Source organism: Homo sapiens, chromosome 6 (assembly GCF_000001405.40).
Source record: "Homo sapiens chromosome 6, GRCh38.p14 Primary Assembly".
Lineage (NCBI taxonomy): Eukaryota > Metazoa > Chordata > Mammalia > Primates > Hominidae > Homo > Homo sapiens.
The window spans coordinates 170,004,533-170,075,141 of NC_000006.12; the positions used below are offsets into that span (position 1 = coordinate 170,004,533).

At 51.0% G+C, this 70,609-nt stretch overlaps 1 long non-coding RNA gene across 1 annotated transcript, besides 5 other annotated features; it reads left to right on the forward strand.

Moving 5' to 3' along the window:
• Positions 1-19,234: 19,234 nt before the first annotated feature.
• On the forward strand, positions 19,235-30,864 carry LOC105378150 (uncharacterized). Its single transcript, XR_943318.4, has 3 exons — positions 19,235-21,160; positions 23,045-23,116; positions 24,203-30,864. It is a non-coding gene; the product is annotated as an uncharacterized LOC105378150 (long non-coding RNA).
• Positions 24,780-25,285: an enhancer, noted in NCBI's record as "H3K27ac-H3K4me1 hESC enhancer chr6:170344536-170345041 (GRCh37/hg19 assembly coordinates)". NCBI's record gives its function as "activates a minimal SCP1, AML or CMV promoter by ChIP-STARR-seq in naive H9 embryonic stem cells {active_cell/tissue: H9 hESC(naive)}" and the evidence as "EXISTENCE:reporter gene assay evidence [ECO:0000049][PMID:30033119]".
• Positions 32,686-33,419: an enhancer, noted in NCBI's record as "H3K27ac-H3K4me1 hESC enhancer chr6:170352442-170353175 (GRCh37/hg19 assembly coordinates)". NCBI's record gives its function as "activates a minimal SCP1, AML or CMV promoter by ChIP-STARR-seq in primed H9 embryonic stem cells {active_cell/tissue: H9 hESC(primed)}" and the evidence as "EXISTENCE:reporter gene assay evidence [ECO:0000049][PMID:30033119]".
• Positions 48,626-49,126: an enhancer, noted in NCBI's record as "H3K4me1 hESC enhancer chr6:170368382-170368882 (GRCh37/hg19 assembly coordinates)". NCBI's record gives its function as "activates a minimal SCP1, AML or CMV promoter by ChIP-STARR-seq in naive H9 embryonic stem cells {active_cell/tissue: H9 hESC(naive)}" and the evidence as "EXISTENCE:reporter gene assay evidence [ECO:0000049][PMID:30033119]".
• Positions 68,951-69,502: an enhancer, noted in NCBI's record as "H3K4me1 hESC enhancer chr6:170388707-170389258 (GRCh37/hg19 assembly coordinates)". NCBI's record gives its function as "activates a minimal SCP1, AML or CMV promoter by ChIP-STARR-seq in naive H9 embryonic stem cells {active_cell/tissue: H9 hESC(naive)}" and the evidence as "EXISTENCE:reporter gene assay evidence [ECO:0000049][PMID:30033119]".
• Positions 69,503-70,054: an enhancer, noted in NCBI's record as "H3K4me1 hESC enhancer chr6:170389259-170389810 (GRCh37/hg19 assembly coordinates)". NCBI's record gives its function as "activates a minimal SCP1, AML or CMV promoter by ChIP-STARR-seq in naive H9 embryonic stem cells {active_cell/tissue: H9 hESC(naive)}" and the evidence as "EXISTENCE:reporter gene assay evidence [ECO:0000049][PMID:30033119]".

Sequence of the window (70,609 nt, forward strand, 5' to 3'; positions counted from 1 at the left end):
GGCTTTTCAGGGTACAGCCCCCAACCCCAGCTTCTTTCATGGCTGGCATTGAGTGTCTGTAGGTTTTCCAGGCACACGGTGCAAGCTGGCAGTGGATCTATCATTCTGGGGTCTGAAGGAGGGTGGCCCTCTTCTCAGAGCTCCACCAGGCAGTGCCCCGGTGGAGACTCTGTGTGGGGCCTCCGACCCTACATTTCCCTTTCACACTGCCATAGCAGAGGTTCTCCAAGAGGGCTCCACCTCTGCAGCAAACTTCTGCCCGAACATCCAGGCATTTCCACACATCACCTGAAATCTAACAGGAGGTTCTCAAACCTCAATTCTTGACTTCTGTGTATGCACAGGACCAACACCATGTGTAAGCCACTAAGGCTTGGGGCTTATACCCTCTGAAGCAATGGCCTAAGCTGTACATTGGTCTCTTTTAGCGACAGCTGGAGCTGAAGCAGCTGAAAAGCAGAGCACCATGTCCTGAGGCAGCACAGAGCAGGAGGGCCCTGGGCCTAGCCCAGGAAACCATTTTTCCCTCCTAGGCCTACAGGTCTGTGATGGGAGAGGCTGCCATGAAGGTCTCTGACATGCCCTGGAGACATTTTTCCCATTTTCTTGGTGATAAACATTTGGCTCCTCATTATTTATGCAAATTTCTACAGCAGGCTTCAATTTCTCCCTAGAAAATCTGGTTTCCTTTTCTATCACATCACCAGGCTGCAAAATTTCCAAACTTTTATGCTCTGCTTCCTCTTGAATGCTTTACCACTTAGAAATTTCTTCTGTCAGATACCCTAAATCATCTCTTTCAAGTTCAAATTGTCACAGATCTCTAGGGCAGGGGAAAAATGCTGCCAGTCTCCTTGCATAGCAAGAGTGACCTTTACTCCCATTCCCAACAAGTTCCTTATCTCCACCTGAGATCACCTCAGCCTGGACTCCATTGTCCATATCACTATCAGCATTTTGGGCAAAGCTATTCAAGAAGTCTCTAGAAGTTCCAAACTTTCCCACATTTTCCTATCTTCTTTTGAGCTCTCCAAACTGTTCCAACCACTGCCTGTTACACAATTCCAAAGTCACTTCCACATTTTTGTGTATCCTTATAGCAGCACCCCACTCTCTGCAGTACAAGTTTACTATATTAGTCTGTTTTCATGCTCCTAATAAAGACATACTTGAGACTGGGTAATTTATAAATGAAAGAGGTTTAATTGACTCACAGTTTTGCATTGCTATGGAAGCCTTAGGAAACTTACAATCATGGCAGAAGGGGAAACAAACACATCCTTTTTCACATGATGGCAGGAAGAGGAAGTGCTGAGCAAAAGGGGGAAAGCCCCTCATAAAACCATCAGATCTTATGAGAACTCACTTCACAAAAACAGCAGCATGGGGGTAACCACCCCCATGATTAAGTTACCTCCCATTGGGTCCTTCCCAGAACACCATAGGGATGATGGGAACTACAATTCAAGATGAGATTTGGGTGGAGACACAGCTATACCATATCACTGGGGTCAAAGCTTCATAGACTGCTAACGCTTTGCTAGGCTGAGACCTACAGAGGCCAGGACCCACCCTGTGGGTCTGTGGGAGAGAACTCAGGGCTCTTCCTTGGTGACAAAACCATACAGCACAAAACCAGGGTCAGAGGTAAGAGGGGACCCATGACCCCCTGGCCTGGGTGTCTCAACCTGAAGATCAGGTCTTGCTTAGATGATCGCTACAGGGACAGTGCTGTACTGAGGCAGAAGGTACATTGTGGCTTCAGGGCTGACCCCGCCGCTGCACCAGCACACAGAGCCCTGCCTGGGTCTCTGCCTTCACCATCCTGAAAGTCTTAATGACCTCGGAACAAGGGGTCCTGCATTTTCATTTTGCACCAGGCTCTGAGAATTATGTAGCTGGTCCTGATCAGATTTCCTCTGTGCTGACAGAAAGCCCCAGTGGTGCAAAACTTAATTGAAAGAACAGACTAGACCAGCAGCTCTCAAGGGTGGAATTGTGCTCTGGGGGCACATTTGCCAATGTCTGGAGACATTTTTGGCTCTCTGTGCTGGTGCTGAGTAGGATGCAGCCAGGGATGCTGTGAAACTATCTACAAGGCACAGCAGTCTCCAGCAACAGAGTCATCCCGCTCCAAGTGTCAATACTGCTGAGGCTGAGGAACCCTGGGCTAGAGCAATGTATGCAGCCCAGGCAGCTGCAGGAACTGCTTATGAGTCCAATCAAAGGAGCCAGCGCTGTCCAGAGGAGGCTTCCCAGCACCAGGAGGGGCTGGAATTTAACCATAGTCTGGCAAAAAGAAGTCTTCCCAAGACACCAAACCCCGTACCCCTTTAGCCCTTCCTCCTGAGAGTACAGGCCATACATCAGACAAAACCTGCATTCTGCAGAAGGAACACCCTCTGTGACCGGGTGGGTTGCAGCATGGCTGAAACATGCATGCATTTGAAGAAGCGGCTGCCCACAGAGGTCATTCTGGAATCATACTGCAGACAGAGGCCGCGAGGCAGGGCCGTGAGGGCAGGGGAGGAAAACTCACCAAGTCTGGTGTCCTCTGCCATGATGTTAGAAATCAAACTTTTATGAGTGTGACAGGCAGATGGTCAAAACCACGCCGATGTGCCAGGTGTTTTAATGAGCCCGGTCTCCAAGTCAGCACGGCACCCCGGAGCGCAGCATTCCTGGAGTTACCTAGGTTACTCCACCGAGGCAGCCCTGGGCAGCGAGGCCTCAGGTGAAAACCTTGAAAAGCGGCTCAGGCATTAGCATGACAAAGAGCCGCCACCTGGGGCGGCTCTGGGCCCGGCCTCCTGGCTGCCAGGACAGACGCTGTTGTTGTTTGTCTTTTTGTTTTGTTCGTCTTAAAGAACATCCTGAAGATGTTTGCTGGGGCTGGTAACCAAGCAGCAAGAGTTTATGCTCAAAATAGACATTGTTTGTAATTTTTCACCCCAGTTACCCTAGAAATTTCTCAAATGATTTCTTTATAGCAGCAGACGCAGGACTCCATCCCACCCCCCACTGGCCCTGCTCCTTAGAGGGATAATGAGCTGGGCCCCCTCAGCCTCCTTCCCACTGATTACTGTTTATTAAGCGTCCGCGAGAAGCGGGGCCTGTTTTCCCTCAGCCTTTTTTATCTCCTAATGTGTGTGTGTGCCATGCAGATTAGGATAGGAAAATGCTAATTTACACTGCACAGCGAGCTGCTCAGAAAGCCAGATCTGCACAGACCCGTGAGCCCGGGGGCGGCGCAGGGGCGCCAGGAGACGCAGACTGGTGCCCCAGGCTCCAAGGCAGCAGACCTGGGGTAGTTGGTGTAGATGTGTTCAACCGCATTCAAGTGGTGCATTACTAGAAATGGGGCTGGTGTGGAAGAAGCTCCACGCACATCCTGTATTGGCACCGCTCAGCCAGCTGGGCTTCTCTGGTCACCATGGACACTCCAGGCTGGACAGGGTGCCTCTTAGGAACCTGTCTCCACTGCTCTGTCCCCCAGGCCTGCTAACTTGGTTGCTGGAGGGTCAGGGCTGCAGAGAGACCAGGGGTTCACTCAGGTTCTCAAGGTCACCTTCCTGGAACCCTTGAAGGAAGGGCAGCAGCTCCGGAGATGCTGGGACCCTGCATGTGATCTCCAGGGTAACTCCTTAACTGAAACCACTGAATGCTGCCTTCACACAGCGGAACTGAGTTTATGAGGCTTTCCATTTCAAGGAGGATGCAGCCATTGACCTTGTTAACTCACTGGAAGGTGGAGAGTCTCTGTTAGCTGAATCAAGGTTGAAAGAGAACAGCCACAGCTGGTGGAGGTAGAGGAGGACGAGACTGAGCTTAGGGTGTGTTACGAAACTGGCGTTTCTGGACACAAGCAGCCTCTGAGAGGCAATGGGGAATCAGAGCTGGGCAGCAAAGCGCAGCTCGCGCCTGCAGCACGAAATTTCCAGTGAAATGAAGACTCAGAGTCAGAACAGGCCGTGGAGACCATGTGGCCATGCTGTCTCGTCAGCGTACCTGAAGAAGATGAGCTACACCATGGCACTCAGAAGCCCTCCTCAGCTCCCAGGACTCTCCTGCGTGGGGACAGAGTGTCACTACTCCCGCCCACTCCCCAGGGGACATGTCTCGGGTCTCATTTCCGTTAAACTCACCTCCACCTAACTCCACCCCCGGCTCTGGGCTATTGCTTTGAGCTGTCAATTTTGTATTAGATATATAAGTAAGGTTTTGTCAACGAAACAAGTCAAACTCTGTAAAATATTTGAAGAGATTTATTCTGAGCCAAATGTGATTGCCCATGGCCCGTGACACAGCCCTCAGGAGGTCCTGAGAACACGTGCCCAAGGTGGTCGGGGCGCAGCTTAGTTTTGTAGATTTTAGAGAGACATGAGACTTCAATCAAATATATTTAAGACATACATTGGTTCAAGAAAGGCAGGACAATAAATTGATACAAATTGATTCTCATTTTGAATCCATATGTATACACTGCCTTTGTATTAAGAAGCTAATTGGTATATTGAAGGGAGGTTTCCAGGTTATAGGTAAATTAAAAATTTTTCTGGTTGACAATTGGTTGAGTTTATCTAAAGACCTGGGTTCAATAGGAAGGAACGTCTGGGTTAAGAAAAGTTCTTGTGGAAACCAAAGTTCTGATTGTGCAGAGGAAGCCTTCAGGTAACAGGCTTCAGAAAGAATAGATTGTAAATGTCTCTTATCAGACTTAAGGTCTGTTTGATGTTAATGCCAGAGAGGTATCATGAGTCCTGTCTGGCCCCCACTTCCCATCATGGCCTGAACCAGTCTTTCAGGTTAAATTTTAAGAGCACCCTGGCGGAGGAGGAAGTCCATTCAGATGATTGCATGGTGTGGTGCGGTGGGGCGGGGCTTGGAATTTTATTTTTGGTTTACAGTTTATTAAATCTGTGTTAATGCATTGAATTCAGGCCATAAAAATTTCTTTAAGACCGGGCACGGTGGCTCACGCCTGTAATCCCAGCACTTTGGGAGGCCAGCGTGGACAGATCACGAGGTCAGGAGATCAAGACCATCCTGGCTAACACGATGAAACCCCATCTCTACTAAAAATACAAAAAATTAGCCGGGTGTGGTAGTGGGCGCCTGTAGTTCCAGCTACTTGGGAGGCTGAGGCAGGAGAATGGCGTGAACCTGGGAGGCGGAGCTTGCAGTAAACCGAGATCTCGCCACTGCACTCCAGCCTGGGCGACAGAGTGACACTCCGTCTCAAGAAAAAAAAGAAGAAAAAAATTTCTTTAAAATTGGGGTTAATGTGCCACTTTCTCTTAGGTAAAGATGTAGCTATTTTGGAGAAATTTGAATGAATGCTCAGAACAGGTGAATCAGAGTGCAGCATCTTAAGGCTTACCTTCAGTTGCAATACAAGGCACCGACTTTTAAAATTTTTGATAGTTTAAAAGTTATCTGTAATCAAAAATATTTTGGCACCAAGCATGTTCCTTTCTTGTAACCTGTATTCTATGTTCAAAAAATCGTTGAATTCACATCCCCCAGAATAGAAACTCCATGAGAAGAACATTGCGGTTCTTATTGAGAGATGTCTTCTAGGCTCCTAAAATAGTGTCTGATACATAAACATCACTCGAGGAATATTGTTGGATGCATAAACATACCGGGCCCATGGCACATGCATGCACACCACACACAATGTGTTGTCTGCTCCATTAATACTTCCATTACTGGTATGCTGGGATGGTGTAAAGAGTGAACACAACCTGCCCAACACACTTTGTATAGATTTTTCTGGAATATAAGTGGCTCTTTGACTAATTCTAAAGTTTATTCTAAAAGAAATGTAGCTATAAAGTTGCTTCTCATATATAATCAAGTGAAAAGACTAGAACACACAGTAGGATCTAAGGTATGGTCGTAAATTGCTTTAAAAACATATCGACACACACTCCTAGAAGAACGTTGGAAGAATATGCACCCAAGTGTTGGCAGTCAAGATTTTCCCCTCATTCTGTATTTTTGTATTTATATTTTCTCATTTTGAATCAATACGATGCACTGCCTTTGTATTAAGAAGCTAATGGGTACTTTTTTCCTGGGGAGTGTGTTTGGTTTTAGAGCAGGAGTCATCATCTGCCAGGCGTCCGACTCCCCTGCGCTGCCTGCTGATGCTTCCCATCACACCCAGGGCCTGAGGGAGGAAGTGGGCTCCTGCAGCATGGTCAGGGCAGTGAGATGAGGCAGAAGCGGCACTGAGGGGATTCCCTGAGGGACTTGGGGAGGGTCTCCATGCATCCCGCCAAAGGTTGGCGCCTCCTGGGGTCTCGTCTGACCTCCCAGCACCAGGGATGGGGTGCCCCTGCTGGGACCTTGGAGCCTGGGCTCCCTGACGGCTTGCTCTATGTAGCTCAAGGCTCCCCCATTCCATTACTTTGAAAGGGAAAGGAGAGGGAATAAGGACAGAGGGAAGGAGGAGGGAGGGAGGAGGCAGGCGGGAGCTGAAACAACCTCCGGCAGCACATCTGTGGGTGCCAGGCCTCCGAATGCAGCGCTGAGTAAGACGAACTCCCAGCCTTCATGGAGGAGCAGATACCAACTGGCAATTTGCATGATTGATTATTTAGCCACAACTGTGATGAGTGCAACTGAGGACAGGCACAGGGCCTAAGGCGGTGCCCGAGAAGATGCCAGGCCGGGGCTGGGACCGGGCTGAGATCCGAGATTGGGAGGTCCAAGTGTGTCCTGAGTTGCTTATCTCTGCCTGCAGGAGTGTCTGTGAGAAAGAAAAAGGAACTGCAGGTTCCCTCCGTGAACTCCCATAGCCCTGCCCAGTGAGGACAGCCAGGCCTGGCCAACAGCCGGGCCAGCGCGTCTGCCCCCTGGAGCTCTCTCTTCCCTTCAAGCGGGGGCTGGCGGTGGGGAGGTCACAGGCCGGAGCACGAAGTCCTGGCTGCACAAGAGGCTTCCCTGAGGGAGGAAGCTGCTCCCTTCCACAAAGGTCTCTCCAAAGGACCTTCCTAATTTGCTGCTGGCGGAGAGACAAACAACACAGTGGCCATGCCAACTGGGGAGAGAGGCCAAATGGAAAGAAACTACAGGCCACACTGCAAGGTGGTGGGGAAGAGGGCTTTGGCTTGCTTGTCCTTATATGTGGTGAAAACTAGAGCGGCAGCTTTCATCAGGCCAAAGCAGGATGAAAAGGTCAGAGGGAGCATGGCACAGGACAGCATCTGACTGCCAGCAGATGAGCAATGAAGCCAGGATGCAAGAGGATGTGTATGCAGCGGCATTTGGGATGCGGAGAGAAGACGCAAGCCTGGGAAGCGCAAAGGGTTCCGGCCTCATCCATCACATCACCAAGTTCCTATTTTACCCTTGATTCTAAGCAGCAGCTAAATGAGCAGATTAAATACTTAGAAATGCCGCATTGTGGAGTGTGGAGGCCCAACGGCCAGCGAGGAGGCTATAAACAGAGTCAGTGAGAGACGAGGAGAAAACAGTTCTCTAGGAGGCGTCCTTCTCTTCTGCTTTGATGGTTGTGATACAAGCAGGCAGGAAGGATCCATGAGTGAAAGGCATATGTGAAATACAATTTTCAGTTTCCTTCTTTCACAACTGGGTAAAAATAATCATTCACCAAGACAGAGAACAGACAGGAGGAGGAGTCTACATAGGAATATGGTCATTATTGAAAACCGAGGCAAGGGAGAGTCAGTCGAGCTCCAAAGCCCAGACACACATGGGAGCACTGCTAGGAAAAACAGCAAAGTTGTTGAAGACCTAGCATCTACCTTGGCCCCACAACAGACACAGGAACAGCTCTGCCTCCTCGAGTTCTTCAGACTCAGACTGCAGTGCTCTTTGGAAGGAACTTTAGGTAAATACAGAACCAACAAGTCCATCGTCTACGTGTGTAGCTGTGGCTATGGGGCAGAAGATGGTCACTGATGGTGAGAGAGGGAACGGGCTGGTGGCAGGAAGGATCACAAAATGAGGCCTAGACCAATGTCCACATCATGGGATGCTGAGGTGGCCTCTCAGGCAACATCAGATGCAAAACAGATACCAGAATATTCACCCAGGTTGGATTCCTTAGGCCCCTCGTTCTGAAAGCAAAAGTGCTCAGATTCAGTCATGAGAGGGAATGTGAGGACACACTTGTGAGGACCAGGCACCTCACATGTTCAGAAGGTCGGAAAATAGCCTCTGAAAGGTGAATCCTGTGCTTGGCTTGCTGAAGGGGTCCCTGGCAAAGCACAGCCCCAGCTGTGTCCTTGTTGTAACAAGCCAGTGCCTAGTGGGCTCTCTGAGCTTATGCGGTCTGCTAACAAATGATCTGGAAACTTTGTAAGTACAGTATTGATTATGACTAAAGATAAAGTAGATTTAATTTCACTGGCAATCTGAAAAGAGTATCTTTAAGAAAAGCTAAGTGACCTATGAATTAGAAGAGAATAAGAAAGAATAAGTAGATAATCCCAGATCAGCTTTCCTTGACCTTCATAACTGCAAAAGATTCCTTTTTTTTGCCTTGAGATATTCCACTTATATGAATAAAGTGAAATAGTATTGTTCCTTTAGAAAATAATTTTGACAGGTCTTACTAATTATTGAGATAATCACTTGTTTGCTGTCCAGAGAACAAAAGCCTGCATTTCAGAAAGGCCAATATTGTTTTTATTTGCCTTATACTTTCAGTGGGTAGGCTTAGGTTTATTTCAGACTTAGGTTTTCTTGCAATGCAGGTATTATGTAGGCTATATGCCTGCCCATGCAGTCATGTTGATTTAAGTGTATAAAATGCTTGGACACATGGAATCATGGATCCTAGAGAAGAAGCTATCTAAAGAGCTTATTGTGTCAGTCAGGATGGGCTAAGTTATGCTGTGCTAACAAACAATTCCAAGATCTTAAAGAACAAAAATAAATAGGCTTATTTTGTGCTTCTGCTGCACTTTCAATGCCAGTCAGTAACAGTTCTTCTGCATATTGTTCAGTAGTTCAGGCTGAGGAAGTTTTAACTGGAAAATTGCTGGTTGTTACAACAGAAGGAAAGTAAAAACATGGGAAACCATGTGTTCGCTCTCAAAGCTTCTACCCACATGTGTGACACATTCCTTTTGCTCACATTTTACTAGCCAAACTCAGTCATGAAGCCATGCATGCAGGGAACAAAGGTGGAAATGTGTAATGCGCCCATCAGGATGCACACCAAAGTCTTGGACACAACAGTGGTCTTGCACCCTGCTTTGAGACAAGGTCTACAAATGATCCTTGTATACCCTTCTTCCCAATGACTCTCATGTGAGCCTTTCCTAGATGCAGTCTTCAGCAAGAGGACTCTCAGCCTTCCACGTAATGGAAATACAATCAGCAGTTGAAAGCACAGAATTAACTCCACTGGTGTAAAAGCTAGTGCCTTGCTTCTGTCCCAGAGTCACCAGGATGTCCACCAGGGAAATGAGTCAAGTTGACTCTGCAGTGAAGAGGCTGCATCAGCATCAGCCCTGTGTCATCCACGATGATTACATTATCCATATCCCTGGTGATGGAGCTAAAATATCCAATGATCACACATAGGACACAATGACACACTGTAGATCATGACCTGCCTAGGCCACAATTTGCACTAGGGATCAATGACCTAGAACTACATCAGTGAAATCTGTTGAACAATGAGAGAAGAGATTCTCTTACTTCAGTAATTGAGAAGAAAAATGAATTCTCCTACCTCAGTAACTGTGGAAAAAGACTGATTTACCTCAGTACCTGTGAAGAAGAATAGATTTTCCTACTTTAGTAACTGTGGAGAAAAATGTATTCCTCTATCTCAGGGACTATGGAGAAGAACAGATTCTCCTACAGAGAAGAGTGGATTTTCCTACCAAGGTAACTGTGGATAAAGAGGGATTCTCCTACCTTGGTAACTGTAGAGAAGAAGACATTCTCTAACCTCAGGAACTGTGGAGAAAGATTCTTCTACCTCAATAACTGGAAAAAATGAATTTTCCTATTTCAGTGACTGTGGAGAAGGTAAAGAAACTCTTACTTCAGTAAATAGAGGGGAACAGATTCTTCTACTTCGATAACTGTGGATAAAGAGAGATTTTCCTCCTCAGTAACTGTGGAGAATAGATTCTCCAATGAGAGGAACTGTGGGAAAGAAAGGATTCTTCCACATCAATAGTTGTGGAGGAGAGATTCTCCTACATTATAACTGTGGATAAAAAATGAATTCTCATTCAGAAACTGTTGAGATGCATGTATTCTCCTACTTCAGTAACTGGAAAAGATTTGATTCACTTACCTCCTCAATTGTGAAAAAATGATAAATTCTACTGTCTTTGGAGGAAGAAAAGATCTCCTGCCTCAGTACCTGTGAAGAATATTGGATTCTTCTACCCCAGTAACTGTGGAGAATAACCAATTTCCCTATATCTGTAATTGTGGACATGTAGAGATTGCACTACCTACACGTGGAGAAGAATGGCTTCCCCTACCTCCATAACTAAGAAGAAGAATAGATTCTGCTACTTTTGTATCTGTGGAGGATGAAAGGTTTTTTTTACCTCAGTACCCATGGAGAAGAATGAATTCTCTTACCTCACTAATTGTAGAGAAAGAGAGACTTTCCTATCCTATCTCAGTAACAGTGGACAATAATGGATTTTTTTTAACCTCAACAACTATGGGAAGAAGAGATCTCCTTTAATAACTGTAGAAAAGAATGAATTCACCAACCTTAGTAACTGCAGAGAAGAGATTTTCCTACCTTAGTAACTATCATGAAGATTTTATTATTCTACCTCAGGAATTGTGGAGAAGGATACATTCTGATACTTCAGTAACTATAGAGAAGGAGAGGATCTTCTCCCTCAATAACTGTTAAGAATGGATCCTACCTTAGTAACTGTGAAGAAGAATGGACTCTCTTACCTCAGTAACTATGGAGAAGAATGATTCTTTTATCTCAGTAAATATAGGGAAGAACAAACTCCATAACTTCAGTAAAAAGAAGAGAGATTCTTCTATCTCAGTACAGGTGGAGAAGAATGGATTCTTCTAATTCAGAACTGTGAAGAAGAGATTATCCTCTTGTAGTAACTGTGGAGGAAAATGGATTCTCCTCCTTCGTGACTTTGCAGAAGGAGAGATTCTTTTATCACAGTAACTGTTGAGAAGAATGAATTCTCCCTCTTCAATACATGTGGAGAAGAATAAATTCTCCTACCTGAGTAACTGGAGAAGGAAGGACTTACTTTAAAACTCAGTAACTGGGAAGGAGAGAGCTCCTTCAGTAACTGTGTAGATGAATGAATTTTCCTAATTAGTAACTGTGTGAAAAAAGATATTCTCCTACCTCAGTAACTGTAGTGAATAATTTATTCCTCTATCTCAGTAACTGTGGAGAAGAATAGATTCTCCTGTCTTAATAACTCTGGAAACGGATGGATTCTCTTCCTTCAGTAATTGTGAAAATGAATTCTCCTACCTTGGTTATTGTGAAGAGGATAAAGGCTGCTACCTCAGTAACAATGAAAGAAGATAGATTCTCTTACCTCAGTAACTGTAGAGAAAAACGTAATCTCCAAGCTCATTAACTGTAGAAAAGGAAAGATTCTCCTCACTCAGTAACTGTGCAGAAAAATATTATCTTCCCTTAACTGTTGGGAAAAAAAGAGGATTCTCCTACCACAGCAAGGGAGCAGAAGAGATTTTCCTACCTCAGTAATTGCAGGGAAGAATTATCCTACCACAACATCTACAATGAAGAGTAAATTCTCCTACTCGAGTAACTGTGGAGAAGAATGGATTTTTTTAACTTCAGAAACTGAAGAATGAATTCCCCTAATCAGTAAATGCATGAAAGAGGAGATTCTCCTACCTCAATAACTGTGGTAGAGAATTTATTTTCCTATGTCAGTAACTATGGAGAAGAATGGCTTCTTTTACCTTCTTGGTAGATGTAGAGAAGCATAAATTCTCCTAGCTGAGTAACTGTGGAGACTGAGGAGGAAGAGACATTCCTCTACATTGGTACCCATAGACAATAATGGATTTTACCAACTCATAACTGTGCAAATGGACAGATTCTTCTATTTCAGCTACTGTGGAAAAAAAATACATTCTTCTTTAGTACATGTGGAGAGGAATGGGTTCTCCTATCTCAGCAACTATGAAGAAAAGATTCTTCTACCCAAGTAATTGTCAAAAATAATGGATTCTTCTTCCTCAGTAACTTTGGAGAAAGATCTATTCTCTAACCTAGTAACTGTGGAGAAGGGGAGATTCTCCTACCACGGCAACTGGAGAAAGAAAGGTTCTTTTGTCTCAGTAAATGTAAGGAGGAATGGATTCTTCTACCTCAGTAACTGTGGATAAAAAGAGATTCTCCTACCTCAGTAATTGTAGAGAAAAGCGATTCTCCTTCCTCAGTAACTGGGGAAGAAAAGCTTTTCTTCCTTAGTAACTGTGGAAAAGGAGAGAGTCTCCCGCCTCAGTATCTGTGGAGAATAGATTCTACTTTGTTAACTGTGGAGGACAGTGCTGCTACCTGAGTAACTGTGGAAGAGAGATTCTCCTACCTCAGTAACTGTGGAGGAGAGATTTTCCTACCACAGTAACTTTGGAGAAGGAGAAATTCTCCTTCTTTAGTAACTGGAGAAATAGAGCTCTTCTTCTCTCAGTAACAGTGGAGAAGAATGTATTCTACCTCATTAAGCTTAGAGAAGGAGACATTCCCCTTCCTCTCTGGTGAGAATAAATCTGGGCTCCTGGTCAGAGTAGTATCAGTGTAGTCATTGCCAAGGCTTCTTGTTTGTGTGCCTGTGAACTTGGGAATGTGCTGAAATGAGACATGGTGGGCTGGATTGAGAAAGATGGGCCAGGGGGGCTTTGGCTCTTGTGAAGCTTCTCCACCAGTGAAAGGCACAGCTTGGCATCTCCTTGTTCACAAAATGGTGTGGAAGATTATTAGAACTGAGAGCCCCAGTGAAAAGAGAAACTCTTCACATCCCCTGTAAAAGCTGTTGGTGAGAGGCCCCTGAGGGAAGTTGGGGGATACCAATGCCCTCTCTTCCCTACCAAGGGAGTGCACCTTCTGGACATCTGGAGAAGAATCACAATAATACTTTAAAAATCACAGGACCAAAATCGAAAATCAAACCCTGACAGAAAATATGACAAGGCAGAATTGTAGCTAATTGTGGATAAGATAGTCTGCGTTTGAATTATGGCTCTAGCACTTACCAACTGTGTGGCCTTGAGCAAGTTAGTCAACTTCTCTGCGGTTTCAGTTTTCTCATTTGTAAAATTGGGATGACAAAATGACTTGTGTGGTTAGCCTCCTGTGAGAAATAAATAAGATAATACCTGCGACGCACTCAGAACAATGCATGGCACAAAGCAAACGTGCAGTCGGCATTCGCTGCAAACAATTTCTTGTCCTGAAAAAAATGTTGATTAGACCATGGTGAGCCAAGAGGTGAAGGCCATTTTCCTTAAAAAGTCCCATTGGAGGCCTGACCTTGGTTTCTGCAAACTGAGCAGCTGAAAAAGCAGAACTGAAGGTTTGTTCTGCCATTGTTCTGTAACAAAGCTTATTGCTGAGAATGGAAGTTTAAGAGAACAACTTTGCCAAAAAGAAATTTCATCACTCCTTGAAATGGCAACCCTAATTCGGGGTTTTTAGGAAATTCCCTCAGAGACCCAGTGCTCTATTTTCCTCAGATTACCCCCATTTAGCTATTTGTGCTGTACACCATATAAATTGTCATCGCTAAGTCCAAGATATCGTGACTCATAGACTGCGTCTTTGTTTTCCTAAAGAATGAAGAGTCCAAGAGGAATAGAAAAGCATTTTTTCATCCACAATGTTTTTTTTTTTTTTTTTTTCATTTGAGATCCCCCATGTGGTGTTGGGTGCAGGTTATGGAAACAAAGGTGTAGGTCATTACCTCCAGGGTCTCATAGGCTGGTGGGAAGGCAGGCCAGGGAACCTGCCTGTAGCAATTGATCCCTGGTATATTCACAGGCTTTGGGCCCAATAGAAACGAAGGGTGGGAGCCCAGGGACTCAGAACCCGGAACAGGGGGGAGGCGAATCCGGAGGGTGAGAGAATGGAGGGCAGGGCTTCCAGGAGGGAACAGCCCAGGCCAGGCAAATGGTGAGAGGCCTCTCACATTTGGGAACTGTGAGAGATTCCATGTGGCTGAGAGGTGGCTTCGTGGGGAAGACGTGAGGGCGAGCGGAACAGTGTGGAGGCAGATCACAGAGGGCTCTGTGTAACTTACGCAAGACCTGAGCACCAGGCGGAGCCGTCAAGGGAAATTTAGGTTGAGCAGAGATACAATTGGGTTTGGAATATCTCTCTATAGCAGCAGTAAAATACCATGCAGGTGACAAGACTGGGAGCCGGGAGAGGAGGCAGGAGGGTGTGGGTGGTTCAGACCAGGGATGGACAGTGGGGCCGAGGGGAGGAGACATTGGAGTGGCACCATGTGGACAGGGGCAGGTCTTGGGAACACATAAAACTGAAAGGAGATGTGGAAACATCCAGGCCCACAATCTAGGGGTCCAGGGGCTGTGGCCACTGGAGTGCCATTCAAAGACTTCTCCCAAGCCCACCCCAGGTGAAGCCCCTCCCCTGCCTGTGCTGGCTTGGTCCTGGGAGCCAGGGCCCCTCCCTCATCGCAGCTGCTAAGCTGGACCATCCAAGAAGTAAAGCAGCACCCGCCTACCATGGCCCACGCCTGAGTTTCCCGGCCTGAGCCTTCATTCTCAAAGCTGTTTCTTGTTTTAAGGCCATTTCCTCATGGTCCTCCCCTGCCTGCGATGCTCAGCCCTGAATTCTTCACCAGACTCTTAACAGTGAGTGATTCGCTCCTCTGTAAACATCTCCTCTGTGAAAGGCCTTGCCCAATCTCCAAAACTAAATTAAGTCCTCCTGTTACAATACCCTATACTTCGCCTCACAACATTTATGGCAACGTGCAATTATATATTTCTGTGTGTGGCTGTTTGTTTTATATTTAGCTTCCTTCATAGACCATGATCTCCGTGGGGACAGGGCCCCTGTGCCCCCACGCCCAGGGCGGGCTCTACACCGACGCCTAGAAAACACACGTGCAAAGGCAAAGGCATGAAGTCAGCGAACAAGAGAAGGCTGGACTGGCTCCAGGTTTCCGGTGGTTGACAGTGCCCAGTGTCATTCACCAAATGTGGGATAGGCCGCGGGAAAACACACTGTGAGAAGGAGAGAGGAGCTGTGGATCTGCTTCAGAGCTGTCTGGGCCAGGCCCCTCATTCCAACTGATAGGGACTCGCCCGTCCAGATTCAATGTCTCCTGTGAGTCGCCAAGCGTACAGGGATCACAGGAGCCTTGGGCTCACGAAGTGTGTGGCCCCCCTGTGCAGATGAAGGACCAATGGCCAAGGGAGCAAGAGAACCCTGAGCCTTCTGTAAGGCAAACCCACTCAGCGCTGTTTCCCACTGGGTTCTCCTGTGGAGAAGCCCCTCAGACCAGGAATATGGTGCAAGAGCTTCGAATTCTTTCTCCTGGGCCAGCGGTCACCCAAACAGCTATCATTAGTCAGCAGAGACTTTTGGTCCACAGGAGGCGGATGACGCACTTGGTCCTAACAGGAAGTTTCCTGGATCCGTTTGGTTTGCTGCTGTTGGGAGACCAGGCAGCCGCCTTCTTATAGCTGTGTTGTTCTCACTCACGCGGTCTCCAGCAGCACCGCCATCCCACAGTTTCCTGACCCTAAAGTGTCTGAGGCCCCCACTGCCTCTGGCCAAAGCACATCACCTGCAGTTCACTCCCAACTGCCCCTCACCACTTATGGAGCTCCCGCCAAAGCAGCTTCCACGTGCTGAGGACGGCAACCTGCATAGTTCACTGAGGGGTGCTCAGTTGCCCTCCCAGGGTTGGGGCAGCTTGTTGAGTGCAGATAGTGAGACGGAGTAGGAGGCTGAGGGGCAGGAGGTTTGCCACCTGCAAATCACAGGTGGATTTCTGCCGTTAATGACAATGCTCTGTGCTGATGAAGGCCTAGTCTGTCACAGTTAGTAATTCTATAATAACACATTACATTTTCATAGCATTTGTACATTTTCCAAGTATTTTCATGTTCATTACTCTTTAATAATAGCTACAACTTTTTTTTGACCTGAAGTACACTCCTGTGCTGCCCACTGACATTTATTAACTCATCATATCCTACGCATTTATTCTTCACTCACAGGCGAGAAAGCTGAGGCCTGAAGATGTCACCTACACTGATGGAGGTCAGTTAATTCAGGTCTGTCCGACCCAGAACCCACACCCTAAATCACTGCAGGCCACTGCCTTCTCCCCAAAGTGCCCTGTAGGAAGATTAAATAAAAACTCGCCTTCTCCCAATTGAGCCAATGGTCCCAGCAACCATAGTGATGGCACTATCAGGCAGGGCAGGTCCCCCTCTTACCGATATGGGAGCTGAGACAAGGAGCCCCTCAGAGCCCAGTCTGAAGTTTCACAATGAAGACAGCTAAGTCACTCCCTTCCTCCCTGCCTCCCCCGTCCTTTCTTCCTACCTTTCCTCATCAACGAAGCATCCATTAGAAGCCTCCCCTATGGAAAACATTGCTCTGTGAGGATACTATGAAAGTCTCCTGGAAATCAGGAGTGGTCTGGGAATTTCCAGGGTTGTGTGTGCACACGCGCATGTGTGTTTCTGTTGATAGTACTATTAACAATACAGTAAAAAATAAAGCACTGAATCAGAATTTCTTAAAATTGTTATATATTTCAAACATTTGCACTCAGCATATTAATGTTTTTATATGTAATTCACACCATTTTATTGGCAGTGTGTCTGGAAATGGGACTAACATTTATAAGAGCATGTGCCTTTATAGAAATGCGGAAAAGAAAAATGCTGTCTCTCACTCGTGTCATTATGTGACAGTAGGTAAAACTGCATGTGGAGAATGAAGTACTGAAAATAAAAAATTAAGGCCCTTCATTAGTATTAGGCCCTGGGTCAGCTTGGGCGAGACAGTCTCCACCTCACAGATTGGCGTCTGCTGGGTTTAAACTCTTCCTCCCAAAGCACACAGCCTCTTGCCTGTTGCCACCCAGTTGAGTGTCAAGTGGAAGTTCGGAGCCATTGGCTCCATCCCGGCTGCCCACAGAGGGAAAAAGTGCTGCTAAAGGGGTCGTGTGTTTGGGGAGATGGACTGAAAGCACTCGTGGGTGTGGAGAGGACCGTGGGCTCTGTCCAAGCCCTGCTGCCTCTGGCCTGGACTGGGAGTGTGCTGCAAGGTCTGGGTGTCCAGGGCCATCGACTCTCTGGACAGCACCGTTCAGTGTGTGCTTCCCTCACATCTGCGGGGGCTACTCAGGAACAGGAAGCTGTCCCAGGCTCTCTGGACCTCATCTGCCAAATAACAGAACAGTAACATTGCACAGGTTTGTGGGAAGATTTGTGGAAATAATTACATGTCTCTAGTGAATCTGAACTAGAATTCGCAAAGGATATATGTGGGTTAGGAACCTGAGACTAGTTCTGCGTATCCTATAATGCAGCATCTGCATACCATAGTATTGGTGAGATCAACACACTTTGCGTGGAAATTGTGATCCCTCACTTCAGACATGCATGAAAGGCCCTAGATCATGCCCTGGTGATGCCTGCCATGGTTTCCAGCACGGGCCCTCAACCACACAAGCTCTAAGACTGCACCAGCAACGTTGACCAGAGCTTGTTCTTTCAACTATCTATATGGGCATCATCCTTACCTCCACCTCTCCACCGGCATGTCCACCTCTCCATCTACACGTCCACCTCTCCGTCCGCGCGTGTGTCACCTCTCCATCCACACATCCATCTTTCCACATGTCCAGGAAACTGTTGCCCTGGGGGCCAGAAAAGTGTAGTTTGTAGCCCTCCACACTAGACGCACACTTTTGCTGTCTCCACCTTGCTAGTGTGGTGGGCCACGGTGACCCACTCTGGTTGGTCGGTCAGCACACAGTGCGGCGACCGCAGCTCCGTGGTAGACGGTGCACTGGGACCCAGCAAGGCTGGCCGTCCCTCTGGCGGGGTGGTCAGAGCCGCTTCCTGGAAGGCGGATTTCAGCCGAAGTGCTAATGTCGCCAGGACTTCCTGGCCGCGGACCTGCAGAAGGAGCTCCCAGAACAGTGCAGGCCACGGGGCTTTAATGCTGCTCCTCCTTCTGCGTCCCATTTTACAAAATAACATTAATAGTAGGTTGATCACAGTTAATTGTTGTTTTGTAGATTGAAAGCATTTGGAGATTGACAATTTAATAAAGTTTATATTGTTCCAGCTAAGCATAAAAACTTAAAAATTTATAAAGCGCCTTCTAAAACAGTCACTTTGCTTCAAACATTTCAATCCTCAAACCCGCCACGTGACTAAGTTAGGGCCGGTATCCTTCTCCCGGCCTCAGGTGAGGAAACTGCCTGCGCCAGGTTCTCTGGGCCGCGCGGAGCCGGGGCTGACACAGCTGCGGGGCTGGGGTTTCCGATCCCAGCGCAGAGCGTCTCCCGCTGCTCCTGCGGGCGTGAGGCTCCCGGGATGCCCCTCCCTGAAGTGGGTCGGGACCCGCATCGGGATCCGGGCAGCCAGGCCTCGCAAAAGGCCCTGGGCCCGGGTCTGCTGCTCCGGCCTGACCCCTCAGAACCGCCCGAGGCTAGCGCGCCGGGAACCCCGGCCTCAGCCCCTCGCTCCCGCCGCCCTCTGTCTGGAGCTGCCGGGCCGCTCCGCCCCGCACGTGGATCCCGGCGGCCGCCCTAGGTGGGGCCTCTTGGCCGGGCCGTCTCCAGCGCCCGCCCTCCCGTGCGTCCCAGCTCGGTGGTGAGCGGCGTTTCCCGCCTTTGTCTTCCACCCCCTCCCAGCTCTGCCGTGGGAGGTGGCGCCCTTCTCCGGCTCTCCTCAGGCCGCGTTCGCGCCTCACGGGAGGTCTCGCCAGCCGGGCAATGCTCGGCGCCGCTTCCCGCGCGGGCTGAGGAGAGATGGCGCAGAGGCGCTGGGAACCCACGGGCTTCTGAGGAGCGCAGCGGGCACGACGACGGAGCGGAGTCCTGAGGCCACAGCTGAGGAAAGGGTCAAGCTCAGGCTCCCAGGCGGTGGCCGAGGGGACCCCGGGTGGGGCGGAGGCGCATCCTGGGAGGCGCTCGGGGAGGGTGCTATGGAGGCCGCCCGAGGCCGCCCCAGGCCGCAGGAAACAGGCGGGCGCGTCCTTCCCGCCTCAGCTACAGGCCTGTGGGGCCGCCTTCCGGGCGCCGCAGCCGCCTGGGCTGTGTGGTTCCATCTTGCAGATGGGATCAGATGGCCCTGGAGGTGGGGTCCCCCGGGTGTGCGCCCCAGACGTGCAAGCGCCTCCCCACGCCCCATCAATAAGGGTCACAGCCCCCTCCCCAGACCTGGCGGGGCCTCCCAGCCCTTCACGCAGCGCTGACGGGGCCTCTGCCCACCGGCCACCCTGGTCTCAAGACGGAGCCCACGTCTCCTGCTTGGGCTGGATGAGTGACCCTTCCCTGCGGCCATGAACAGGGAGCTTTAAACGTGTTGAGGTTGGACCCTGCCCAGCCCGGCTGAACCCCACTCTGTAGGAGGCGCAGGCATCAGACGCCGGGGACGTCATGGTGGAGGAGACTACCCGTGAGCCCGGTGACGTCACGGTGGAGACCACCCGCGAGGCTGGTGACGTCACAGTGCAGGAGACCACCGCGAACCTGGTGACGTCACGGTGGGGGAGACCACCCCGAGCCCTGTGACGTCACGGTGGAGGAGACCACCCTGAGCCTGGTGACGTCACGGGTGGAGGAGACCGCCCCGAGCCCTGTGACTTCACGGTGGAGGAGACCACCCTGAGCCCGGTGACGTCACGGGTGGAGGAGACCGCCCCGAGCCCTGTGACTTCACGGTGGAGGAGTCCACCCCGAGCCTGGTGACATCATGGTGGAGGAGACCGCCCCTGAGCCCGGGTGCCCCTGATCCCAGGCACTGGATGGGATCCCCGGGGGCCATGTTTTAAAATCAGTTTATTTGCTCTCTCATCTATAAATTATTTTTTAATTGCAATAAGACCGCCTACTCAAAAAGAGTTCTGGAGACAGATGATGGTGGTGTCTGCATGTAGGAATGTATTTAATGCCACTGAACTGAACACTTAAAAATGGTTAAGACGGCACACTTTTTGTTACCTGTATTTACCACAATAAAAAATTGGGAGAAAAAGTAAACACTGACCTTTCAAACACACTAGCTGGTCCTGAGGATGTGCGTTTTGTGTTAGTGAGGCATAAAGGAACCTCAGAGCGTTGGCCAAAAGATGTGGCCATTAATAAACTATGATTTGGGGTAAATGTCTGAGCCTCATTTTTTCAACTGTATAAGGGAGATTAAAAATAACATAGTCCTCTGTGATGTGGGGGCAAATAACAAATGTTTGCTTTGGTAACTGCAAATTGTGAATAAATGTCACTGTATAGTTAAAAAACAACAGCAGCTCATCTGGTCAGCACAGCACCACCAGCCTCCCTCATGGCAGAAACCCAACATCTGGTCAGCATAGCACCGCTAGCCTCCTTCATGGCAGAAACCCAACTCTGGTGTAGCGTCAGCACTGAACAACAGATGGAACATTAGCCCAGGACACATAGCGGATCCTGAAGACAGGCATTTGCTCGTGGGTTGAATTTGGAGAAGCACAACACATTCAGAGGGTAACTGTTCCTGATCTTCAAGGTCGTCCATTAATAAGTGTTCAAAGTTGGTTTGTTCTCCAGTTTTCGACGTATCTGTGTGTACAGTGAAGTGTCAAGAACTCCAGCCTCCACCGATTCGAGACCACTTGTCCTCTGTACAAATACTTAGCCTGGCAGCAGAGCGAAGAAGAGACTGCAGGGCATGTTTGTTCTCTGCAGATGCTGGCACCACCCACGAAAGGCAAACAACTGTGTCTGTGGAGCTGGATCCCCTCTGGTCACAGGGAACAGCCAGACTTCCTGGGACAGGGGTCAGAAGGCGGGAGACAGGCAGGGGCAGCCAGTGAGGAAGGAACCAGGACGAGGTCCCAGTAGACGCCCGGGAGGAGACAGCCCAAGCGGAGGAGAGGCCTGGAAGCAGGCGGGCGCCCTGAGCCTTCATGTCCCCTTTGCTGGTAAGCAGCATCTGCCTACGACCTCCTAACCTCGCATTCAAGAGTCCACTGAGCACGGGCATGGGGAGGGAGCATGTGGACGGCCTCTAACCTGTGCGCCAGCCGACGGTGCCACCAAACGGGAGGCGTGGGCTGTGGGTCTCCCCTTCTCACTGGGCATGGGTGTGGGGAGGGAGCATGTTGATGTTGATGGGCCTCTAACCCACATGCCAGCAAATGACGATGATGCCACCGTGGGCTGTGGGTCTTCCCTTTTGAACCTGCATATGCAGCGGCACCTGCTTCAGGGCATCTACAAGCCGCCCCTGGCCCCAGCACCACGACACCTCTGCCCCTAAGGAGCTGCGAGTCCCTGGCCCCCAGGCTTGCCTGGGCCACAGGTTTCTCATGGGAATGGGGATCTTCATAGCACCTCACAGGCCTGCTGTCCTAGGGGCCACTGAGACCATCGCTGCAAGGCTGCGAGGTGCACCACCCGGCTCAGTTCTGCTGTGTGGTGGTGATAAGATGACATCTGGGGTTTTGTTTTTGCTTCTCTGACTTCCCATCCTTTCAGGCTGGAGGCCCCTGACCCTGCTGGCGTGGCCAGGGGGTTGGGGAGGGAGTGCAGGGAGCTAACCCAGCTGACCAGCTCAGACTGGGAAGCCTCAGGTGGGTAGGGCAGGCCCGGGGCTGGGGAGGCTCCGCCTTTGACCAGGAGGCCTGTGGCAGAGATGCCTCAGGGGTAGGGTTTCCTGGCTGTTTATTTCTAGGATAGGACCGATGCCAGTGTCCCTTTTAGAAAAGCTGGAAGAAGCATTCCTGGGTGAAAGTCTGGACAACAGTACCTGCCTGGGCGGCCCGGGCTCTGCCCCCGCTTCAGCACCCGGGGGGCCCTGAGTGCCTGGCTGCTGAGTCACCTCTGTAGAGCCAAATTCCACAGACGCGCACCTGGCGCCAAACACCTGGCTCCTGGACCTGCCTGTTCAGGCGCTGTGCCCAGGTTTCTACGTGCCTGGAGGGCGGGAGGCCTGCTGGGCGTGCATGCGATCTCATCAGCACACTTAATATACATGTACCCACACCCTGCAGGCGCGTGGACAGGCGGGTCATGGCCTGGTAGCAAGAGCACACCTGGAGATTCTGTGGTGCCTTAACTTTCCAAAGCACTCTCATGTGACTGTCCCACGATCACGTCTTCCATCCCTGCCCTCTCAGCCAGGCTCCAGGCCGGGCTCTTCGCCTGCATTGGTGGTGGCCCCTCTGCAAACTCAGTGCTAGACAAGACAGACTATTGTATTTTGTCCTTGGAGGAACGGAGGCTCAGAGAGTGTGAGCTACACACCCAGGCCACACAGCTGGGGTGTGTCACACAGGCATGAGTGTTCTGACCCTGGGACCAGCCACACCCTCCACCACTCTGGGCACTTCAGGCGAGCTCCTTAATCCCAGCCAGGCCTCTATACAAAGGTCTTAACTGTCTAGGCAAATATTTTAAGAAATGGGTGGATATATCTGCTTTAGGAAGCCCGTCCATGAATATCCATGCCTGTCCTAGCATGTAAATTGAAGGACGTCTTTCCATTGAAGAAAGGCTTTTCTTTGAAGAAGCCTTGCTATAAAGTAGAGGTGAACTTCTCGGCCATGTGCAGGAAGGATGGCTTACATCAAAGTACATTTCACAGTTTAACCAAGAACTCTCATGTCTGTTAGCACTTGAACTTAATTTAAGATTCGATGTTGCCTTTCCTAGGAAAGATTGTACAAGTGGGTAGCTTACATTCTGCTTACATTCCAAGCACATTACTGTTCATTATTCAGCCATAAGTGCCATTATTATAGGCCCTTGATGGAGTTACATAAGTGAAATGGGCTGAATTTCACTAAATTTCTATTTTGTACCAGGGGTTTGCCTCAATCAATACTTTTTGGACAAGACCTGGATTGAGACAGAAAGTTGATATTATACAAACTAAGGTAAGTTTGTGTTATATTTCCTTTTCAATTGGGACATTAGTTATTGGTTGTCACATGTACTCACACATAAATAAAATGTGGACTTATTAGGCCAGGAGGAAGGACAGATACGGGGGAGGAGAAGCTGTAACCAGAAGGCAGTAGAAAGCCCAGACCTCCCCCAGGGCCCTTGCTGCACTCAGTCCCTGTTGAGTCAGAGACAGGGAGAAGCCATGGTGTAGGGGAGTTGGTGAGGGGAGCAGCCTTGGCGAGCGGGAGGTGGGGAGACGGAGATGGAGATGGAGACAGAGAGATACAGACAGAGACAGAGAGACAGAGATGGACAGAGACACAGATGGGGACAGAGACACAGAGATGGAGAGACAGAGATGGAGAGAGACAGAGATGAAGAGATACAGAGATGGACAGAGACAGAGATGGAGAGAGACAGAGACAGAGAGAGATGGAGAGAGAGACAGACATGGAGACAGACAGAGAGAGACGGAGAGAGACAGAGATGAAGAGAGACAAAGATGGAGAGAGGCAGAGACAGACAGAGACAGAGATGAAGAGAGACAGATGGAGTGAGACAGAGAGAGATGGAGAGAGACAGAGATGAGGCGGACAGAGAGACATGAAGAGAGATAGAGATGGAGAGAGACAGAGATGGAGAGAGACAGAGATGAAGAGATACAGAGAGAGATGGAGAGAGACAGAGATGGAGAGAGACAGAGAGAGACAAAGACAGGGATGGAGAGAGATAGAGATGGGGATAGACAGAGATGAAGAGATACAGAGACAGAGATGAAGAGAGACAGAGTGAGACAGAGATGGAGAGAGAGAGATAGATGAAGAGATACAGAGACGGACAGAAACAGAGATGGAGAGAAACAGAGATGAAGACAGACAGAGATGGAGAGATACAGAGAGGTGGAGATGGAGAGAGATAGACAGGGAGAGATGAAACAGAGAGACAGGAATGGAGAGATACAGGGAGAAATGGAGACAGAGAGAGGTGGGGACAGAGCGAGCCAGCTTGTGCCACTCCAGGGCCGGGTTCTGCGTACACATGGGCACGGCATCCTGGGCCGTGCATTGCTTTCCCAGAGCGCGTGGCTGTCTGTGGGGACAGGACCAGGAAGAAGCCGCCTGGTTGCTCTCAGGCCACCTCGGAGAAGGTGGGAGGTGACTTCAAGACAGAGAGGACACCAGAGAGGCTGCTCCCAGCCAGCAGAGCCGAGCACAGGTGTGGAGCCTCGAAGTGGCCTTGACTCCAAGGGGACTTTGGAGCAAGCCCAGCAGCGGAGCCAGGCAATGGGTGGGGTTTGTCCGCCAGAGAAGGGCAGAGCAGAGGCCCAGCCAGAACTTTCAACCTGAAACCCAGGATCCCTCAGACCCTCTGATCGGCAGAAGCTCCTTTAACTGGGAATTTGTTTATATTTCAAGTGAACTGTTGCTAAACGCTGTGTTTTAGGCTAGATGAATCAAGGCCTGGCACACCTGACGATGTCAAAGGGGGCCTGGGAGCTGGAGACTTCCGTGTCCATGGGCAAAAGCAGGGTGGTGCTCAGGTGCTGGGAGGAGGTCCTGGGCCTCTGTGTCCTTGCAGCAGGAGGCTGGATGTAGAAGAGAAGGCAGCCGCCTGGGCGTTCAGTGCCGCCCGACAGACGGCCCCACCTCTGCCACAGCCCTTCCCGCCTGGTCCATGCCCTGCACCAACCCCAAAGTGACCTCTGTAAAACTCAGGGCCATTTTCCTGACGGAAATTCCACAATGACCTTCAATCTTAGTCGTACAATGGAATCTCTTGTAGATATATATATTTTTAAATGCTCACACCTGGGCATCACCAGAAATTTAGGCCTCATTGGTCTGGGCTGGAGTCCGGGCACTGTTAAAAGCCCCAGGTGATCCTGACACAGCCGGGTGGGGTTGGCACAGGTGGAATCCCTCCTTCATGATGTCCCGGCAGCTGCTTGAACCACCCCAAGCATCATCTCGCAAACAGCAGCGATGATAATGAAATGCCCACCTGCACCTGAGGTCCTGCAGTCCTGCAGCCGCCAAGCTGGTCCACACCTGCAACCGAGGTCCTGCAGCCACCAAGCTGGTCCACACCTGCACCTGAGGTCCTGCAGCCGCCAAGCTGGTCCACACTTGCACCCGAGGTCCTGCAGTCCTGCAGCCCTGCAGCCACCAAGCTAGTCCACGCCTGCACCCGAGGTCCTGCAGCCGCCAAGCTGGTCCACGCCTGCACCCGAGGTCCTGCAGCCGCCAAGCTGATCCACGCCTGCACCCAAGGTCCTGCAGCCACCAAGCTGGTCCACACCTGCACCTGAGGTCCTGCAGTCCTGCAGCCACCAAGCTGGTCCACACCTGCACCCGAGGTCATGCAGCCACCAAGCTGGTCCACGCCTGCACCTGAGGTCCTGCAGCCCTGTGGCCACCAAGCTGGTCCACGCCTGCACCCGAGGTCCTGCAGTCCTGTGGCTGCCAAGCTTGTCCATGCCCTGTAACCTGCTTGAAAGGCACTTTAAGACCTGCACCCGAGGTCCTGCAGTCCTGTGGTCCTGTGGCCACCAAGCTGGCCCATGCCCCTGTCACTTGCTTGAAAAACGCTTCAACACCTGGCTTCCACATCCCTTCCTGGAGCTTCCCAGAGCCTCCAGTGAGTCTGCAGCTCCCAGCTCTGCACTGCCTGAAATCACAGGGAGACGTACGTGTCAAGGTGCGAGTGCCATGCCTGTCCTCTCAGGAACAGCATTCTGAGCTCCTCACTGTGGAAGCTGCTCTGGTCTCTGCTTCCACGTGGGCACAGGCCATCATGCAGCAAGGTGTGAGCGAGGACCCCACTCTCAAAATGCAACACGCTTGACTGTCCAATACACACAAGGACTCATGTGCACACACAAGTGTCTACACATGTCCACACAGTACATATGCCCACACACACGGTACAGTCATACACGTGCACACAAGTGCAATGCACACATCCATGTGTCTGCACATGTTCACATGTGAAGACGTGTTTGCATGTGTATTCACATGTGTGGACACCTGTGCACACCCCCGCACCACCACTGTCACCACTGTGTCTCTGGTGGTAGTGAGAGGGTAAGGGTAAGAATTTCTGGATCCCACATACGATATCCTAAAGCAAAATGCCCTCACGCCTCCTCCCTGAGAGAAGACGCAGCAGCCACAGGAAGTGAGCTTCTTGGACAAGGAACATCAGGCGTCCAGTGCCCCACCGGCTTCCTGGTGCCTAGTCCCCTAAAGAGGTGAGAGGTGCTGATAAAATGAGCTGCTGTGCTGATGCCTGGGGTGACTGGGGTGGAGGGATGTGGGGGCGGCAGCCCTGTTGTCCTGGAGCTGCTCCTTCTCCCCACTGCATCACTCCTGGGCCTCTCCTGGAGGCCTGAGCCATCCTCCCCAGGGCAGCCCCAGGCTGTGCTGCCTGAGCAAACCCAGAGCCCAGCCCTCCCTCCCCCTGCAGCCTGAGGGCAGGGACCATGGCAAGCCCTTCTCCTACAGCCCCAGTGCCTCAGCAGCCTCATTTTCGGGGACGTGCCAGCTCATTTTCTGGTCTGTTTTGTGGTGTGGCAACAGCCTCGAATCACAGCAGCCTGAACAGCCCAGTAAATATTTACACAAACCTGGGGCTGGCAGGCCCTCTCCTTTGTGGGGCTGCCCTGCTGAAAGGGAGGGGAGCCAGGCCGGCTCAGTCCCAGCTCGGCGCAGATGGTGCCTGCAGCACGCAGTTCTTGCGGGGACGCAGCCGGGATGCAGACGTGGGCTTTTGAAGCCCCCGGCAAAAGCTGGTGGCCGCTCCTGGCTGGGGTTCTGTGGTCTTGTGTCTGGAAATGTGGCCTGGGAACATCCCTGAGGTCTCCCCAGAACAGCAAGGATTGTCTTCTTTCTTATGCTCTTCATCAATGCACAGGCAGCCCTCTGAAGTCCTCAGAATGCTCCAGATCTGGACAGTCACCTCCCAGCTGGGCTCTGGTGCTCTGGAAATCAGAAACAGGTTTCTTATGTGGTTCATTTTTCTCCATTTCCAGGCATTTTTATTGTTATTCTTATTAACAAATGACATCATCACTGCCAGTCATAGTAAGTGTATAAAAGTGCATTTATGGGGCATATCCATTGAGGCGTTCCCAGGACAGAGACGGGCCAGGGAGGCCAGAGTTCTCCGCCTTCAGCAAAGGCAGCCATGAGTCAGTCATAAGTTAGGGTGACAGGCGCCTGGCGTCACAGGAGACCTCAGGCCACGGTCACAGGGAGAACTGGGCATCATCACCGGGCGCCTGGCCTGTGTGCCCCCATCCAACCAGCCCGAGCTATGAGCTCCTCATAACCAGCAGCCCGAAACCAGAGAGGACTAACATCTACACCTCCTCTACACCCAACAGGGACAGCTCACAGCGCCCAGGGCTCAATGGAGACCAGATGTTTGGGAGAGGTGGGAGAGGACATGGGGTGAGGCCTGCTGCTTCTCCAGTGAATAAGGTGGCTGGAATTAGGATTAAATTTGTAAGGGAATGTTTGGGCCAGAGGACCCACCATTTCTGCGGTCTGTATCTCCCCCAACACCCCAAATGTCCAACAAGGACACAGAGCCCAGGAAAAAGCCGGGCTCAGGGAGGAGACTCGGAGGGCAGGTCACATACCTGCTGGTGGAAAGCCAGGCAGGAACCCTGTGTGGCCATGACATCAGCACGGAAAGGCCCCTGGACCTCAGCCTGTCCCCACTGCATGGCAGGCAAGAAGCAGCAGCCCAGAGGTGGCCCCACGTTAGGGCCAGAGTCCCAGTGTGGCTCCCATCTCCTGGGGCAGCTCATGGCACTAGCCAGAAAAGCCCAGTCGGGGGATCCAGGGGCTCATGAGACATGAGACATTTGCTTCTTCCCTTGGACACTCCCTTCTAGGAACAGGGTGAGCTGGAGAGAGGCAACAGAGCAGGAGCAGGGAGCACTGAGGGTGGCTCCGCCTGAGGGTACAGCACACGTCCAGGGCTGTCTGCACACTATTTCTCCCTCTCTTCTCACTCCCAATTTAGAACAAGTGCCCAGGGGAAGAAAGAAGAAAAGAGATGCTGCTCCTGCTGCCTGTGCCTCCTCCTTCCAGAGTGCTCTGCAGGGCAGGCTGCAGGCAGGGCCTTGTCACCCTGGCACCCTCCAGTTCTCCATCTCTACCACTCCATCTGGACCCGTGCGCCAGCTGGTATCCAGGACCCCAACCTTTCCCTCTCCGTAAACGGGTCCGTGCAAATTCATGGCCCCAGCCCATAAAGAACAGGGTGTTTCCGTCTCTTAGGCCTCAAATGTTTTAAATGCACAGAAAGAGATAGTGAGTGTTCAGGGTGTCTCTGCTGCATGCATTCAGCAGGAGCTACCATGGCCGACCTGGGCACCACACTTCAGATATGTGGCTCTGCACAGTACAAGAGATTGGGCCAGTCATCATGTCCTACAAACACACAGCACGGAGGCATTACCTACACCACAAACCCACAGGTGCTCAGGGACAAATGTTTAAGCTACTGAGGCTGCACCAAGCTCAAACACAGATGGCATCTTTCAGATCACCAGAGGCAGTGTCCACCAGACATGCAATTCCTCTGCAGGAGTCAGACCCCAGGTCACCCAGCTTGCTGGGAGGGTTCCTCCGGGGCAGAGGGAGACATGCCCAAGTCAGACTGGGGAACACCAGCAGTTGACTTCCGTAGCGTTTGCCACCAGTACCATCTTCCTCTGTAACTGTATCTTCCCAACTTCTTGTGAATATCTCCACCAGATGTTCCATCAGCACTTAAAACTCACATTTCAACACTTGATCTGAATTCCTCCAAATCCCACTTCTTCCCCTGGGCACCTTGATTCGGTGCTGGCACCACCATCCACCAGGCAGCCAGAACCAAACTTTGGGCTTCTTCTCACTCTCATGCTCCCATGCAAACCACTGTGAAGTCAGGTCATTGCTCTCTCTGAACTGTCTCCTAAAATCACCCCTTTTCCCAATTTCTACCCCTAACTCTCAAGGGAACCCCTCATCCCCATCCATTTTGGCCAGTCTGCCTGGCACACCCTCACCCACGATCCTTCCTGCAGCACAGAGCTTTCATACCCTACTCAAGTATCCAGCACAGGGAAGTTCTTTCCTCCTGGGTGTGGAGCCCATCAGCACCCGGGTGAGTGTCGAGCCCACCTCCATGGCACCCTTCTCTCTTGAGTCCCAGACAAACCAAGTGCTCCCAGCTGCCACCTGGCCCTGCTTTTCTGCCCTGCCCTTTGCTCAAGCCATTTGCACTCAAAGTGACCTGTCCTTCAGGCCCAGCCTGCATCAGACACACTCTTTCCCAGACCCAGCCCGCAACAGACACACTCTTTCCAAATCTACAGCAGAGGAGGCCTGGAAGTTGGGTCTGGCTGCTCCATCCAGGGGTCTTTGCCAAGCAGATGCTTGACCCTCCTGGGGGGCCCCACTGGCCCCTCCTCCTCTAGTCTACCTAGTGCACCTGTGGTCTCAGAGTCCTCCACACCCAAATCACCTCCAAGAATCAAAACTGAAATTGGGGAAGAAACAGTTCGCATGCTTCTGAGGGAAAGAACCTATCCCTCTAGTTCCCAAATGTGTAGTCAACCCTGCCCGAGGGCTCCTGGAGAGAAGGGGAGGGAAGGGACGTCTGGACACAGGTCTCTTGTTGCACCCGAAGGCCCTGAGTCCAAATACAGTCTCACTGGGAGCTGGGACTTCAGCGCAGGACTGGGGGGCGCCATTCAGTCCACGAGATCTGCAGCATGTAGGGAGGGTGAGGTCGGGGAGCAGGCAGAGGCTTGTGCCCAGGCTGCAAAGTTTCTCAGCCTGTTGGGCAGGGATACAGCTTTAAACAAAGAAGTCCAGTCAAGAGCCCTGGCTGCTGGCACAGATCACCACACTGGAGATGTGACACGCCACCTCGCCATGGCGTCTGCCACTGAGAACGTCCCAAGCCAGGCCCTAACCCGCCTGCCTGGGTTTTTCACCCCGGGCTCTCTTCAGGGCCATAACCTCTTGGGATGGATAATGAATGTTCATTGATTTTTATTAGTATGTGAAAACAAACACATCTTAAGTAATAAATAATGTATTTAAAGTTATCTATGGTTGAAGTATGTATTACAAGGTCCATTTACATATGATCTTTAAAAATATTCCTATAATTTCCTCATTTGGCAAGTGTTATATGCACTTTACTCCACTTTCAAAGTAAATGTAAGAAAAACCCATGGCTCATCAATACTTTTGAAGCAAACGACTATTTTCTATTTTATTTAAGGACTGAGTGTATGTTAGAAAATCAAATTACTTGCATGTACTATGTCTCCAAATGACTTTTATGATCCAAAGTTTAGAATATTTTTATTCAGATGTTTAAATATCTGCTTCTCTAGAGATCATATTTTGTTCCCAAACGGTGCAAGGGACTTTGAGACATGTCTGAAACTCTTTCCAAACAGCACATTGATGGTGTGACAGCTCATATTCACAGTCAGCAAAAAGCAAAATGGCTATGACTACCATTCTATTTCCCCTTTTGTCCATTGGATGTGAGGGACATCTTGACATGTTATGGAGGCATCTTGCTAAATGACTGACGTGTTATGTAGGCATCTTATTAAATGATTGACATGTTGTGCAGGCATCTTGCTAAGTGATTGACATGTTATGTAGGCATCTTGTTAAATGGATGCAACTTAGAGACATCCTGAGATTTATTTGCAGAACTGCTGCAATTCTTTTTAGTACTTGCCGGCTTTCCTTAGCTTCCTCATAGCCACTGTCAATTTACATGGAATAATATATGACTATGAGGAATAAAAATACAATTCTAAGGCCCGCAACCAACTGAAATGACCTCCCCTTGGCCAAAGGGACCTCTGAGAAACCTTGAAAACTGAGTTCCCAGCCATGACAGAGGGGAGGTCAGACTTGCTTCGTGATCCCCCTCCCTCACTAAGCACCATTAGGCTTTCTTCCCTGAGGGCTACACAGTATACAGCCCCTTCAAACGAGACCATGCTGATTTCCACCAACTTGATGTCACCCCTCTCTTTTATGGTTTGGGCACAAACACTGACCAGCACTCCTTCCTGATGGGAGAGCACTGACTTCAGACTGTAGCTCTGCCAGGCCCTCACAGGAAGCACAGTGAGGGTTTTTGCATCCCCTGCTTCACATTTCCCCTCCACGCTGCCCTAGGAGAGGTTCTCCACGAGGGCTCTGCCCCTACAGCAGGCTGCTGCCTGGACATCCAGGAGCTTCCATACATCCTCTGAAATCTAGGCAGGAGCTCCCAAGCCTCAACTCTTGCCCTCTGCACACCCACAGGCTTAACACCACGTGGAAGCTGCCAAGGCTTACAGCTTGCGCCTTCTGGAGCAGCTGCCTGAGATGTATCTGGGGCCTTTTTAGCCATGGCTGGAGCTGGAGCAGCTGGGACACAAGGAGCAGTGTCCCAAGTCTGCGCAGGGTGGTGGGGTCCTGGGCCTGGCCCGCAAAATCATTCTTCCCTCCTAGGCCTCTGAGTCTGTGATGAGAGGAGCTGCACTGAAGTTCTCTGAAATGCCTTTGAGGCATATTCTCCATTGTCTTGGCTATCAACATTTGGCTCTTGTTTACTTATGCAAATTTCTGCAAGCCAGCTTGAATTCCTTCCCAGAAAATGGGTTTTTCTTTTCTACCACATGGCAGGGCTGCAAATTTTCCAAAATTTTATGCTTTGCTTTCCCTTTAAATTTAAGTTCCAATTTCAGATCGTTTCTTTGTTTATGCAAATGAGCATAGGCTTTTAGAAGCAGCCAGGCCAAATCTTGAACACTTTGCTGTTTAGAAATTTCATCTGCCAGACACCCTAAATCATCTCTCTCAAGTTTAAAGTTCCACAGATCCCTAGAGCAGGCACACAATGCCTCCAGCCTCTTTGCTAAAGCATAGCAAGAGTGACCTTTACTCCAGTTCCCAACAAGTTCCTCATCTCCATCTGAGATCTCCTCAGCCTGGACTTCATTTTCCATATGACTATCAGCATTCTGATCACAATAATTTAACATGTCTCTAGGAAGTTCCAAACTTTCCCTCATCTTCCTGTCTTCTTCTGAGCCCTCCACACTCTTCCAACCTCGGCCCTTTACCCAGCTCCAAAGCAGCTTCCACATTCCAGGGATCTTTATAGCAATGCCCCGCTCCTGGTACCAATTTTCTGTATCATTGCATTCTCCCATTGTTATAAAGAACTGCCTTATAAGGGTGACTTATAAGGAAAATAAGGAAAAGAGGTTTAATTGTCTCATAGTTTCACAGGCTGTACAGGCTTCTGCTTCCGAGGAGGCCTCAGGAAACTCACGATTGGGCAGAAGGCAAAGGGGAAGGTGTCATGACTCCTGTGGCCAGAGCGGGACACAAGAGGCAGCAAAGGGTGAGGTGCCACACCCCTTTAAATAACCAGCGAGAACTCACTATCATGAGAACAGCAAGGGGGAAATCTGCCCCCGTGATCCAGTCCCCTCCCGCCAGGCCCTCCTCCCACACTGGGGATGACAATTCAACACGAGATTTGGGCAGGACACAAATCCAGACCATATCACACACCTTGCTCCTCTAACACACAGGCAAAAACATCAGTCCCTTCCAGAACTTCTGAAGGTTCACAAAACACCCTGGGGAAACGTGTGCCTGTTTAATTTTTGTTAGAGTTTAACTCTGATGTTGAAATGCAAGCATTTTGAGTGTGAGGTGAGGGAACACTTGGAAATTTTCTCAGTCGGCCCCATGTGCTCTGGGACACTCAAAATCTCCCAGGCATCTCCACCAAGAGACCCAGCCCCACAGGATCCTCTGCTAAGAGTAGAGGATTATCCCTCCCCTCTGCCAGAGCAGCAGTGAATCACCTTTCAGGTGTTCGGGGTCAAGCCATTTTCACCATGACTACCTGCCAGAGCCTGAGGGTCCCAGCAGGACATCCCAGCTCCTGACCTGGCCCAGGACCTGCAGCCTCTGCCCAGACACACCTCCCAGGGCCCAGAACCAGCAGCCCCAACCTGGACCTGCTTCCCAGGGCCCAGGACCAGCAGCCCCCACCCAGACACGCTCTCAGAGGCCGCTCCAATCACACCCACGTCTCAGCTCTTACTAAGGCTCAGTTTCAGTTTTGCAATGCTTCTCATGTGCCTATCCCCCAAGCCTTTTCAATCTGCTAATTTTCCAGCAAATGAGACATGACAAAAAGTCTTGTTTATCTTAGCTAAATATCTCAATTAAAACACTCCATTCTGAAAGCATGACGTGGCATTTGGCACCTTCGTGGTAGCACAAAACAGCTGGCGAGATGCTCTGTGCTCCGAATGTCCACCAAGAGTCAGCTTCCGGACACTTCTGGACCCTCCCACACTGTCACAGGGGAGGGTGTGGGGGTATGGGTGCTCGAGTTATCCTCGTGTGAACCAGACGCCAGTGAGGGATGGGGACAACCACGGTGCCCTCAGCGCTGGCCATGGGTGCTTCCCACCGAGGGCCCTGAGGACAACATGGACATTCTGCTGTCCTGGGCACCTGGCACACCTGCATGTCCTTCTAGAGACCAGGGGTTTGGCTCCACCCCACTAGTTCAAATGTGAAAGCAGAAAGCTCTGCATGTCTCTGCTTAGAAACTTGCTGAAAGATAAAGGTCAGTGTTAAGCACCTTCTCTGTGTGAGACAGAAACAAGGAGGATCCCTGCCCTCAGGGCTGCTGGGGGGAGGTCCTGTTAGGAGGATGAGTGCTACAGTAACTGCTGTGTTCCCTGGGATGACGGCTGCAGTGGGGGCGAAGGTCAGATTCATGATGAGCACTTGGGTCCTGCTTCCCAGCTGTGCTGGGGGATGTGCACGGACACCACCCTGATGACCAGGAAAGCCCGGCCCAAGCTCACCTCTGACTGTGGACAGTGCGAGCTCTCAGATCTGTGCGTGGCAGAGGGCTGGTCCTCGTGGCCTCCAACCTGGGAAAATTTTACATAGACGTTACACTCCTGAAAATAAGTTGGCAAGTTATCCTGTAGCAAATGTTCTGAAAGAGTGAAGAAGTCTTTTATAAAACATGATACCACAAGCCAATGTTCTTTTTCACAAAAACCCAAATGCTTTCTTCCCATCCCAGAGGATCTGGATGGACTCAGCGGGTCTGAGGGGGGCTCAGTTCACTGGACGTCTACAAACCCCTGGGGGTTATTCCCACGTGCACACCAAGTGGAACCAGGAAGTAAACACTCTGGCTCACGGCCTGTGCATCTGGTGTGCATGAATCAGGAGGCCGACCCTCGGAAAGGTATGAGGGAGCCCACCTCCAGTCACCACCCCAGCCAGGCTCTGGGAAGAAGTCATTCCGTTTCTAGCTGACGTGCAAACTCTTCTGAACGATGTCAGACACATTCTTTATTTTCTGTTTACCTTTGTACTTTTAACTAATTTTAGTCTTACAGTAGAGTCACAAAAATAACAGCTCTTCCTGACACACCATATCCAACTTCCCTGAGTTAGCCCCTTAGCCCCAGCACGACTGCCAGAACCAGGACACTCACACAGTGCTATTCATGAAACGCAGACTTCAGATAAACCTCATGGTGTTTCCACATGGGCCCGGCTTCTGCTCCAGGGTCCATCAGGGTGGTCCCCTGCGTCCAGTTGCCTGTGGCCGTGGCTGCTCCCTTGTCTTTCGAACCTTGACACGTTGGAAGACTTGATCAGTTATTTTGCCAACTATCTGGTCTGTCCAATTGGACTGAAGTGAGGCACTATCGGCAAGAATGCCACAGAGGTGATGCCGAGTCCCTGCTGGGCGCGATGTCCCTGCTGTCCCTCCATGTCCCTGCTGTCCCACCATGTCCCTGCTGGCCCACCGTGTCCCTGCTGTCCCTCCATGTCCCTGCTGTCCCACTGTGTCCCCGCTGTCCCTCCGTGTCCCCGCTGGCTGTGTCCCCGCTGGCCCACCGTGTCCCTGCTGTCCCACCATGTCCCTGCTGTCCCACTGTGTCCCTGCTGTCCCTCCGTGTCCCTGCTGTCCCACCGTGTCCCTGCTGTCCCACCGTGTCCCTGCTGTCCCACCATGTCCCTGCTGTCCCACTGTGTCCCCGCTGTCCCTCCGTGTCCCTGCTGTCCCACCGTGTCCCTGCTGTCCCACCATGTCCCTGCTGGTGCACCGTGTCCCTGCTGTCCCACCGTGTCCCTGCTGTCCCTCTGTGTCCCTGCTGTCCCTCTGAGTCCGTGCTGGCCCACCGTGTCCTTGCTGTTCCTATGTGTTCTTGCTGGTCCACCATGTCCTTGCTGGGGCACTGTGTCTGGGGCTTACGAAGTACTAGTGGTCACCACTGGCTGTGGGCCTCCATCACTGGGGGAACAATGCTACCACTGCTTGCCCACTGTGAGGTTACAAAGTGATTCTCCTTTTTGAATAATAAATATCTTCTTAGCTAACTGCCTATCACATATGTCCATATTCAAGATTTGAAAAATCAAATTATCATCTCCCCAGGAATCAAAACATCCCCATTCCCTTCCACCCCCTGCAGAAAGACGGTTTCATCGGGAGTCTGTTAGAGCCAGGTGGGGAAGGGTGGCCGCCGGAATGTCCCAAGCCTGGCCTTGAGCTTCGGACCATCTGCCAGGAGTGACTGCCCGGGTGCTCAGGAACACCACTGTGAACTTAGAGGTTGAAGTCCTTGAGAAACCAGGCGTCTATAAATAAATATGTAAGTTAAAATATTGATTAAACTTCCATTTTTATAGAGTACCCAAGCACGCGACAGGAAGGAAAGTTTACTGGGAGGATCAGATCCCTGTTTAAGGGAAGAGGCCGTGGAGTTGTCCTCGATCCCAGGAGAAGACAGTCACACACTGTGCTTCTAAGAAAGAACTGGTCCCACCATAGGCGTGTGGCTGCCACAGATCCACGTCCAAGCAGAAGTCACAGCTGTTCAGAAAAGAAAGGCAAAAGGAAGAAAGACATCTCTGTTTGAAAAGTGTAAACCAAAAACAAAACTCTGAGGCCCTCCAGTCATCTGAATGGACTTCCTCCTCAGCCAGGGCTCTTAAAATGTAACCTGAGAGGTGGGTTCAGGCCATGACGGGAAGCGGGGGTCACACACGTCTCATTGTACCCCTCACTAACAGCAGCACAGACTTTGACAACAACATTTTGCACCCTATTCTGTCTGCAGCCTCCTAGCTAAAGCTTCATCTGCATGACAAAACCTTGCTCTCCACACCGTTATCTTAACCCAGACGTTCCTTTCTGCTGCATCTCAGGTCTTTGGACAAACTCAACCCATTGTCAACCAGAAAACCTTTAAATTTACCTGACACCTGGAAGCCTCCCCTCCCTGCCAGCTTTGCGTTGTCCACCTTTCTGGACCAAGCCACTCACCAATGTACTTCTCAAATGTCTTGGATTGGTGTCTTATGGCTCCCTAAAGTGTATAAATCCAAGCTGTCCCCCGACCACCTTGGCACATGTTCTCAGGACCTCCAGAGGGCTGTGTCACAGGCCATGGTCACTCATATCTGGCTCAGAATAAATCTCTTCAAATATTTTCTAGCGTTTGACTCTTTTTGTGCACAATAGCAAAGGCTACAAGTTTCTTTCTTTGCTCTGATTAATCAGCCCAGAGCCTCCTCTCTTGCCACCAGTGAAATTTAAAATGAACGAAGGTGTTTTACTGATGGGGTCTGTGCAGACCCAGTAGGCAGGGGGGTCCACTTTCCTGCTAGCTGTCCCTAGCGTCGTTGGCCAGGTGCAGAGGGGTCTGTCATTCTCCTACCAAAAATTTCACCCGTGCATGTGGGGCCTTTTGTAACACAGGATCTCAGGTCCCACTGCAGGTACAGGAATCAAAACCATCATTCCAGCCAGGCTCAAGGTAAATCCTGTGCCCAGGAAGGTGTGAGAAGCATTTCTCTGCGCCAGGAGCCCTCAAACTTTTCCTGTAACAGCCCAGAAAGTGAATACTTCAGGCCTTGCCGGCCACACTACTCCACTCTGCCACTGTGACATGAAAACCACCCGGGACAGTTTGTGATCAGAAGAGCAGGGCTATATTCTAATAAACTTTACTTGATTTGGCTCAGTTCAGCCCAGTTTGCCATAGGTGGGCAGCATCTTGGCTGGCAAGATGATAACGAAGCACCCCAGCTCTGAGCCACCCACATCTCACGTCAAATGGTAAGCCCCAGTGTTGCAGGTGGGGTCTGGTGGGAGGTGATTGGATTATTGGGCGGATTTCTCTCCTGTGCTGCTCTCGTGATGGTGAATGAGGGCTTGTGAGATTTAATTGTTTATAAAAGTGTGTGGCACCTCCACCACCCCTACCCCATCATCTCTAATCCTCCTCCTCTGGGCATGTGAGACATGCCTGCTTCCCCGTTGCCTTCTGCCTTCTGCCATGCCTGTAAGTTTCCTGAGACCTCCCCGGCCATGTTTCCTGTACAGCCTGCAGAACCATGAGCCAACGAAATCCCTTCTCTTTATAAATTACCCAGCCTCTAGACATTTATAAAGAGTGCAAGAACAGATTAATACACTTACAGACTTGTGGCAGGACAGGTGTGACCCTGGGCCAGTTTTCAGCCCCTGCTCAAGGTCAGTTACTGTCTGGAAACAGCCCCGTTTCCCTTGCAGATTCAGAAGGGAAAGGTCATGTTTCTAAACATGGAATAGGACATGGCGATTGTTGAGTCACACTGGAGAATTTGATTTGAATATAATTGGTTCACAAAACACTAGAAGCTAATGGATGCAAGAGTGTGGCCATAGTAATGATTTCAGGATGTCTTCCCAACAGCCCCGAGTGACAGATGTGTTATCATTTCCTTTTTATTCAGACAAGAACATTGAGGCTTGAAAAAGGTAAATTACTTACTCAAATTCCATGTTTAATAAGTAGGACTGGGATTTAAACCTAAGAGCTAACAGCAAAGCATTTTAGACCGTAAAGTATAAGAATAAGCGTGAATGCGATTCTCAGCCCAGTGTAAGACCAGGTATCGCCGGATGAGAGACGGCCACTCCTGGGAACAGTGGTGAAGCTGAAAGAGCCAGTCCTTCAAGGTGGATCCTGAGTGGCTAAAATAGAGCCCAGCGGCCGTTTGCTGTCTATAGGTCATACAAACACAGAGTCCCCCCAAAACCGCACCCTTGCACCTGGGATACTTTCTGGGCTCACCTGAACCAACCAATCAGAGCTCACCTGATCCAACCAATCAGAGCTCACCCAATCCAACCAATCGGAGCTCACTGGCTTTGGCCAAATCAAGACCCGACTGTTATCAACTAATCAGAACTCAGCTGCCTTGACCAATCAGAACTAAGCAAGTTTGAATCCTTCATTTGGATACACAGACCTGACTGAGACCTGGGTGGGAGCTTTTGCTATAAAACCGGAACGTTCCCTTTGTTCTCCAGGTACATTTGTTTACACCAAAGGCTGCATCTTCCCGGTTTGCAAACTGTGCACTGGAGTCTCCTTCTTCCAAACTCCTTTTCAGAGGATGTGTTTACTCTGTATTTATAACTTCAGGAGCGCAATCGCAGCCACGGTTTCTCTTGTTAGTGCTACATTACTTTGATTTTATAATCAGCCAAAATATTGTGATAAAAAAATCCCCTTTTCATAATCTGCGAATTTTAGACGTCACGTGGTATGACTCAAAGTCATACCCATTTCTTCCCAAGAAGAAAATTTACTCAAAATCCATAAAAGATTTGGCTCGGTTCGGCTCAGTTGGCCACAGGCAGGTAGCCTGTTGGCTGGAGGAACAGAAACGAACGACCCCCACTCTGAGCCGGCCTCAGAGACTTGTGGTCTAGCCGAATGCTCCCTGTAGAGGGAGATGGCTGTTTGTGTGTCCTTGGTGCAGGGATGGCAGAACAATCTGACGTCCGTTATTAACACATTTGTCATATCAGCCACCTCTTTAAACGGGTGTCCCAGAGTAACAAGATCCAGAAAAATGCCAGCAGTCTAGTTGGAACACAGGGTCCCACTGGCTGAGATACTGGCTGTCCTCAAGTGAGGACAGGCGCTATCAGGGACTGCAGCCACAGCATCCACATGTCAGGAATCAAAGGCCACCGTTTTCTCCGGCGTTTACATTCAGGCACGGTCCCCCTCGCCCCAGATCACATCTTCAGAGTCTCAACAGCCCAGCCACTGAAGAATTGCTGCAGCCCTGCATAACCTCATACCTGTCTGGTACGGATCCACTAGACTAAAGGCTGAGGTGGAAGAGGCTTTTGTGTCCCTCGGTGCAGGACAGACTTGTCCCTGCAGAGAAGTATTTACAATGAGGGCAGAGCTGGGGTGTGAAGGACCCTCCACACGGGGCTGCTCCCTTCTCCCTGCAACGCCACACAGGAGGCGGTCTCCACAGTGCCTCATCCCAAATGGCAGTGTCTAAGTTTGAACACTGTGTGGCCCTAACAGCACTGCCTGCGTCAGTGGCTGAACAGTCAGTTTTGAGGCAGGTGGGCCGTCTTTCACACAGGTAAGAATAGATGGGGAGACAGCATTGATGTGGCCCAGACCTATGACCTGTGAGAGAGCCTGGATCTCCACTGGCCAGTTACCCAAAGGAGGTACAAGTGAATGTGCCCACCAGGGGCTGTGACACATCAGGTGTAAAGTTGTTATCACTATGCCTGGCATGTAACAGGCTCAGAAAACACTGACCATTATTTTGCAAGAAAACAAGTAGCTCAAAATAGCCACAGTGATGATGAATTGGCAGCACTGCCTTCATTTCAGGATAAGGAAGCCGCCTGGAGGTGCACACCCAGACTGTACTGGGAAAGGAGGGTCCCTGAGCTCGGATCTGCACACCACTAACCAGCCCTTTGTGCAGGAGCCCTTGAGCTGTGGCCCTGGCTCACACCAGGTAAGAGAAAATATCTGTGGTCCTAACTAAACACAGCCAAACTTGGATGCCAGAGCCTACTGCCAGATGCATGTCCCCAGCTGAAAGGTGGCCACTGTGGCTAAGTGAGAGGGCTGGTTCACATTCCACAGAGCCTGTGCTCACAGTACCTGCATCCATGAAGCTGTGTCCACGGATCCCCATGTTTCAGGGACCTATGCTCCAGGGAGCCGGCAAATTGGAGACCCACGTTCCACAGAGCCTGTGCTCACGGCACCTGCATCCATGAAGCTGTGTCCACGGATCCTCACGTTTCAGGGACCTGGGCTTCAGGGAGCCAGCAAATGGGAGGCCCACATTCCACAGAGCCTGTGTTCATGGCACCTGCATCCACGAAGCTGTGTCCACGGAGCCCCATGTTTCAGGGACCTGTGCTCCAGGGAGCCTGCACATGGGAGGCCTATGTTCCACAGAGCCTGTGTTCACAGCACCTGCATCCATGAAGCTGTGTCCACGGAGCCCCAAGTTCCAGGACCTGTGCTCCAGGGAACCTACACATGGGAGACCCCCGTTCCACAGAGCCCACATTCCCTCTCTCCTCCATCACTTCTTCCTGGTCCTCGAAGCGTTTCTTTCAGGTCTGCCTGGTACTGCGGCTGCTTCTGAGGACTTTGGACCTGTGGGCTTCTCTGTCTCAGTGGGACCTTTGTCATCCCTGCTGGTCTAGTGGGAAAGCACCCTGAGCACGGCTGGCAAGCCAGCAAAATGAAGAAATGTGTGTGGTGCTGTCTGGCCAACTCCAGACTCCCAGCACTGCAAAGTCAGGAACTCGAAGTGACACAGAATCTCCGGTGGCATCAAGTGGCAGAGGCAGGTGGAGTTTGGCTGAGTTGTTACCTTGGTCTTTGTGATGCTTTGTGACCAGGGTCTGCTCTCTGGTGCCTTAATCCCAGGACAGCAAAAGAAGAAGGCAATCCTAGATCAACGTCTCTTGGCTTTTCTGGCCTGGCACCCAGAGTTCAGTTTCTTAAACTCTGCCTAACACACAGGTCGGCAGCACTTCCCACAGAACTGGACTCCCAGTTATGGCCGGGACTTTGGCAAGGACACACTCATTCATGAGCATCAAGAGTGATACCCATCCACGACCCTGAGGGCCTGCTGGTGCAAGACCCAAACTCAACATTTTCAGTGTGGCCTCCGCCTGCTCTTGGTCACCTGACCAGGTTTCTGTTCCTGAGCCCTGTGGATGGTTCAGACGTCCCCATCCACATGAGGGTCATGTGATGCGGCTTTAATTTCCACCTGGCAACCCTGGAAGCCCACGTGTGTCTCAGGAATGCATGGCTTCCATCTCCTCTACAGCCACAGGCAACAGGTCTACCTAGGGCATGTGTGGGCAGCACAGGGTGCATGGTCACCTGCAGTGGATGGTGTGGGCGGCACGGGGTGCGTGGTCTCCTGCGGTGGATGGTGTGGGCGGCACGGGGTGCGTGGTCTCCTGCGGTGGGTGGTGTGGGCGGCACGGGGTGCGTGGTCTCCTGCGGTGGGTGGTGTGGGCGGCACGGGGTGCGTGGTCGCCTGTGGTGGGTGGTGTGGGCGGCACGGGGTGCGTGGTCGCCTGTGGTGGGTGTGCGGGGCCTTCTGTGAGGCAGGACAGGCTCTACATGCACTTCGGCTTCTTGGCAGATCTGAGCGAATGAGAACTGCCCTGGGCTTCACTCCCGTTTAACTTTGCATGAAGAAGAATGTTCTCCACTCTGACTTTAAGCCAAGTGCTTGTCTAAGTGCTTCTCTGACAGGGAGACAACACTCCTTCCCCGGAGCCTTCCACTGGGCCTGGACATCTCCCGTCTCTGGGCTCTGAGTTAACTTTGTGATGCCAGCTCTTTGTGGGGTGTGCGCACGGCTGCAGGTGAGGAGACCTGTGAGAGTCGGAAGCCAGCTGCCACCCCAAATGATAAGCACATTGTAGCTGTCTCTGCATGGCTTCGTTGCATGAGGAAAGTCACTACTGTCAATGCAGGGCTGCTGGTCTCCACCTCGGAACGTGGCAGTGCACAATCCATCACTGCCCTGTGTTCGCAGGTCACAGAGAAAAGAAATGCTTTCTCTATTCCTTCTCGCAGTTAGTATTTTGTGATTATAGAAAAACTGTGCGTAGTTGGAAGTAGGGAAGGGAAGGAGGGAGGGAGGAAGAAAAACAGAAAGAAAATAAACCAAAAGAAAAAGAAGGAAGAAACCACCGTATTTTCAGTTTGCTTCGAATTATTAAAGTGGCTCAGGGAAAAAACTTTAATCTGAAAATAGTGGCCAACACGAGACAGGACGCCGATTGCTGCGTGAGTAAGAGGAAGCACCGCAGACCACCGCCGACGAAATTCTGGATTTTTTGAGGAGGGATTTCCTGAAGCGGGTGTTGAATATGGGCATGAAGCCACGAGGCTGAATCTAGATGTATGTTTCACGTTTCTCACAAGAGCTGATGTTGGTTTTTGATTGCAAAAGATGCCCATTGCAGAAAAACAAAAACATATGTGTCATGAGGAGCCTCAGAAACCTCCCCAAGCCCTCCACACAGAAGTGATTGTGAGTGCCGCTCCAGACCTCGCCCTATGGGATCTATAGGACCTGTAGACCTATAGCTGCCTGTATGATCCTGTGGGTACAATCTCCTAATGTAGGTGAGTGTGTGGTCTTTATAACACAGAAGTACATGCGAGCCTCAGGGGCTGCTTTTTATTGACAGTTCATGATAATAATAGCACACAGTGCATGTGGGGCATGGGGTGAGGGCTGGGTATTTACTGACTGTCCTGTGAGGTGGTGTGATTTCTGTCCCCACTTGGCCAATGAGGGCCTGCGGCACAGAGGGGTTACCAGCTCTCCTAAGGCCAACAGAGTTGATGGAGGGCTGGCTCCTGAACCACACCAGCCTGATGCAGGGGACTCAGCATTTTCACGACCCCATATTATCATATCAATGTGCCATAATTTATTTAGATCTTTCCCTTTGTTGTTTCAATTTTTCCCTCTTAATGAACAGCTCATAGCCAAATTTTTGTGTACCTCATTATTTCCTTACACCCTCCCCAACTCCTCACTCTACGGTGACTCCACTGGGCAAAAACTTGCACACTTTAAGAATTTGGAAAATGTGTTGACAAATTACATCCTAGAGAGGGGGGCTCCAATCCCAGCCGAAGCAGATGGAGAGGCCCGCCCACGTCTTTGCTAACCATGGGAATATTTTTCCTAAAGGAAAAGCTTTGCCAGTTTGGTAGCTGCTGTGATTTGAATGATGACGGCCCTTCTGAAATTCAGGTTGAAACTTAATCTCCAAAGCAACAATATTAAAAGGTGTGGCTTTGGGAGGCCCCACCCTCATGACTGGGATCAGTGCCCTCACAGAAGGACTGGAGGTTGAAGGGAGCGTGTAACTGAGCACCTAGCAAGAAGGCCCTCACCAGACACCAGTGCCGCCACCTTGGACTTCCCCATCTCCAGAACACTAGGAAATAGCTTCTGGTTCTTTATAAATTACCCAGGCTCAGATATTTTGTTATAGCAGCAGGAACAGACTAAGACAGTAGATAAGAACTGTCCTTTCCGCTCTAACATTCCGGCCATCTTTGAGAACAGGCTCTGCGTGTCCTGCCCAAGGACAGGCATGATTTCAATCCTTTCCCAAAGAAACTGCCAGCAATGTGACCCGTAAGGCAGTAAGTTTATGCAATTAAAATTTTGACCTGATTTCTTCATTAACAGTCTGAGTTTGGCTGGGCTGTAAAGCTGAGCAAAGGTTTAAGACAGAGCTCGGGCTTCTGGTCTTTCTCTTACAGGTGTACATTTAATACCAGGGCTCTGCCAGGGCTTCTAGAAAGAGCCTAGGGTGAGGAGGAAGCTCAGGGAGCTTGTGCTCCCAGAAGAGCTGCATCACAGAAGTGGAGATGGGGGCCGCACATTGGCCATGAGTACCCACGGATTGCAGTAGCCCCACTGAGGCCCCTTAAGGTGATAAAGACGAATTACAACCAAAGACTCTGGGGACTGGTCCCGGTGGTGGACCTTCGGTGTCCTCGGGGAGCACGGTGGGGGCAGGTCCTGGGGGCCAGTGTGGGCTCTCTGTGCTCACACTTGGGAAGGAGCAGAGCAGGCCCTGAGACACTGCCACAGCCTCCCTCCTCCTTCCAAAAAGAGGAAGAGACTGTGATGTTCCAGCTCTGCCCGTGTGACTCAACCAGGGCTGCGGCCGACTGCGTGACCACCAGGAAGAGGCTGTTTACATCTTCGGGAATCCCACATCTGGCCAGGCTCAGCTCAGGGTGGAGGGTCCCCTGAGCACTGGGGATGACTGGAAGCCTGCAGTCCCAAGCTAGGTGGCCTGGCCCGGAGCTCCTGAGATTTGGGCATCAGAGTGGCCGAGTTGCTCAAACAGGTTCCTGTACATCTGTGAGTCTCCGTTTTCTTCTCTGTGAAATGGGGACAATAAAACCACCTACTTTATTGAGTCATCGCAAGCTGGAAGAGGGTGATGTGTGTAAAGAGATTAACCCAGTATCTAGTACCTCTAAAGTGCTTAACAAATGACACCTATCACAGTGATTTTAACTGGCTTATTTCTCCATAAAATGAACGCGGAATCCGTCCATGGCCTCGTTCTCAGAATGCAATTTCATCCCCACCAAACTGAAAACTCTTCAACAGCAGCAGCGCCTCCCTCCACACCATGTTCCTCCTCCTTGATTTCTAGACCCAGATGCAGGTTGAGGTGGGCAATGGGGTCGCGCTTATCCTCACTCCTCGTCATCACCAGAGAGGTGGTGACCTTCCGGGGACCCCCATAGACAGGCTTGGTCTGGCTCTGCTTCCCAGGAATTCCCTCAGTGGTTTTGTGTTTCTTTCTTTCTTTCTTTCTTTTGACTCATTCTTTCCCGTCAGTGGGGCTCGGTGTTTGCTGGATGAGAGCGTGTTCTGTCGGCAGGTGGCATCCAGTTCTACGGGGTCCTCTGTGGATGCTAGGGTGCCCGGGAACCAGCAGTTCCACGTTGCATTTTCCTGGATGTCCGAGCAGAGCACCCGGGTCAGGCGAGTTCCCAGAAGCTCCTTGCCTTCTCTTCCCTGCATCAGGAAGGCTGGGGAGGGCGGCTCTGGATCCTGAGGGGAAGCCACTCGGATCTCCTGCAGCTGCTCAAGACCACGGCACTGTGACTGTGCTTGCCCATCTGGAAAGCCTCAGGCGTGCAGGAGCTTGGCTGGGCTCCACATTTGGACACAGAACCTGCTCCATCTGAGCTCGTGGCTCTTGGTCAGCCCAGGCTCAGGGAGCCTCTCGACGGGGTGGAATTTTGGGTTTCACCCACTTGGCTGATGCTTCCTGCCCTGTGTAATTGAATCAATCCTTTACGTAAATGCTGTTTCGTAACTGCCCGGGCTTTTCAGGGCCTCTGGGCCCTGGCTGAAAACCTAACTCAGCTCCTGCCTGGGAGGCTTTGCGCGGCAGGCCTGGCTGGTGGGAGGGTTTGGTGCCAGAGGCATCCGTCGGGTGAGGAGCAGGACCTCCCACGGTGAACATGGTGGCCACGTCCCCGCAGAGCCCAGCCTACTGAGCTGTCCAGTGAACCCTTGTGCACTTAAGCTAAAACACGCAGCCGTGCCCCCAGGAGGCCGCTTAACACAGAGCAATAGCCGGGTCCTCGACGATCCAGCTGCAGAGACATCACCAATCCCAGTCTCCCTGGTTCCCGCGTCAGCCTCGCCCTGCCCTGGGCCACGGCTGCACAGCACGTGCCTCCTCACCAACACCACGCGTCACACTCTGCAAGCCCCCGGCCCCTCCACGTGCGAAAGGGGGCTGCTCCTCAGGGTTCTTTGGGCTGTAAGGGTCCCGCCGTCCCCCAGTTTTTGTTGGACATCTGTGAAGCCCAGCCTTTCCAAGCAGATGCTGTCCCTCCGCTCCAGCCAGTTCCTCCAGATGAGGCCAATGTGTTCCCAAGCATGTCGGGTCACATTTCCTGTGTGTTTTGGTCCTGCAAGCAGGACTCTCATGAAAATGGCAGAAAGGTCGTCAAACAGCTCCCCTCTTCGCCGCGGCCGTCACAGATGGAGCTGGAGGCACACGCATGTGTATGGCACAAATGGCCACATTTGGTTCTGAGAAGCCATCGCAGAAACTCAAGGGCTGAGGAAGCCAGGCCCTGGCATTAGATCTGATGCATGAGGGAGAGGCTCAGCAAAGCAGAGGATGAGTCCCGAGGCCTCGTTTCCTCCAGAAAACCCATCCCTCCTGCCTGCACCCTCCAGGCTGCTGAACACACCTGCCCATGACCGCCTGCCCCGGCACTGCCTCGCCGCCCCTCCTCAAGTCTCTCCTTCCTGAGGCATAATTTCTGCTTTAGCACAGGGTGGCCCATGGGGCCCTGCTGGAGTCTATGTCCGGGAGGGAGCAGACCTCATGTCCGTTTCCCACACACCCTGCAAGCACCCATCAAGGCATCCAGCTGTAACCTGGTACCGAATAAATGCTCGACTCCTTCAGAATCCATGTTTACTAGGGGGTTAGGTATAAAATAATCGCAGGTAATAATCTCATAGAGTCAAAACTGCCCTTGAGAATTCCTTAAGAGCCACCAATCACAGCCTCAAGTTGCATCTCAACCATCACAGGAGGCAGTGACCCCCAGGCGGGACCAGAGGCCTTCTCCCAGGAACATGGTCAGCAGAAGACACTGCCTCCAAACTTCAAATTCAGGCCCAACACAGGAACACACAGCAGAGGCGCAGCTGAACTGCATGGATGGTGCGACTGTGGCCACGCTCCCAGAGCAACACACGGACCCTCCAGGGAGACAGGAGCAGGTACTAGGAGCTCAGAGGGCAGTGCTACAGCCACAGAGGGTGTCACCAAGAATTAGCAGCGAGAGACCATCACTCTGTAGGCCAAGCCTGCGCTGATGCAGGCCGGGGTTTCTCCGCGTTGGCACAGTGGACGCTCTGGGCTGGATAACCCTTCATTTCAGGGGGTCTTGAGCACAGCATGTGTTCCACGCATCCCTGGCCTCTGCCCACCAGATGCCAACAGCATGTCCACTGTCACGATCGAGTCTCCAGATGGGGCCCGATGTGTCAGGGTGGGGGGCGCCCACTGAGGCTTCTGCTTGGCCTTGGGCACCGTGAGGCCCTTTCACTGGGTTGACGGGAGCACTGACCATTCCAGCCCTGCCTGGGTCCCCACTGGCTCTGCTGACCCCTGGAGCTTCTTCCTCAACCCTGAGCTATTTCCTCAGTTTGCACCCAGCCTGGGGACCCACCTCGGACCCCTGGACCCGCCCTTGGAGCTCGCCATTCTTGACAATGAAAATTTAGCCTCTGTCCTCTCCGAACTGTGACCTCTGTCCCCCAAATGGGTCGAACCCCTTCCTGCACTGTGACCTCCGGGCGGGAAGTCAACAGCTTGTCCCCTCCTGGCTGGAACCTCCCTGAGGGCCCCTGCCCTGTGCTGCCTGCTGCCCAGAAGCCGCGTGGATTCCGGTCCTGAGTTGTTTAAAGCAGGGGCGCAAAGCCAGTCCTCATCACCCCATCATGGCTAGAAGAGGGAATGTTTAAACAGACGATGTTTCATCAAGAATGTGGGTAAAATAGTTTGGTCTATTGTATTTCATAGTGTTAGAAAACCAACTTGACTTTAACAAAAATAATTAGCTTGGCAATTATCACCCTAAATACTCTCAGGAATTTTTATTTTTTAAGAACTTTAAGCAAAAGTGGAATTTATTTCTCTCCCTCCCACCCCATTCTCTTTGGGGCTTTCTCTCCCAACTTTTTCCACTTTTTTTATTTCTTCACTACTCTGAGCAGGACATCCTTTAGAGCTTTCTCTCTCTGTCCCTCTCTCTCCTTCTGTCTCTTTCTGTCTCTGTCTCTGTCTATCTCCCTCCCACCCTCTATCCCTCCCTCTCTCTCCTTCTGTCTCTTTCTGTCTCTGTCTCTGTCTATCTCCCTCCCACCCTCTCTCCCTCCCTCTCTCCCTCCATCTCTCTCTCTGTCTCCCTCCCTCTCTCCCTCCCACCCTCCCTCCCTCTCTCCCTCCCTCTCTCCCTCCCTCTCCCTCCCTCTCTCCCTCCCTCTCCCTCCCTATCTCCCTCCATCTCTCCTTCCCTCTCCCTCCCTCTCTCCCTCCCTCCCTCTCCCTCTCTCCCTCCCTCTCTCCCTCCCTCTCTCCCTCCCCCTCCCCCCTCCGCCTCCCCCTCTCCCTCCCCCTCCCTCCCCCTCCCCCTCCCTCCCCCTCCCTCTCTCTCCCTCCCCCTCTCCCTCCCTCTCTCCCTCCCCCTCCCCCTCCCTCTGTCCCTCCCCTCCCCCTCCCCCCTCTATCCCTCCCTTTCTCCCTCCCTCTCTCCATCTCTCCCTGTCCTGGCTCTTCATGGTGCTCCCAAAGAGTCACTGTGGCTTCTCCCAGACTTCAGTGTCTTAGAGAAGAGCTAGTTTATGTGGAAATCCTGTTCCCTGGATGTTAGATTAGTCGGTTAATTCGTGAAATCATCACCTCCACATACCCACTCTGGTGTCCTCTCCACCGCCCTCAGCAGGCCTCTATTGGTGCCTAAGCTTTTAGTAAAAACCGTTTATCGTGACTTAATGGGCACGTCCCAGACAGCGACCCCGGGCTGTGTGTTGATGGCGTTCACAGTGTCCTGTGGGAAACATAAAAAGTACAGTGTCCTGGAGACCGTGGGGCACTCTCACAGACAGAACATTGTTCATTCTCCCCACATCTTCATAAAATGAGAAAGATCAGGCACGTGATGGCCCCAAGAACTGCCATTCACCCCTTCCTTACATAGCGCCAGCATTGGGACAGGTGTCCAAGGACCCCCAACAGTGGGGCCGGCTGCCTGTGGGTGTGTCACAGGAGAGGTCCCACGTCGTCAGCCCAGGTACAGGTCTTCCCACCCCACCAAGCACAAACTGTATCAGGAAAGGGGGACAGACCCAGCTGCATTTGCAAGCGCTGGTGTCCACACGGGAACGTGGCGGAACGTGGCAGGCCTGGCTTCGGGATGCAGGCAGACGCAGGTGGCATTCAGCAAAGCCCAAGGGCGGCACCATGCAGGCATGGATACAAAGAGGGCTCCAGCTGGGGCAGAGGCCGGGCAGCCAGGGAAGCCCCGTGGGGAGTGCCAGGGCAGCAGGAGGAGTCCCCACAGCTCCAGCCAGGCAGAGAGGGGAGATGATCTCACTGCGGCCGTGGCTGTGCTGCTCCCAGCTCCTCTGCTCCTCTGCTCCTCAGCCCCAAGTGGCAGCCCCTTCGTTCTCCCCATGTGCAGCAGGAAGGGAAGAGAGACACGAGAGCCGTAGCCTTCCGGGCACATGGGAAAGAATTCTCCACATTATTGTAATTTTTGAACAAAAGTAACCAGTGAGAGGGATGGAAGTTGTGGCATTGCCTAGTCCCATTCACTCAGTGCACACTTTACAACGGGAACCATCGAGTTTCAAAATATTAATGAAAAGGACAGTTCTTGCTTTTTTCATATTTCAACTAAGATGATGATAATAGTTATAATGATAATGGTGAAAGATAAAAATAAAATAAAAAATAAATACATAAAAATAAATAATAAAAATAAAATAAATAAAAATAAAAATAAAAATAAACATGTGCCCAGGACCCCAGGGGTGAGTTGGCACAGAATGAATTGAGGTTCCCTCTGACCTCGGTCCGGCTGAGGGTCCCGGATGCAGAGGGTGGGTGCCTGCCCAGTGCGGAGCCGGCTCCCGCATATTCCAAACCATCCTTTGCAGGCTGCGGACAACCAAGCCAGGTTTTCTCTCTTCCCATTTCAATTTCTAAAGCTCTGTCCAGAAGGACAGGAACAACTTTCAGCTCCAGGAACGCGGTAGGGGCCAGAGGCGGCATCTTGGAGGGGTGGTTTCAGGAGGGGGCGGCAGAAGAACCCAAGTCTGCGAGGGTAGGTTTGTTTGCTTGCGAGCAAAGCACTTCCCGTCCATCCTCATGTGCCTGAGAGGTGCCTTGGGTGTGGCCTCCTCTCCAGCCCTCACGCATGGATGAGTCTGCCCCGTGGAGCACAGCACCCTGAGAATGCCATCTCCTCTCCCAGAACTTACACACCAGTGCAGGTCTGCCAAGAGCAGAGCATAAACAAAGAGACAGATATGCCTGTGAATGTTTCAGAACCAAAGAAAGGAAGAACACATCCCAAAATGCAGTAAGTGCCAACCACCGTCCACAAACAGGAGAAGAGACACTGACCACCACACACCAGGCAACCACCGTCCCACAAACAGGAAAAGAGACACTGACCACCATGCACCAGCCAAACACTGTCCACAAACAGGAAAAGAGACACTGGCCACCACACACCAGCCAACCACCATCCACAAACAGGAAAAGAGACACTGACCACCACGTGCCAGGCAACCACCATCCCACAAATAGGAAAAGAGACACTGACCACCACGTGCCAGGCAACCACCATCCCACAAACAGGAAAAGAGACACTGACCACCACGTGCCACGCAACCACCATCCCACAAACAGGAAAAGAGACACTGACCACCACGCGCCAGGCAACCACCGTCCACAAACAGGAGAAGAGACACTGACCACCACGCGCCAGGCAACCACCATCCCACAAACAGGAAAAGAGACACTGACCACCATGCACCAGCCAACCACTGTCCACAAACAGGAAAAGAGACACTGGCCACCACGCGCCAGGCAACCACCATCCACAAACAGAAGACACACTGACCACCACGCGCCAGGCAACCACCGTCCACAAACAGGAAAAGAGACACTGACCACCACGCGCCAGCCAACCACCGTCCACAAACAGGAGAAGAGACACTGACCACCACGCGCCAGGCAACCACCGTCCACAAACAGGAAAAGAGACAATGACCACCATGCACCAGGCAACCACCGTCCACAAACAGGAAAAGAGACACTGACCACCATGCACCAGCCAACCACCGTCCACAAACAGGAGAAGAGACACTGACCACCACGCGCCAGGCAACCACCGTCCCACCAACAGGAAAAGAGACACTGGCCACCACGCACCAGGCAACCACCGTCCACAAACAGGAAAAGAGACACTGACCACCATGCACCAGCCAACCACCGTCCACAAACAGGAGAAGAGACACTGACCACCACGCGCCAGGCAACCACCGTCCCACCAACAGGAAAAGATACACTGGCCACCACGCACCAGGCAACCACCGTCCACAAACAGGAAAAGAGACACTGACCACCATGCACCAGCCAACCACCGTCCACAAACAGGAGAAGAGACACTGACCACCACGCGCCAGGCAACCACCGTCCCACCAACAGGAAAAGAGACACTGGCCACCATGCACCAGGCAACGGAGGCGGGTGTCGCTGGCTTCAGGACGCTCCCTGAGATGCTCTTTGGCAGCCGGTGCAAGCGCCTAACAGTATATGCCCCAGGCTATTATTAAAACGCGTTTTCCCTCCCTGGGCTGAGGCAGCAGCCTGGTGCTGCCAGAAGAACACAAAAATGTTCAGGGTACGAAGGGCTTCACTACAGATAATCCTTAAAGTGGATTATTTCATTCACAGAATCAAAAGTGCAGAGCATTCAGGACCAAAACCTTGTCCTAACAGCAGCAAGAGCAGCCTCGATTTGCGTTTATGCACACACTCCGATGTCTGACACCACGTGTGACTGTCACAAAAACCGTGGGAGGAGCTTAAACATGAGGGAACCCTCCCACTGCTGCTTTCCAGAAGGGCAAGTGAGGCTCAGAGTCCTGCGGTTTACTCACCCCACAGAGCCAGGCAGTGGGGAGAGCAGGTTGTGCAGGGGTGAGGCTGGGATTGTCCGTCCGACGCCCGGTGACGGCCCCGCAGAGCCAGGCAGCAGTGTGGGTAGAGGTTTGGAGTTAGGTGTGGTCAGATGTGGAGGGTGGGGCTCAGGAAGGCAGCCTCACCCCATCATCAGCATGGCCTTAGGATAGGACATTGCCTTTCCCTGTCCAGTGAGAGAAAGTCAGCAGGCTGACAAAGCAGCCGTCCCAGGGCCCTGAGCCGCCCCGGGTCTCCCCCTCATCTCTTTCTGTCCTCAGAAACCCAGGCTCTGTTGGTGTAGGGGGGTTGCTAGCTCTGAAGGAGATCTCCTGGCCCCTAAACTGATGTTTTATTAACCAGGTTGATGACTGTGTGGAACTTTATCATAAGGAAAGATTTTACCGCTTTCCTCACTACTTATTATTCTTTTTCTTAAGAGGCAGGAAGGGGCCTTGTAACCAGAATGGGATTTGCAAATCCACCCTGCGTGAAGGGCCATCTTTCCCCCACACCTACAGTCCTGCCCCCAAGAGCCAAACTGTCTTGAAGCCAAATGGCAGCTCACCCAGCATGTGTGAGGCGCTTTTCACTTATTCCTCACGAAAACGGCCTGAACACCACATGGAGAATCTCATCTTATCTGCAGACATCACTGTTGGCGCATTTTTGGTGGGGAAGAACCAACATTGGCACACATCAGCCAAACATCCAACGTCCACTCAAACCAGTACTTCTGTACACCCTCTACTGTGGCCCACGTGGAACCCTGTACAGCCCATGGCCAGCCTGCCCTTGGGAACACGTGGCACATACCCAAAGCCTGTGGCCAACCCTGAGGGTCCCCACTGCCGTCTGGGAGGAGCCATCTCCATAGAACTCCTGGCCCTGCAGGCTTCTCTGTTTGGTCCCGGTCTCGGTCCAGGCAGGGAGACGCACCTCCCAGTAGCCCCTGTGAAACCGCACTGCGAGGGCAGTGCCAGGAGGGCTGGTCCAGGTGCCGTGGATTTTCCCCTAAACTCTTTTTGATCTTCCAGTTACAGTTTAAAACAGCTAAAATGTTAACAAAACAAGCAAGCAGTGGAAGTGAGTTCAGTTCAGTCGTGAGGGAGGAAAGCCTGTCCCCTGGTTACAGCACTTGTTCGGTGGCCTCGAAGGCAGGCCTGTGGGCCTGGCTCAGATTCCGAGGAACCTGCAGCTGCAGGCAGCCCGGAGGCCACCCTGCCCTCCCCCTCCCCCTTTCCCTTCCCCCTCCCCTCCCCATTCCCTCTCCCTCCCCCTCCCCCTTTCCCTTCCCCCTCCCCTCCTCATTCCTCTCCCTCCCCCTCCCCTTTCCCTTCCCCCCTTCTCCTCTCCCCTCTTCTTCCTCCCTCCCCTCCCCCCTTTCCCCCTCCCCCACTCCCACTCCCAGAGGCAGAGCTTCAGGGCCTCCAGGGTCCCTCCCCGACCACGTCCTCATCTGATTCCAAACTGGAAATTCTCATAATCAATTTCATCCGAATACCAAATGAGTAACAAATGCCTCCCTTTCCCACATCCTGGCTCTTGCCTCCAAGCTGAGCTCCACGTGGAGGAACCCAGGACATCCACCCACTCACCCTCAGCAGCCTCTCCAGGCCCTGTGGCCGCCACAGCTCAGACCCCAACAGACGGATGCCAGCCGCATCTCGGGCGCCACAGTCCCTCCTGGGACGGCTCCAGTGACACACCTGGATCTTCTCTCCAAGGACTCACCTCTCCAGGTCCTCATCCCAGGCCGCCCCGCCCCCAGCCCTGTCTCACACCGTTCCTCCTCGGGCACAAGCCCGCGCCAGCTCTCATTTCACCTCCGCTGTCCCCTTCCCTGCTGGTGCCTGCGACTATCTAAACTCCTTCCGGAGAGGAGCAGCTCAGTGTTCAAACCACCGACAACAGAAATTGGTGGGAGGGTTGTGTTTGCCCCACAAGTGAAAGGGCGCACGCAGCCTCAGGGGTGGGTTGAACAGAGCCGCACCTGTGATTAACCCGGAGCCCAGGAGTATCCCGGTTCCCTGCTTCAAGGCCTGTCTACTGGGGCTTCCTTCTGCCCCAAACCCTGAAGGGGCGTGGAGAGGCCTCTTGCCTTTGTGCTTACGCGCCACACGGTCTCCATCTGCACAAATTTCCGTGTGCAGTAGACAGTTATTCCCCAGTCCTTTGACGGAGGTGTCCCCTGGAATGCCTACCCTCGTGCAGCTGGCGTGCCTGGGGCCCAGGAGCCAGCACACAGCCACGCCTAGGTCAGAGGTTCTCACTGAGACTGCAGGGACGCTGCACGCAGGAGGCCGGGCTTGCCTGAGGGACTGCACTTTGCAGAGGGCGCGCCAGGAGCCGTTGTCCGGGCCTGGGACTCCCTCCATACAGGCCTTCATCTCGTGGTCTGAGGTCTGCCTTCTGCAGGCCGTTCTGGGGCAGGGAGACTGAATGCAGAGCGAAGTGCATCCCCAGGCCCTTCTCAGGTGACTGCTCACAGCCACTCTCCTTCCAGAACGAGGTTTCTACGGCACAAAAGAGATTTTGCAGATTTTTTGCTTCACCTTCATCCTAACTTTGCATGGAGGTAGAAGTCGGCCCGTGCCACTGTCTGTCTCTCTCTTGCCTCATCGCCTGTCCTCGCAGCCCAGTCCTTGGGGCCGGTCTCCATAGGCCCCAATGCCCAGGACAGCCCGTCTGCAGTGCCTCATGCTCCTGAGCCATCCTCTGAGCTCAGAATCTCCCCAGCAGGTTCCACCAGGGTGTGAACAGTCCCTGCTCCGTCCGGTGTGTGTCGCTGGAAGGCAGTGGGCTTCTGTAAGAGAAGACCAGGTACAATCCCTCAGGAGGATGCCTGGACATATCCAACACACATGTTCCCTTCAACTCAGCAATTCTTACAAAGTCTTCAACAGCCGTGGGGAGCGCTGGGTGATGCGGGCACGGCCACAGCCGTGGGGGGCGCTGGGTGATGCGGGCACAGCTCATGTAATTGAGCTTCACTTTATGGCACTTTCCAGATACTGCGTTTTTCAAGATGGAAGGTTGGGCGACCCTGCAGCCGGCAGATCTGCTGTTGATGTTTTTCCAATAGGGCGTGCTCACTTCGTGTCTCTGTGTCATATTTTAGTAATCCCTGCAATATTTGAATTTTTTTCATTATGATAATAGTTGATGGTGATTTGTGAGCCATGATCTTCCGTGTTTCTATTGCACCTGTTTGGGGCACCACAAACCACATCCATGTAAGATGGTGGACTTAGTCTATAAACATTGTGTGTGATCTGACTGCTCCGTGGACTGGCCACGTCCCCGTCTCTCCTCCTCTAGTTGGGCCTCCCTGTTCCCCGAGCTGTGATTATATTGAAATTGGGCCAGTGAATACACCTATAATGGCCTGTATGTCAAGTGAAAGCAAGAGTCACATCTCTCACTTTAAATCAAAAGCAAGACATGATCAAACCTGGTGAGGAAAGTGTGTTGAGAGCAGAGACGGAACAAAGGCTGGGCCTCTTGCACCAAGCAGCCCAGTTACGGATACAAAGAGAAGTTCTTGAAGAAAATTAAAAGTGCTATTCCAGTGAACGCATGAATGATAAGAATGTGAAACAACCTTACTGCAGAATGTTTTAAGGTCTGGAGAGATGATCAAACCAGCCACAACATTCCCTTAGGCCAAAGCCTAACCCAGAACGAAGCCCCAACTCTCTCCAATACTATGAGGGCTGAAAAGTTTGAAGTCAGCAGAGGCTGGTTCATAAGGTTTAAGGAATGAAGCTGTCCCCATCACATAAAAATGCAAGGTGCAGCAGCAGGTGCTCACGGAGAAGCTGCAGCAGGTTCTCTAGGAGATCCGGCAAAGATCACTGATGAAGGTGGCTACACTAAACAGCAGATCTTCACTGTAGACAAAACAGCTTCTACTGGAAGAAGAGCCTGGTTTGGAAGTTTCAAAGGACAAGCTGACTCTCTTATTAGGGGCTAATGCAGCTGGTGACTTTAAGTTGAGGCCAACGCCCATTTTCCATTCTGAAAATCCTAGGGCCCCTAAGAATGACGCTAAATCTACTCTGCCTGCGCCCAATACATGGAACAACGAAGCCGGAATGACAGCGTATCTGTTTACAGCCTGATTTCCTGAACATTTAAGGTCACTATTGAGAGCTACTGCTCAGAAAAAAAAAAACATCTTTTTAAAATACTGGTGTACTCACTGATTATGTACCTGTCATCCGAGGCCTCTGATGCGGATGTACAAGATTAATGTGTTTTCACACCTGCTAGCACAACATCCATTCTGCAGCCCATGAATCAAGGAGTCGTCTCAACTTTCCAATCTCAGTATTGAAGAAAAGCATCTCATACGGCCGTAGCTTCCGTAGATAGTGATTCCTCTGATGATCTTGGCAAAGTGAATTGAAAACCTTCTGGAAAAGATTCACCATTCTAGATGCCATTAAGAATGTTCGTGATTCTTGGGAGGAGGGTGACACATCAACATGAATAGGAGTTTGGAAGAGGTTGATTCCAACCCTCGTGGATGACTTTGAGAGGTTCTAGACTTCAGTGCTAGAAGTTACTGCAGGTGTAGTGGAAATAGCAGGTGAACTAGAATTAGAAGTGAACCTGAAGATGTGGCTGAATAGCTGCAATTTCTTGATAAGACCTGAACGGATGAGGAGTTGGTTTTTGTGGATGAGCAAAGAAAGTGGTTTCTTGAGATAGAATTGACTCCTGGTGAAGAGGTTGTGAAGATTGCTGAACTGACCACAAAGGATTTATAATATTCTATAAACTTAGTCGATAAAGCAGCAGCAGGGTTTGAGAGGATGGACTCCAGTTGTCCAAGAAGTTCTAGAGTGGGTAAAATGCTGTCAAACAGCATCATGTTTTACGGAGAAAACTTCAGTGAAAGAAAGAGTCGATCAGTGCAGCAAACGTTATTGTTGCCGTAAGACACCACCACAGCCACCCCCACCTTCAGCAGCCCCCACCTGATCAGTCAGCAGCTGTCAACATCAAGGTGAGGCCCTCCACCAGCAAAAAGACTACGACTCCCCGAAGGCTCTGATGATCATTAGCGTTTTGTTTTTTGCTTTTTGTTTTTGTTGTTGATGTTGTTGTTGTTGTTTTAGCAATAAGGTATTTTTTAAATTAAGGTAACGACTTTGTTTTTAAAGAAATAATGCTATTGCACACTTAGGCTGAAATAGTGTAAACTTAACTTTCATATACACCAGGAAAACAAAAAATTCCTATGACTTGCTTTATTGCAATATTCGCTTTATTGGGGTAGTCTGGAACCAAACCCACAGTGTCTCCAAGGCCGGCCTGTACATGAACAAGGATGTTCACTGACGCCTCTTTGGTGGTGCCAAAAAGCTGGAAATAACCTTAGGGGCTGGGAAATAAGTTCCAGCACATCCACGAAATGGTTAAGCAGTGAGAAAAGAAGAGACAAATCTTCTGTGCTGATACAGAAAAATGCCGGAACATATCGTTATACACACATGTAAATTCCTTTAAAAACCCGAGACGCACCACAGCACATACAGGAAACAGCATTCCTAAAATAGCTGCCCAGGAACATTCTGGGATGATGGGAACCTGACTGTTCATTGCAGTCAAGCCCGAGAGGACCATCGTCTGGGAGCTCTTACTTCGCATGTTAAGACTTTTTGAATTACTTTTATCATGACAATTTATTTACTTGTGTAGTATCAAAACCAAGTATAAATTGTTCAAAAATAAAATAACACACCTCTTTAGATTGCTGTTGGACTAAACGGCCTCCCCTAGGACTTTCAGCCCTCAAGGCTCTGGTGGCCCGACTTCGGCAAGGGGCTTCCCAGTGGCCCTGAGCGGGAACCCTCTGCAGCCCAGACAGGGTACAGGCCCCATTCCAGCCATCCTCCTCCCACAGGACACCCTGAAAACCTGCCCGAGCCCCACTGGTGGCTGTGCTGCTCCTCACCCCCCCTCTGCTGGAGCCATAGGAGCCTCCTCAGGAGCCCTTTCTCCATTTACTGCACCTCCTCTCCTGCCAAAGAGGCCCTGGAGTGCAGGTGAGGGCATCTTGCCAGCCCCAAAGGTGGCCTCATGCCCTTCCATCCACTGGCAGTCCCCTCCACAGTCCCCGGGAGCCTCACAGAGCCCTTGTGCTTTGATGCTGACTCAGTTCAGTCTCAACCAAGGGATCGTCCATCTGCCCACCACAGAGCCAGCCAGCCTGGAGGGATCTGCGCAGATCCCGGGGTCTGTGAGGCGATGGGCAACGCCCTGTGCCCACGTGTGGCTGCTCTCCCAGGGGTGCACCTTCCTCTGGCCCCACACACCCCTCCCTGTGCACATCAGCCACACTGCTTTCTGAGTTCCATTTCCTCTGTTCTGAGCTGCAGTTGCTAATGCCCTCACTCTGTCCCACAGGGAAGGGCCGGCGTGAGGGAGGGCCAAAGCCCATTCCTCAGGAGAGCCCGTCACCAGCCTGGCCTGCAGCGGCTTCCCTCCCAGCTCCCAGCTCCGGCCTCTGATGTGCCCGGCACGGACTAAGCGTGTCACTGTCGCCCCGACTGCCACAGCAACCGCACCACTTACCGAGGAGCCACGCTCACACTCCCCCAGCCCCCAGGGCCACAGACTAACAGAATAACGTCTTTGGAGGAGACGATGCAGAGGAGTGCTTTCTCCCCTGGGGCCTGCTGGTGTGCGCAGAGCTAATGAAACCCACCGGCCAGAGGCAGCTGGTAACTCTCTGGCTGTCCTGGGCTGCAGGACTATGGCCACCAGTGGACAGATGGCGGGTGGGAGACAGCCAGCCCTCTAGAACCCTCTTGACCTGAGCTCTCAGGCTCCTCAAACCATACCCAGGACCCTCTTAGTTCCTCCCATCCTCTGTGCCCCAAGCTGATCCCCCAAAGTCTGCCCTAGGCAGTGGATCACAGGCCCAGGTGGAGCCCAGGCAAAGGTCTGCAGGGCAGGGAACCAGGCCTCGGTGGTGTCTGCAAAGACCTGGCCACATGCATCTCCCACCCAAACCGTGGAGCTGAGCTTCGAAGGCAACACTCCCCCGACAGATGTACTGGGAGCTGCCGCAGAGTGGAAAGCCGGCAGGCTGCTCATGTAGAAAGGGGATAAAAGGGGGCTGAGTCCAGCCCAGACATTGCCCTGAGCGGGGCCTCCCTGGGAAGCAACTCTGGGTGTCACCACTGTCATCGCCCCTAACGGATGGGAAAACAATCTCCACGCCACAGCTGCTAATGTGCTTCCCGGCCCGGCCACCCTCCACCCTCGTCATCTGTATTTTTCCACGTCATGGTCCGTTAACCCCTCGAGGCCCATGGCAGCCCCCTGAGGAGCGAGTGCCCTCAGGCCCTGGACTGAGCAGGTCTGGAGACAGGGGTGTCGTGGTGGGGTGGGGAGGAGCTGATGTCAGGAGAGTCAGCGCTGAGCACACCTGGAACCAGGAGAGTGGGAAACGTTGCCACCAATGCTGAGTGCCTGCTGTGCACCCCACCATCTCAGGGCCCCACTCACTGTGTAAGGTGGGATTTTACTGTCCCTGCTTTATACACAAGTGAGCTACATTTTGCAGATGTTAATAAAGAGGCCTAGGCCACCAGAACCATGAGCCACAAGTGGGGACTGTGACCACCGGATGCTCCAAGCACAAAGCCCTTGGGCACCCGACCCTGCCAGTCACTGCACACGCCTGTTTTATTGGAAGAGGATTTGGGTCCCAGTCCAAGAATCCATGGTCCCCTTGGAGCTGTGCTACACGGGCCTCCTTCCTGCAAGGCAGCACCATCCTTCTTCCGGTCCAAGTTTGGTCAGAAATTCTACGAAACATGAAGTGTTACATCCGCATCACCATTTCACAGACTAGAAAACCCACTGAAGGAGAAACAGAATGACTTGAGCAGAACCATCCAAGCTCCAGGTGAAGACAGCGTCCCACGAGCCAAGCCAGCATCAAATTTCACTCTGGAATCTCAAGCATGAACCCGACAAACAGCAAGCACAGACCCTGGTGTCCGGATGGGAGGGGATGCAGGAGGCCCTCGCCAGGAGACTGGGAGGAGAAACACCAGGAGATCCTGGGCTGCCCACATTGGCAGTTCTTAATCCCCAGCACACGAGGTCAGCCAGATTCCAGACCCCACTAGAGGAAGGGAAAGAGCACTTGGAGAGGACGGCCTTGAACGCTCAGTTCATCACACCAAAATGTTCGTCAGCCCTGCTCTTCCCACAGAATTAGAGTACAGCAGAATGCATGGGCCACACCCATCGCGAATCCTACCCCCAAGTCCTACCACCCTCCTGGTGCCTACACTCATCACATCCATCCCTCCATCCACCCCATCCCTCCATCCACGCCATTCCCCCATCCATCCCATCCCTCCATCCACCCCATCCCTCCATCCACCCCATCCTTCCATCCACCCCATTCCTCCATCCACCCCATCCCTCCATCCACCCCATCCCTCCATCCACCCCATTCCTCCATCCATACCATCCCTCCATCCACCCCATCCCTCCATCCACCCCATCCCTCCATCCACCCCATCCCTCCATCCACCCCATCCTTCCATCCACCCCATTCCTCCATCCACCCCATCCCTCCATCCACCCCATCCCTCCATCCACCCCATTCCTCCATCCATACCATCCCTCCATCCACCCCATCCCTCCATCCACCCCATCCCTCCATCCATCCCATCCCTCCATCCACCCCATCCCTCCATCCACGCCATTCCCCCATCCATCCCATCCCTCCATCCACCCCATCCCTCCATCCACCCCATCCTTCCATCCACCCCATCCCTCCATCCACCCCATCCCTCCATCCACGCCATTCCCCCATCCATCCCATCCCTCCATCCACCCCATCCCTCCATCCACGCCATCCCTCCATCCACCCCATCCCTCCATCCACCCCATCCCTCCATCCACGCCATTCCCCCATCCATCCCATCCCTCCATCCACCCCATCCCTCCATCCACCCCATCCCTCCGTCCACCCCATCCCTCCATCCACCCCATCCTTCCATCCACCCCATCCCTCCGTCCACCCCATCCCTCCATCCACCCCATCCCTCCATCCACCCCATCCCCCCATCCATCCCATCCCTCCGTCCACCCCATCCCTCCATCCACCCCATCCTTCCATCCACCCCATCCCTCCATCCACCCCATCCCTCCATCCACCCCATCCCTCTATCCACCCCATTCCTCTATCTATCCCCATCCCTCCATCCACCCTATCCCTCCATGCATTCATTCCTCCATCCATCCCATCCCTCCATCCACCCCATCCTTCCATCCACCCCATTCCTCCATCCACCCCATCCCTCCATCCACCCCATCCCTCCATCCACCCCATTCCTCCATCCATACCATCTCTCCATCCACCCCATTCCGCCATCCATCCCCATCCCTCCATCCACCCTATCCCTCCATCCATTGATCCCCCATCCACCCCATCCCCCAACCACCTCCATCCCTCCATCCACCCCCATACCCCCATCCATCCCATACCCCCATCCACCCCATCCCTCCATCCACCGCATCCCTCCATCCACCCCCATCCCTCCATGCATCCCATCCCTCCATCCACCTCATTCCATCCATCCCCATCCCTCCATCCACCCCATCCCTCCATCCACCCCATTCCTCCATCCATCCCTATCCCTCCATCCACCCTATCCCTATCCCTCCATCCATCCCATCCCATCCCTCCATCCACCCCAACCCTCCATCCACCCCATTCCTCCATCCATCCCCATCCCTCCATCCGTCCCATTCGTCCATCCATCCCCATCCCTCCATCCGTCCCATTCGTCCATCCATCCCCATCCCTCCATCCACCCCATTCCTCCATCCATCCCTATCCCTCCATCCACCCTATCCCTCCATCCATTCATCCCTCCATCCATCCCATCCCATCCCTCCATCCCTTCCCTCCATCCACCCCATTACTCCATCCATCCCCATCCCTCCATCCACCCCAACCCTCCATCCACCCCATTCCTCCATCCATCCCCATCCCTCCATCCGTCCCATTCGTCCATCCATCCCCATCCCTCCATCCACCCTATCCTTCCATCTATTCATCCCTCCATCCATCCCATCCCTCTGTCCACCCCATTCCTCAATCCACCCCCATCCCTCCATCCACCCCCATCCCTCCATCCACCCCCATCCCTCCATTCATCCCCATCACTACCACCATCCCATGCCTCCATCTCCAACCCTATAGCCATCCTCATTCCTACCCTTCTGTCATCTATACCTTCACCCTCCATTCCTCCATCCACCCCCATCCCCACTGCCCACTTCCAAGCCTCACTCGCTGGCATCAGCTCCTGCCTCCCCAGAGTTTCTCTGCTCTGGGTGTTCCTCACACAGGATCCTACCAGGCTACAGCAGATTCTTGCACTCCGTGGGGCCTGCACCCTCCGCACTTTTCTGGTGACCTCTCTTCTCCTCACAGCTCCCTCCCGGGGGCTAGTCTGTATCCACTCCCACACCCTGCAGAGCGTCAGCATCCTGGACCTGCAGGGCAAGGGAGTGTTCTTAGTGCGGCAGCCCCTCCTCCTGAGCCCCCTGCTCACCATCCTCGCAATTCCTGCTTCAGGGCACTTCCGAATGGCCAGGGCCTGGTCTTCCTGTGAGCTCAGTCACCAGGTGTCTATGTGCCCTTTGACGAGTGACTTAACCCCCCACGAAAGGATGAGGCTGACAAGCTGCACCCTCACATGTGCCCTGTGCCTGTTTGTTTGGGACATTGTACGACGAGGCTCATCTGATCTTAAACCCCCTGCTTTGCATGCAAACGAGATTTTCTCAGTGCTCTGGTGCAGCCCCTCCATGTGTGCACGGCTTGGCTATTCTGAGGGAGCTGCCTTTCCTGCCGGCCGCGTGACCTACGCCTGCAGCTGGGAGAGCTGAGACTGCGTTGCGGTGCTTGGGTACTCTGCCAGCAGAGGGTGGGCCGCAGGCTGGTGGGAGGCTCAGACAAAACTCCAGCTGCACCCTGCACTTACACGGGCGGCTTTGAGCCTCCTTCAGGACAGCCCTGGGATGGCTTCATGAATGCTGGTACCACAGCCTGCGCTGGGAAGGTCCACCTCCTGAAGCCGGCTCACGTGGTCTGTGCACTCCGGAATGTCCAGAAGCTCATCTCAGCTGGAGGCATCCCTCATGCCGATGTGATTTGTGTCTGGGTGGAGGACGGTGTGGAAGTGGAGAAGTCTTGTTTCTGACGTTGTTTTCCTCAACAGCGTAGCAGAAGCTTGTCAGTGGAGAGACACCAGAGGCTGGTGGTGCTCAGCTCACACATTTTTCTATGGGCCCAAAGCTCTTCGCCAGCACAGAAGCATTTATTCTTCCCAGAGGAAAAATTTCATGCTTCACCACCTAACCCCACTGCAAATAAAGAGAAGCATTGTCAAAGCTGGGGCCTAGGAACAGTGCTGGGAATATGATTTGGGAGCACAGAGAGCAACAGCCTTGCAGCACTTGGCATGAGCCACACCTCCTGCGTGGCCAGCAACCTCTCCCTGGCCACTGTGGCAAAGGCCACCCTGCGGCCACGGCTTCAGACGCTGCTTCTGAGTGACCACACTATGTGGCTCTGCCTTTGTTCTGCTGGTCTGTCTCTGCAGATGGGACAGGGGCTCCCTAGTGAGCCTGAGACCTCATCGAGAGGCCAACCTGCTTGAATCGTGTCCTCTCCTGTCTTGTCTGCCCACTGGCTACAAAAATCCCATGTCGCATGTGTGGGCTGCTGGGGGTTCCCCTCAGCATCAGACATCCTAAGAGTGGCCGCTTGAGCCTGGCCCTGCCCTGGACATTCAGGTCAGACGAGGCCGGGAGGGCACTGCAAAGGCCCAGTGGCCTCGAGGAAGGTCAGGAGCACCCCTGCTCCACCGGGAGGGCACTGCAAAGGCCCAGTGGCCTCGAGGAAGGTCAGGAGCACCCCTGCTCCACCTGGAGCCTCAGTGCCAGATTGGGCAGCATCCCCACAAAGTCCACATCCTTCTCAAACCTCTGAATGGGATCTTACTTGGAAACAAGCCATTGCAGGTGCCACTGGTTAAGATGAGGTCTTCCTGGAATAGGCAGGCCCTTCGTCCAGTAAGATGGTGTCCTTCTAAGAGGAGGAGGAGACACAGGCGTTCAGGGAGACAGAGGCTGAGAGCAAGTGAGAGGCCACAGCCAGGAACCATGGAGGATCGCCAGCCACACCAGAACAGGGAGACGCACAGAGCCCAACCCTGCTGGCACCTTGGTCTTGGACCTCTGGCTCCAGGATGGCAGGAGAGCACACTTGCGCGGTGTGAGCCCCTGGTTTGTGGTCCCTCCTTACCACAGCCTTGGGATGTTCATACTGGAGACACCTGAGAACTGCTTCCAATTTCACAGCCTCTTTTCGCCCATGGAGGAGCCCCCAGCTGTGGCCATGGTTCTGCCTCATGTGGGGCTACTTGTCTGGGAGATTTCCCTCTGCAGAGTGGCCCATGGTGGACACCAGAGAGAGATGAGGCTCCTAATGAGACCTGTGGCAAATCTGAATACTGTTTTCTGCAGTTTTGCAGGGTTTTGTTGGGTGTTTAGCAGCTTAGGGCTGCAGCAGGGTGGCGTGGAGTGAGGCGTCTGCGGAGTCTGGTCACCCTGGTCTCAGTCCTTCATCTTTAAGATTCAATCTGGGTCTACTGCGTGCTTGCTGTGTGACTTTCCACAACTGGCTCAAACTCCCTGAGCCTCAATTTTATGATATTCACTTTAAAAAGCAGCTTTATTGAGCTGATTTTTATTAAGTAACATACAATAAACCACACATATTTAGAGTATAAAATTCAATGAGTTTTAATATATATACATACCTATGAATCTATCACCACAATCAGGAATTTGAACAAATCAATTACCCACAACTTTTCCCCTTTAATATCTCCTCCCCGCTCTTTTTCCCACACACTCCATCCCCAGGCAACCACTAATCTACTTTCTGTGGCTGTGTATTAGTTCACAGTCCATGGAATTTCATATAACTGGGTCATACAGTGGGTGCTCTGTTTTTATTTGGCTACAATTCATCAATGTTGTCACGTGCATCAGTCACTGATTCTTTTTTTTACTGAGTTGTATTCCATTGTGTGGATATACCACTGTTTATCAATTCACCTATTGATGAACATGTGAGTTGTCTCAAGCTTTTAGCTGTTACCAAGGAAGCTGCTATAATCACTCATGTATAGATCTTTTGTAGACATAGACTTCAACCTCTCTTGGGTAACTTCTTGGGAGCGGAATGGCTGGATCATATAGTAGGTTGATGTTTAACTTTTTGAGGCACTGACACAATGTTTTCCAAAGTGTGTCATTTCACTTTCTCACTAGTGGCACATGAGAGTTCCAGTTCCTCCACATCCCAGCCAGCACTTGATGTGGTCAGTCCCTAATTTTAGCTATTCTAACAGGCCTGTAGTGGTTTCTCACTGTGGTTCCAATTTGCATTTGCATAACGACTAATGATTCCTGAGCAACTTTTTGTGTGCTTGATATTTGTTTCTCTTCTTTAGACAGAGTCTGTTCAAATATTTTGCTTGCTTTCGTTGGGTTTCTTCTTTTCTCATCACTGAGTTTTAAGAGTTGCATATTCCACATATATTCTGTATATAAAACTTTTATAAAATGTGTGATTTGAAGATGTTTTCTCTCAAACTGTAGCTTACCTTCTCATTTTCTTAATGGCATATTTCACAGAGCAGAAATTCTTAATTTGATGAACTCCAATTTGTCATATTTTTTAATTTATGAATTACGCTTTTGGTGTTGTACCCAAGAAATCTTTGCTTAATCAAGGTCACAAAAAGAGACAGTCTCCACTGTCTGATAGGAAGGTGTTCATGTATTCCTGGATTATCCTTTTCATATGTGTAGAATCTGTAACAATGTTATCTTTGTCTTTCCTGGCATTTTGTCTTCTTTTTTTGGTCCCTGGTTAGTCTGACTAGAGGTTAACAAGGTTTACTAATCTTTCAAATAACTAGTTCTCTTGTGGTTTCTTGTAAAAGTTTTGCAGTTTTAGGTTTTACACTTAGGTCTCTGATCCATTTTGAGTTCATGTATGTACATAGTGCAAGGTATTGGATTGATGTACATTTTTTGGATACTCAATTTTTTTCAGAACCATTTGCTGTCCTTTCTCTATTCAAATGCCTTTGCAGCTTTGTCAAAACTCTCACCACTCCTATTCAACATAGTGTTGGAAGATCTGGCCAGGGCAATCAGGCAGGAGAAGGGAATAAAGGGCATTCAATTAGGAAAAGAGGAAGTCAAATTGTCCCTGTTTGCAGATGACATGATTGTATATCTAGAAAACCCCATCATCTCAGCCCAAAATCTCCTTAAGCTGATAAGCAACTTCAGCAAAGTCTCAGGATACAAAATCAATGTGCAAAAATCACAAGCATTCTTATACACCAATAACAGACAAACAGAGAGCCAAATCATGAGTGAACTCCCATTCACAATTGCTTCAAAGAGAATAAAATACTTAGGAATCCAACTTACAAAGGATGTAAAGGACCTCTTCAAGGAGGACTACAAACCACTGCTCAATGAAATAAAAGAGGATACAAAGAAATGGAAGAACATTCCATGCTCATGGGTAGGAAGAATCAATATCATGAAAATGGCCATACTGCCCAAGGTAATTTATAGATTCAGTGCCATCCCCATCAAGCTACAAATGACTTTCTTCACAGAATTGGAAAAAACTACTTTAAAATTCATATGGAACCAAAAAAGAGCCTACATTGCCAAGACAATCCTAAGCCAAAAGAACAAGGCTGGAGGCATCACGCTACCTGACTTCAAACTATACTACAAGGCTACAGTAACCAAAACAGCATGGTACTGGTACCAAAACAGAGATATAGACCAATGGAACAGTACAGAGCCCTCAGAAATAATGCCGCATATCTACAACCATCTGATCTTTGACGAACCTGAGAAAAAGAAGAAATGGGGAAAGGATCCCCTATTTAATAAGTGGTGCTGGGAAAACTGGCTAGCCATATGTAGAAAGCTGAAACTGGATCCCTTCCTTACACCTTATACAAAAATCAATTCACGAGGGATTAAAGACTTACATGTCAGACCTAAAACCATAAAAACCCTAGAAGAAAACCTAGGCAATACCGTTCAGGACATAGGCATGGGCAAGGACTTCATGTCAAAATCAATTGACCTTAAGTGTATGCGTTTATTTCTGAACTCTTAATTATATTCTAATGACTTATTTGTCGGTCACTCTCTCTTGATTACTGTAACTTAATGGTAGGTCTTAAAATGGGTCGAGTCCTCTAACTTTTTTCTTCTTTTTCAAAGTTGTTTTGATTATTCTAGGTCCTTTGCATTTCCATGTGAATTCTAGAACTCAATTGTCAATTTCTACAAAAAAAAAAAAGTCTACTTGGATTTGGTTGAATCTATAAGTCAGTTTGAAAGAATTCTGTCTTCTAACTCATGGACACAATGTATTTCTCCATTTCTTTAGGCGATCTTTAATTTCTCTCTGTGATGTTTTGTAAGTTTCAGTCTTTCTCATCGTTTCTCAGAGTGATTAAGTAGTTTGCATTTTTATGCTAAATTTTTATGTAAATGGTATTTATGCTACATTTTTATATAAGTGGTATTGTGCCTTTAATTTAAATTTCTAACCATTTGTTGCAACTATAGAAATACAACTGATATTTAGATATTGTTCCTTTATCCTGCAAAGTTGACAAACTCATTCAGTGATTCTAGTGGCTCTTTGTAGATTCCATCATGTTCTCTACATAGACAATAACGTCTCTTGTGAATAAAAACAGTTTTACCTTCTCCTTCTTCCCAATTTGGATGGCTTTTCTTTCTTTCCTATTTTTTTTTCCTTCTTGCATTGGCCAGAGCCTCCCATGTGATCACGAGTAGAAGTAGGAGAGCATCCCATGTGATCACGAGTAGGAGTAGGAAAGCATCCCACATGATCACGAGTACAAGTTGGAAAGCATCCCACGTGATCACGAGTAGAAGTAAGAAAGCATCCCACGCGATCACGAGTAGAAGTAGGAGAGCATCCCATGCAATCATGAGTAGAAGTAGGAGAGCATCCCATGCGATCACGAGTAGAAGTAGGAGAGCCTCCCATGTGATCACGAGTAGAAGTAGGAAAGCCTCCCATGTGATCACAAATAGAAGTAGGAGAGCATCCCATGTGATCAAGAGAAGTAGGAAAGCAGAGACCCTTGCTTTATTCCAGTCTTCGGGGGAAGACATCCAATCTTTCACCATTAATTATGTCAGTTGTTGGTTTTTCACAGATACCCTTCATCAATTTGCTGAATATTTTAATTAAATAGATGTTGGATTTTATCATGTGCTTTGTCTACATCCATTGAGATGATCATGTGGTTATTTTTTCTTAATTTTTTAATATGGTAAATTATACTGATTACTCTTGACTAAATTACCTTTGCATTGCTGAGATAAACCTCACTTAATGGTGTATTATCACTTTTACAAACTGTTGGATGTGATTTTATAAAATTTTGTTTAAAATTTTCATCTGTGTTTGTGAAGTTTTATTTTCTTTCAATGTCCTTGTCTAGTTTTTATGTCATAGTCATGCTGCCCTCATAGAATGAGGTGGAAAGTATTTCTTCCTCTTCAATTTTCCAGAAGACTTTGTATAAAGTTTGTATTATTTCTCTTTGGATATTTGGAAGAATTCACCAGTGAAGCCCTTTGGCCTGGAATTTTATCTGTGGGAGGTTTTTAATTAAAATTTTAATTCCCTTAATAGATATAGGGCTATTCATGTTACCTACGATTTTACTTCCTTAATACGTTTTTCTTTTTTTCTTTCTTTTAGCATGTAAGTTTTGGTACTTTGTGTCTTTCAAAGAATTTGTCCATTTCAACTAAGTTGTTTAACTTATTGGCATGATTGATGGACACGTTTCTCCCAGGCCATAGATTTTGCTTTGAAATCTGCAGCCTCCCCTGTCTGATAGGAAGGTGTTCATGTATTCCTGGATTACCCTTTTCATATGTGTGGGATCTGTAACAATGTTACCTTTGTCTTTCCTGGCATTTTGTCTTCTTTTTTGGTCCCTGGTTAGTCTGACTAGAGGTTAACAAGGTTTACAAATCTTTCAAATAACTAGTTTTTGGTTTTGTTGGTTTTCTCCTTTTGTGTCTTCCGTTTTATGGATTTCTACTCTTGGTTTTATCATTTCCTTTACTCTGCATATTGTGAATTTAATTTTCTCTTCTTCTAGTTCCTTGCCTACCTCAATTCTCTGTCTAATTCTGGGTCCTTGGCCATTCCCACCTCAGTTAACAGAAAATGCCAAGACATACCACTTGCTGGTGTCCAAACCCAAGATGAGCCCAGAATTTTTCTTCGCCTCACATTCCACACAGAATCCCTGAGCAGTCTTGCAAGCTCTGGCTTCAGGAGTGGTCCCAGCCCCGCCACGCCTGTGCCATGCTGCCAGGCCAGCAGCCTTCCCACGTGCCTTCCCGCCTACCCTGCGCTCCACCTGCAGCACAACCATGCAAACACAAATCAGAGAACACTCACTCTTGGAGCCCAGAGCCACCCGTCAGAAGCGCAGCCTCCTTGGCCTCACGGGGAGCCACCCACAGTCAACGGCCCACGAAGCCTGCATGTGAGTCACTGCAGGGTGCAGGCAGCCCCGGGCCCTCCATGACAGGGATGTTCCCAGATGCAGCTGAGCAGGGGCAAACCACCCCCCGCCATTCCACATCCAGACTTCTGACTCAGAACCCATAGTGGCTGTTTTTTGAAAAACGAAGCAAAGCTGTAAATTGGGTCACATTATACTCTGCTTAAAACCCTATACTAACAGTCTGGCAGTTCCTCAAAAGCTAAATGTAGAATAACTATATGACCCAGAAATTCAACTTGCAAATATAGAACCACGAGAAATGAGAATGTAGACCACACAAAACCTTGCATGCAGATGCCTGTGGCAGTGTCGCCTATCATAGCCATAAGGTGCCAACAACCCAAATGCCCATCAACTCAGGAACAGAGAAACAAAACCTGGTCCATCCAGACAATAGAGTATTATTTGGTAATAAACAGAAATGAGTGCTGGTGGACCGAGGAGGAGGCAAAGCAGGGGCACAGAGCGCCCAGGGACGTGTGGCCACTGTCGGGACTGTTTGGTGCCACAGGATGGCTGGGCTGGGGCTTGGCCTGCAGGATGGGCTGGAAATGCTCTTAATTCCTCGGAAGCTAAGAGACACCTGAGAAGGAGGGACAGCCTGGGCCTGGGAGCCGGGTGGACATAGGAAAAGGCTTTTAGTTTTTCAAAAACTGAGCAATAAAAGACTTGGACTTGTTTTTTAAAAATTTGTAGAAGAGATAAGAACAAAAAATCTAGAAACTGGAAAAAATTTCAAGTTGATGAGGCCTTGACTCAATAATGACCTTGTATCTATGATTTGCTTTCTCATTCACTCATTCACTCATTCAGTGAATATTCAAGAAACCCACACTGAGAAACTGCTGTGTGCAGCCTCCGTGTCACACACACGTGTGCCCCTCCTGCATCGCTACCTCGGAACACGTGTGTTCAGGCATGGATGCATCTGTGTGGGTGTTCGTGCACTGCAGCCGCACCAGCTCCCGAATGTTGCCTGTCAGACCGGCAGTGTGTGCCCGGTTCCGATTCCAAGAGCAT